Here is a 72,089-nt window from a genome sequence, read left to right as displayed (position 1 = left end):
GAAAGGAGAAATAGCCAAGGCAAAATTTAAATTCCCCGTTCTTTGATTGTTCTTTTTTTACCACTGAAAAGGATTCTTTGAATATTTTGTTTAGAGTTACTTATCCTGATTTGTTTACATCTAATTCTAATGTTTCTTTTATTACTTCTCGCGCTATTCTAACAACAAAGAATGACTTTGTTGATGAAATAAATGACACGGTGATTACTCAATTTTCGATTGACGCGAAAGTCTATGTTGCTACTGATGAAAGTCTTAACCCGAAAGATCAAAGCGAACATGAGGATTTTATGCACACTTTAAATCCTCCTGGATTACCTCCTTACAAGCTGACTTTAAAAAGAAATTGTCCAATTATATTTCTAAGAAATCTTAATCCTTCTGAGGGTTTATGCAATGGAACCCGATTAACATGTGACGACTTCAAAACACATGTTATTAGCACTATGATATCCAGTGGTGATTTTAAAAATACCCATGTATTCATACCACGGATACCATTATTGACATCGCAAGATGAAAAAATACCCCTTCAATTTAAAAGAACACAGTTTCCAGTACGGTTATGTTTTGCCATGACTATCAATAAAGCTCAAAGTCAAACGTTAGATTTTATTGGTATTTACTAGCGAGAACCCGTTTTCCCTCATGGTCAGTCGTACGTACAAAGCCAAAAGTTCTAATTGTGTCAAAGTATTAATAAGACCACCTATAGCTGTGATGACAATGATTGCTCCACAAATAACGTAGTCTACGACGAAATTATTACAAAAGCTTTTTTCTGAACTGATGTTATTGTTGCCGATGGTATTTAGTTGCAGAATATCAGCCCTAATTCTGAACTCAATTAGGAATTACTTCTGTTTTTGTTCAGATTATAGAAGCTTAACTAAACTCTTAACTCATTCATATATGTCTTTAGATTGTCCATCATTGAATATTATCTTATACAACTGGATTATTGTGTATATTATTTCTATTTAAATCATTGGTATACACTAACGTACTGTAATATGCAACAATTGCAGATCATCTATCTCAACATGACAGGAAGATTTAGCATCAACTCTATCACTCCAAAAACTGAAGAATGGTTGTAAACTCTAAGTGGTTGATAAGGGCCGCCCTAGAGACAACACACAGAAAACCAAAAAGTACCAGCTCTTGATTCTTCAGGATGAAGAGGTACTTTTTAATCAATTAGGCCTACAACAACCGAATTAATCCACTAATAAAAACTTAGTAAAAACCTTTTGATCATTATAACTTCTGATGATTTATAAATGTGACTACTTCTAATCTCAAGATCTAGATTAAGTGTGATTTAATTGCAAGAAAACGATGATACATATATTTGTGTAACCTAATTGTATCTTATTTCCACACAGGAAATACATGTCCATCGCATTATATTCGGCAGCGATATACCACATTTTGCAGATCTATTTAAGCCCTTCCGCACCTACTTGGTATCAGTCGCAAGTATTAAACCATCAAATTCTATGTATGCAAATCTGATTAGTGACTACACTTGGACGATTGATAGTGGTATGATTGTCATGCCAATAGAAGAGGTCAATCCTCCTGAAAATCCACTGCCGCCGCCAACAAAGCTTACTCTTACGGCATTCGACAGCTTTAAAAGTCAACTTGAAGGATATGTGTTTACCCCGAATTTGGATAATCAATTAAATTTGTTGGTGAGGTATAGGGTATGTGGTTATATCTTGAGTTTATTCGATGGAGAAAAGAAATATATGAATATAGTATAAAGAAGCGGCCACCAATCGATGGTTTACTATATACTTGTATGTTTTCTAATATATGAGTGTTACTTAATTGAAGCAATGTAAGAGATGAACACCACAAATGTTGACCGAAAATCAGATATTGAGAGGGAGATTTTGCATATATACTGCTATTACAAAGTGTTCTTGATATGAAAAAGGCAACCCTCTAAAAGGGGGACAATGCCCCTTATTTATAGTGTTACCCCATGGGCTTCATTCAATATAAAAAATAATAGAATAAAGTAAAAGTTCTGAGTTGGGTTAGGTTGGATTAGGTAGACCGTACGGTCTGCACCCGTACGATTGGCAGTTGAACACAGCAGGACGTCAACGACGCGTGGCAACCGCGCAATGGATCTCCCGGACCACCGGCCACGATCAAACGGACATACGGCCTCGAACAACCGGTCATGGAAGAACCAGACCAAATGCCGCCCTTCCTTTGCTCCGGTCCAAGCGTTTCCCCGGTTCAGAATGGGAGCCTTCTTGTACGTTCTTGCTCCTTTCTTCCCTCGGCCTTCGGTCTCACCGGTTCAACATATACCCGGTTTTTACCGTATACAGATAGTCTCCACACATCCTGGATCGTAGATTTGTCGGAGTGACGGGGAGTGGATGAATCACTAAACCGGTGACTCCCTTTGTCCGTCGTTATCTTTTCGTTTTTGGCGGGAACAGTTGCGCTACGTTCTTCTGCCATCGACCACGTGTCTCATCCCGGATGGTCTGCTTTGACAACCGCCGCGCGCACGTCGTTTCAAGTCATTCCTCATTAATTATGGGGCATGTGGCGCTCCCCGGTTGGCTGGGGAATCGTAAGCGTCACAGCCCTTCCCTATATAAGGCCCTTTTACCTCTTCATTCTAACACTTTCACGACCCATTCCTTCTTCATTTTCACTCTTTGTTGCATTTCTTCATCTTCATCACAGCTGTTCATCCTCTATTCCAAATTCGTTGTTGATTCATCGTCTACTCTACGCGAAAGGAAGCAACTTTGCCCCTCTCTTACACTGGTCTGTTATTGTTTATTGCTGCTTCTCATCTTCTGATACTTCCTATATCGTCTGTTCCCCTATTCCTTTTTTAACTTCCTTTCTGAATCCACTCAACCTCTTCTTTCCATACTTTCAAAATGTCTGAGACCACTTCCCATAACATTCCCTCGGTTTCATCCCAAGGAACCGAGCCTGCATCTCCGGCTAAAGCAAAGAGCTCCTCGAGCCTACAGCCTCGGACATTATACCTGCCAAAACCAATTTCAACAATGACTTAAAGGTCGAAAAACCTTCCTCCGTATCCGACAGAGGGTATGATGTGAGACGATACCCCTCCTCTATTACCGAGGATAGACTTGACCTTTTCCGGTCTGACTACGGATGGGACAATCGCCCGGTCTGAGTTTTCGCCCTATGGCCCGATGAGTCAGTCACCGACCATCGGGAGGGCTTTTTGTATGTCTACACTTACCCCTTCACCCTCAAGCTCGACCCTCCAATCGACCCGGTCATCTTAGACATGTGCCGGACATATGACGTAACCTTGGCACAGATTGGTCCGATCGTTTGGAGGGTCGTGGTATGCCTCCGGCTTTTGGCCAATAACGTCGGGAAGGAGCTCACGCTGGCTCACTTGATACGCCTATATTCCCCGAGGTTGTTCCGGGGTGGCGTAATAAAACTAGCAAAACATAGCCGGAATCCCTTTTTCTCGAAAATGGACGAAGATAGAGATCGGGGCTGGTTGGAGCGATTCGTCCGGGTGCGGACTTTGGATATCATTCCGGACGATCACATGCCCTTTTCGGAAAAGTGGAATGACAAGCGTAAGCCTGAACTTTAATTGCCTTCGTATGTTTTGTCGCTCGTCGGTTCTACTTTCTCACTGCTTTTCTTATTTTTATTAGACAATGGATACATTCCTCCGGTCGTCCGTAATCTGAACGAATGGGTTACTGCACTCCTTAGCCAGCACCCCCACGATAATCAGACGTGGGCCCACCTGTCACGTGGCCGATGGGTCGCCCAGAACCATGGTAACACTTTGCTTTTAACCGTGTTTATTGTATCTTCTACTACCCGTACACATTGTGTCTTCGATTTTCAGGTTTTCCCAAGGGCTCGGTGGATCCCAGGCCGGATTCGACAGCCGAACCCACAACGTCGGCACCCGAGTTTGATTCAGCGGGTGCATCTCGTACCCTTACTGCTGCTATTGCTGGCAAAAGAAAGAGGCCCTTGGATACAGGGCAAAAGTCGAAGAAGAGGGTGAGGAGCGTTACTCGGACCCTACGGGATGAAACAGAGCCCGACATTATTGTTCGGAGAGTCGATGCCGATGCTCCCGTGGCTCCGATCCCGGAGGAGGCTGTCGCCGTTCCACCCATTCCTTCTGCTGGCGAAGGACTTTTGGTGCCGGTTTCAAACACAGGTGCGGAAGAAATTCTTTCCCCGGCTCCTCTAAGGTCGATTGATTTCATCGACATTTCAGGTGAAACTTCTTCCGAGGAAACTCTCCTGCAAAGGACAAGAAGGCCCGGGGAGGTAGCCGCTGCTGAAGTCGGTCAAAGGACTGAGCCGGTCCCGGAGATCGAAGTCCCCATTGACGTTCATCTGACGCCCGAGCATGAGCCTGCTGCAACTACGGAGCCCCCGAGCTTTGCTGAAGATACTGAGGCTGCTCCAAGTTCCTCTACTCCGGCTCCGAGGCCTGACGAGTTTGAGGACATGTTCTCGGGCACTCCTCCCGCTACCGGTGAAGCTGCGGGATTCGGGCATTTCCCTATCCCTCGGGCCACGAGATCGGCCAGCCGGACCTCCGAATCTGGGGCCAGGGACAGCTTGGTGTGTATTTTTCCGGCCCCAAGCGTGGAGCCGAGGAGATCAAAATCGGTTATAGTCACCGTCCCCGAGGACTGCAGCTTTCTTTCTCGCCCGGTGGGTGTGGCGAGCTATCTGAGGCCTCTTGTCTCAGATTCGGACAAGCGGAAGATGATCGGGGTCTCTAGGCAATGCCTCATTAACGAGGGTATGCATGCGGGCAACTGGGTAAGATTTTTAGCCGTCCTTGCAAAACTTTGCTGAGAATTTTAGCCTTGTTTTGTTCAAGTTCTCAACTTGCTTCATTTGCAGAGTGTGGTGCTCGTCAACGAAGCCTTCATCCGTGCCTAGCAAGAGATGGACGATCTTAAGGGCCAACTGGATGCCCAGGGCCGGGAAACGGAGAAATATCTGCACTTTCTTCAGGAGAAGGAGAAGGAGTTGCACCGAGCAGTCCCTCTTTCTAATCTCCGACCCGAGCTTGACGCAGCGAAGGCCGAAAACTGTCAGCTGAGGAGTGAGCTGGCCGCGATGGCCGAATAAAATCGGAGCCTCGAAGCTGACAAGATCGGCCTTAGCCGAGACAACGCTCAAATTTCCTCGAGGCTTGGCGAGCTTGAAACCACCTTCTCCCAACTCCGGGAGGAGCTGGATTTGGTGAAGTCGGATGCTGCGAGCTTTGCTGAGAGGAATCGGCTGCTCGAATCTAAGAGTGCCCGATATCAAGAGCGTGCAAGGGTGTTCGAAGAGAAAGCAGAGATGAGGGCCCAGATGTGTGAAGATCTGAAAAACGAGCTTAAGGAGACGGCTGATGCAAATGACACTCTCCAGGCCGAGCTTCAATCGGCCATCCAAGTGCAGAATGTTCTTGGAGAGGCTCGGGATGCTCTAGCGGCGAAGTTAGCCCAGGCCGAGGCTAATTTGGATGAAGCTTTGAAGAGTGTCGAGGTCGCCGAGGCTCATGCTACCATTGTCGCTGAATACGAAAAATGGAAGTCTCGGAGGATCACCCTTGAGCAAGCCGAGCATGGTTTTATGAATCTGCCGGCCCTTATTCTCGAGGCTAAAAGGATCGAGGAAGAGGCAAAGGGTGCCCTCGGGACCGACTCTTATGACTCCGAGCGGACAGTGTCCGAGCACTCTGGTTCCAGCCATTCCGGATAGATTAGGGCCTGTACTTAGCCTTTTGTTATTTTTTGCCTTTGTAGAAGTTTTCAATGTAAAAATCCTTCGTTATAAATGGAACATGTATTTTCCTTGACTCTTCACTTCGCTTGAATATTTTGTTATGGTTTCCGCCCGAATTGTCGGTTTCGTTTTTAAGGAGTCATTATTTCTGACTGTGCCTATATATCGGCATTTTGCCTCATCCGGTACATTTTGTCCGAGAAATTTTTTGAGTTTTTGCCCGTGGGACTTATCTTATGTTTTGTGAATAAGGACGTGTCTGAATCACAACGGGCCTTTTTAGGGCCAGAATGTTTTGGCTATTTTGCCTTTTAGGGCCGGTATTTTTCGGACGCCTGAATCTCAGCCTTAGCTGGATTTGACGTAGAATTCCCCGTCTGTGGGGCTACCAATTTTGGCTCGGTTCGCTATGGCCTTCTTGCCTTTGCCGAATTTCGACCGTAGCGCCCGGTATCGGGTATATACGAATGAAGTAGTGCCGAGATGCGGCAGTAACCCTCGGGGTAAAATGTTTTACCAGAAAGACATTTCGAGAATATTATCCAACCTTTCGATAATTTTTGCATTGCAAGTATCTATGTACATGAGAACAAACTTTTTCCTCCTGCCTTTGCCGTATCAAGTATTAAATGGACACGATTCATTCTAATCGTTTGGTCCTTACATCGGAACCTAATGCAGGAGGTCCGGTTCTTTGTTTTGCCATAGCAAATATTGCGTGGACACGATTCATTTTGATCGTTTGGTCCTTACATTGGAGCCTACGGCATAAGGTCGGTCCGGCCTTGTTTTGATTTTGCCGTAGCAAGTATTGAGTTTCTCCGTCTTCCTTGACCGGTGTAAACTTCGATGTGGGCATAGTATTCCCCTAGCACTTATCCGAGCTGTGAGGTCGGGTGAGTGCTATTAAGTCCCCACTCTGAGGGTGCGACCTCGAGTCTCCGGGCACTGGTCCCTTATCTCTGCCAAGTAACACGTTGTACTTGTTGTCTCATTAAAAACCTTGTCGGAAAACTCATTTTAGGACAAAACCGTACTAAGGAAAATAGTGCAACACGTGTTTTCAGGCCTAAATTCTAACTTTATCCAGTTCTCGATTTCCTGCAGAAGAGAAAGGTTAATAGGAGAACATGGGGAGTCCGTACCTTAGCAGTAGTATCTTTTCAGATGAGCCACATTCCAGTTATTGCGCAACCGTTGCCCGTCCATGGACTCTAACTGGTACGATCCTTTGCCCGTTATCCCGATTATCTTATTCGGTCCTTCCCAGTTCGGACCCAGTTTTCCTTCGTTGGGATTTTTGGTGTGCAAGGTAACTTTTCGAAACACCAAATCCCCAACTTGGAAATGACGAAAATTGGTTCTCCGATTGTAGTACCTTTCCACCCTCTGTTTTTGGGCCGCAATACGGACCAACGCGTTTTCGCGAAGTTCATCCGTGAGGTCCAGTCTTACGGCCATGGCCTCCTCGTTTGACTCCTCGGTTGTATATCGGAATCGGAGGGTCGGTTCACCAACTTCCACGAGAATAAGGGCTTCAGCCCCGTAGACCAACGAGAAGGAAGTTTCTCACGTGCTTGATTTTGATGTGGTCCTGTATGCCTATAATACCTCCGGTAATATTTCCCTCCAGTGATGCTTTGACGCTTCAAGTCTTTTTCTCAGATTTTGGATTATCGTCTTGTTCGTGGATTTCGCTTGTCCGTCGCATTTACGGACAAAATTCTTTGAGTCTTCCTCCATTCGGTTCCAATAATAACCAGCCCTGATAATCTTTCGGACCAGAGCATCAGCACCGGAGTGATTGCCGTAGGTTCCTTCGTGCACCTCTCTCATCACATACTCCGTCTCTCCGGGACCCAAACACTTGGCCAGGGGTCCGAAGAAAGACCGCCGATATAATTGGTCGTCTACCAAGCAAAAACGCGCAGCTTTGGTCCTTAATGACCGTGATTCTTTTGGGTCATTCGGGAGCTTCCCGTCACACAAGTACTCGATGTACTTGTTGCGCCAATCCCAAGTTAAACCCATTGTGTTTATTTCGGCGTGCCCGTTTTCTATCACCGTGTTTAACAAGTGCACCGTTGTCCCGGGGTTGATTTCCTCCCCTTTGACTGAGGATCCCAAATTTGCTAATGTGTCGGCTTCGCTATTCTGCTCCTTCGGTATATGCTGCATGATTCATTCTTTAAACCGATGTAATATCACTTGGATTTTTTCAAGATACCTCTGCATCCGTTCGTCTTTGACCTCGAAGACGCCGTTCACCTGGTTCACGATCAAGAGCGAATCGCACTTTGCCTCGATTATTTCGGCCCTCATACTTCGGGCCAACTCCAAACCTGCAATCATAGCCTCATACTCGGCTTCATTGTTAGTCAATTTAACGGTTCTAATAGACTGTCGAACGGCATCCCCGGACGGAGTCCGAAGGACGATTCCTAGCCCGAAACCTTTGAGGTTCGAGGCTCCGTCCGTATGTAGCGACCAAATACCCGGGTCTTTTCCCGAGGTCGGCAGAAGTTCTTTCTCGACCTCGGGGATCATAGCCGGGGTAAAATTTGGGACTTGATGGTCGTTCGAGGTTTATACACAATATCATACCCGCTAATTTTGACGGCACACTTAGTTAGCCTACCCAATAATTCTGGTTTATGCATGATGTTTTTCAGGGGGTTAGTAGTTACTACGCATATTGGATGACATTGAAAATAGGCCTTGAGCTTTCTAGAAACACTTACTAGTGCCAATGCCAATTTTTCCAAGTGGGGATAACGGGTCTCCGCATCCCCCAAAGTTCTACTTACATAATAGATAGGGAATTGCGTACCTGATTCTTCTCGGACCAAAACGCCACTTTCCGCTACCTCGGAAACAGCAAGGTAGAGAAAAAGCGGCTCGTCTGCCTTCGGTGTGTGCAACAGCGGGGGGCTAGACAAGTATCTCTTCAATTCCTGTAAAGCTCTTTGGCACTCCGGTGTCCAAACAAAGTCGTTCTTCTTCCTTAATAAGGAGAAGAAGCGATGACTCTTGTCCGAAGACCTCGATATGAAGCGACTCAATGCCGCTATCCTTCCGGTGAGCCTCTGTACTCCTTTGATGTTATTCACCACCTCGATATCCTCGATGGCCTTGATCTTGTCCGGGTTGATTTCAATCCCCCGGTTTGACACCATGAAGCCCAAAAATTTGCTGGACCTTACTCCGAAGGCATATTTTTCCGGGTTGAGCTTCATGTTATACTTGCGGAGCACATCGAAGGTTTCCTGCAAATGCTTTAAATGGTCCTCTATTTCCAGGGAATTAACAACCATGTCATCAATATAAACTTCTATTTTTTTTCCTATTTGTTCCTCGAACATCCCATTAACTAGGCGTTGGTACGTTGCACCGGCATTTTTTAGTCCAAAAGGCATGACATTATAACAGTAAGTCCCATATCGGGTAATGAAGGATATTTTTTCTTGATCCTCCGGGTGCATCCGAATTTGGTTATACCTGGAGTAGGCATCGAGAAAACTTAACATCTCATGCCCGGCCGTCGCATCGATCATTTTATCGATGTGAGGCAACGGAAATGAATCCTTCGGGCATGCTTTATTTAAATCCTTGTAATCAACACACGTTCGAAATTTATTACCTTTTTTGGGAACCACTACCACATTAGCTAGCCAGTCCGGGTATTTTACCTCTCGGATAGAACCTATTTTTAAAAGTTTTGTTACCTCGTCTTTTACGAATGCGTGTTTTGCTTCTGCCATGGGCCTTACTTCTGCTTCACCGGGGGAAACTTCCCGTCTAAACTGAGCTTGTGAGTTGCTATCTCCGGTGATATACCTGTCATATCTATATGGGACCATGCGAAGCAATCTGCGTTAGCTCGAAGAAATTCAATTAATTTGTTCCTGAGCTCCGAGGTTAACCCCGTGCCCAGGTATACCTTTCTGTCCGGTAGGTACTCGAACAAGTTGATCTGCTCCAGCTCCTCTACAGTCGACTTGGTTGCATCCGAGTCATCCGGCATGACAAATGACCTGGGTACGTCGAAATCATCCTCTTCATACCCCAGATCCGACCAGGTGCGCTTTGATTGCTATTTGGTGTCCTCCCCTCCGGTTAGATCTTCTTCCTTCTGAACCGATTCTTTGGGCCGAGGTGTTGCTTCCTCGACTGCGAACATCTCCTTTGCAGCGGATTGTTCACCTCGGATGGTTTTTATTCCTTCCGGGGTTGGGAATTTTAGCAGCTGATGCAATGTTGAGGGCACGACCCTCATGCTATGTATCCAAGGTCTGCCCAGCAATGCATTATACTTCATGTCCCCTTCAATTGCATAGAACACCGTTTGCTGGATAGTGCCATCGATGTTTACAGGCAATGAGATCTCCCCCTTTGTGGTTTCGCTCGCCATGTTGAACCCACTGAGTACCCGGGCTACCGGTACGATCTGATCGAGCAGCCCTAGTTGTTCGACCACTCTCCACCGGATGATATTGGCCGAGCTACCTGGGTCAATCAAAACGCGTTTAACCTTAGTTTTAAAGATAAGTACAAAAATTACCAATGCATCATTGTGCGGTTGAATGATGCCCTACGCGACCTTGTTGCTGAAAGAGATAGAGCCCTCGGGTAAATAGTCCCGGCTGCGCTTCTCGCGAACAACAGAGACCTTGACCCATTTCATTACCGGCCCTCGAGGGGCATCTGTGCCCCCAACTATCATGTTGATTGTATGCTGGGGTTCTTCTGGCTCGGTCCTTCGATGAGCCTCCCTTTCCTTGTAGTGACTTTTGGTTCGTTCACTCAGCAGCTCTCGAAGATGACCATTCTTCAGTAACCGGGCTACCTCCTCTCTCAGCTGGCGACAATCCTCGGTTCTGTGACCATGGGTTCCATGGTATTCACACACCATGCTCGGGTCCCGTTGGCCCGGATCCGACCTTAGGGGTCTTGGCCATCTTACATCCGGAACACGACCGACAGCCGAAATTAGGCCCGAGGTACTGACGTTGAAGTTGTACTCCGATATCTTTGGTAAGTCCTAGTTGCCGGCAGAGCTTCCGGCATCGCTCCTGAATGAGAGACCCCGACTGTTCGATGGGCGCTCAACCCGTTTACTACCCCGACCAGGGAAGCGGCTTGGGCCCACCCTTGATTTTTCCGACCTAAAGATTTGCTTCTCCGAGTGGGGGAATGGTCGGTACCTTTCCCTTGACGATTCGGCCTTCGTTTCGTAACCCTTCCTTGGTCTCTCAAAACTTTTATTCACATTTATCGGCCCCGGGGGAAGCTCGAATAAATTAATTTGGGCCAAAGTGGCCGGCCATGTGGGGTGGCCCAAGGCCCACATGGAGGCCTAATATATATTCCCAAAAAGATGACTATTTAGTCACATTTTTCATTCTTAATACTTGGAAAATAGAAGAAGCTTGGAGAAGACCCCAAACAAGGGCCATATTCGGCCAAGGAAAAAAAAAATTTGAAGCTTCCAATTTTGATCCAAAAAAATATTTTCTTCTAGTATTCCCACTAATTCAAAGGTCCTCTTTAACGTGGTACAATTGTTGGATCAAGAAATCCTCTCTTTGTTGCAAATTCATAATTATAGTCAAGTGAGAAGTTAAGGGAAAAAGGTAAGAATTAATCTTCTTTTATATGTTATGAATGGTTTATGCATGTTGTTGAGTGTAGAAATGAATGAAATTTATGAAAATATGGAAGTTATGTTGTGGCCGTGTGAAGGTAGTGTGTGGCCATGTGGTTATTGTGTAGTATGGGGGAGAATGAATCAATTTCTCTTAGTATTTTGGTTGTTGTTGTGATGGACTCTATGAAAAAAATGAATGTTTAATAATTCTAGTGGAAGTTGTAAGTGTCGGAAAGTTGTTTTAGAAGCTAATGTGATCTTAAAATCATTTCTTGTGTTTATGGAAAATAATGTTGCTAGCATGTGAATTGTTAGTGTAATTTATGAAGTTGGGAGAGAAGAAATGTGTTGTTATTGTTCTTGTTGGATTTGGAAGGTTTCGGGTGAGGTAGTATGTTGAATGGGTTGTTTTGAATATTATGTGAATTATTTGAAATATTCTTGAATCATGTTAGAAAGATTTCGGATTAATACTTGAATGTGGAATCATTGGCGTTAGCTTGAATATAAGTGATTAAATTGAATATAAATGAAATGCCGTGAATTGTGTGACAAGAGTGTTGTTGATGTTAGAATATGTTTTGGGATTGATTGTTGAAGTTGTTAGTATGATTGTTGGTAATGTTGTTAATAATTTGGCCGAGTTGAATTCTCGGATTGTTGATTGTTGATTTGGCCGAGTTAGATTCTCGGGGATGGTGTATTTACAGGGGAAATGCTGCCGAAATTTCGGCAGATTATAAGTGAGTTTACTTGAAAGATTAAGGCAAGTGTGTGACAATATGTCTGATGATTATGTAAATCTCCTTGAATGTAGACTAACGAGCTTGGACGAATAAACGTAGCTAATAGGACGTGGAGCAGGTATGTAAGGCTTACCCTTTCTTTCTTTTGGCATGATCTTTGTGAAACGAGCAATTGACGTATATGTATGATTTCAAAGAAATTTCCTATTCTTAGAGCCACTAGGATGGCTAATATTCTTGACTTCCATAAGTTGTTTCATATGGTTTTGTTGCATATCTATGATGTCCGAAGTTTGTTGATATGTTCCAAAGGGCATTCGAAAGATAATTGATATGACTAAAGTTTTGATTTTCAAATGCTAGCACGTACGATTATTCCATCGAGTCTTTGATACATTTTGATATGGGTATATGGTCCCAAAAGCTCTATCTGATTTGATTCATAACGATATCCGAAAGGTACTTGACATGATTATGGCTTTGATTTTTCAAAAATGGCTTCTGAAACGCTTGTAGAACGTTCTGTACTTCAAACGCTCATAACTTTCTTATACTAATTCGGATTGACCCGAAACTTGTTTCTGAGCCCTCAGGGGTTGGTAAGTAGGGCTGTTCACAGTTTTGGTTAAAACCAAAACCAAACCGAAAATTTAACCAAACCGAATAAAAAAACCGACATTTGGTTTGATTTGGTTTTAAATTTTAAAAATCGATAATATTTGGTTTGGTTATAGTTATATTAAAAAATAACCGAATAAATAACCAAACCAAACCGATAAATTATATACATAAATTTTATAATTATTTATATGTATAATATTAGTTTTTCATAAATAATTATAAATATTTTATACCTTTTAATCATTAATTTTATTTTTGATCTACTTATTTCACATGATTGTTTAAGGCCCGTGTTTTTAAGAATATGTCCAAGCCCATGTCTTTTCTTTTAACTCTTTAAGTGTTAAGTGTAAACCTACTAACAGAAGCTCACGTTAGAGTCTAATGTCTTTAACTTAAATTTTTAGCCTTTCTTTGTCAGCCATTTTGATTTTAGGTTGTTTCTTTTTTTTTTTTTCGAATTTATACCTTTTTTTTTTTTTGTCTGAATGGGTCCTAAACTTCTAATATTTTTCATATGAAAAGGACAGAGGTTGTAGATTTGGAGGTTCCTATAAAAGATATTTCAGTAACATCAGCATTTGCTGCAACTCAAGCACATGGTAATGCCTTAATACTTCTTCTGTGGGTAATCCTCCTAAAAAGCTGAAAGAATAACTCCGTGTAGTTGAGACCCTAGCCTTTGGGATAATGATAGAAAAACATCTGAAGTTTTGGATCATTATACAAAGTTTTTTTAATAAAACGGGAGAATCGAGGGCAAAATGCAAGTACTTCCTCAAAGTTTGAGATCATTACACAAAGTTTTTTTATTTCATATATTTTCATTTTAATTTTAGGTAGTGTTTATGTTTAATTAATATGTATGTTTATAACAACAACTAAAAGCTCATATACTCTACTTTATTTCCAGGTATGTGTATTAAGATGACAAAAATGGTGCAGTCACTACTTAGTTAGTTTTTAGCTTTATATGTAATAGTTTAGCAACTTTGGGTAACTTGAATACGACACTATCACTAATAGTGAAAATGTTTCTATGATGTATGTTCCACCTTAAACGATAAATAAAAGTTATCGTTTGAACAAAAAAAAAAAAGACATGTCTTTTTCAACTTTTTAATTTTTTACTGATAAGTCTCATGGTTGTTAGTCATAAACCGAAAAATCCAACCAAACCGAACCAAACCGACAATAACCAAACCGGTGGTTATTATTTTATTTGGTTTGGTTATGGTTTTAGACATTTAAAAACCGACTAAATTGGTTTGGTTATGGTTTTAATCAATAACCGATCCAAACCGAACCATGAACACCCCTATTGGTAAGTATACTTATTCATCGAGTCTTGATTTATGTGCATATGGTTTCTCACTACTCTGTTCGTGCATACTACTATTATATCGTTTGCCGAGTCCCGGGCCGGTATACATCGTGTGCATGGTTCGCCGGGTCCCTTGCTTGAGGGTCGGGTGCCATATATGTATTCCGGAGTATGATGTGTTACGGTGTTATGATGTGTTCATGGTTCGCCGAACCATATATGTGTATATGTATATTCTGATCCTATGATGTGATATTATGATGTGTGACGGAGATTACGGAGCAAAACTTCTGGAGTATGATGTGTGTGGCGCCAAAGGCAGGGTGGCGCCACGTTCCCCGGGTCCCGTAAGGGGCCGGATACCGTTCCTGACATGCATGATTCGTGTTTCCAGTAAGTTGTTTTCATTATTCTGCATATCGTGCTTATTGAATGTACTAACCTTCTGTACATGCCACAACAATATAATATGTGTATATGGATCGGGCTGCACGTTCCGTAGCAAATACATTTGTGGATCGGGCCGAACGTTCCTCGGCACTAATATGTTATATATATATATATATATATATATATATATATATATATATATATATATATATATATATATATGTGTGTGTGTGTGTGTGTGTGTGTGTGTGTGTGTGGATCGGTCCGTACGTTCCTCAGCACTATTATGTTACACATGAATCAGTTATGTGTGTATGTATATGATGATATACGATGTTGGCACGTACGGTCTGTGCTTGGAAAATACGCATTTTGGCACTCTGGATGATCTACTTATTTTCTGTACTTCTGCTGACACATGACATCGGTATACGCGATTTGCATTCTGAAAACTAAGTATTTTGGTATTCTGAAAATGTACTTACTTTTGTACTGTTTGTTTCGATTATGGTTCTGTTTTCTGTATTCCATGCCTTACATACTCAGTACATATTCCATACTGACCCCCTTTTCTTCGGGGGCTGCGTTTCATGCCACGCAGATACACCCAGATGAGTAAAGGACATTGTTAGAAGATGCTTCAGCTGGATTGGCAACTCCATTTGCTCCCGGAGTGTTGCCGAGTCAGAGTATATGTGCTATGATATTTTGTTCGAAGTTAGAGACTTTGCAGACAAAGTCGTGGGTATAGGATGTCAGTTTTGTAAGCGGCTCCATCAGCCGATGTGTCATTTTATGTTATGTTACAAATTCTGTGTGATTACAGATTTGACTTGTTTCTGAAAGTTTCCAAAAGCATTTATTATGTTTGTCATTTTCACTGATTAACAGAATCAAACGATGAAAGAAAGATTTTTGAAAGCTTACTATGTATTTCACTTTTATTCGATTTCAGAGTCCGAAGAGATTATGTATGTAATAAGAGTCTGTGGGTTCGCTCGGCTCCGGATATGGGGTTGGGTGCCCATCACACCCTAGGGAGATTAGGGTGTGACAGGTAAAGTGGCATTCTCCTGGTCTACGGTGTTTTGACGGTTGAGGCCCTCCCTCGAATTAACGAGGTTAGGATCAGCGGGGTTTGGTGGTCCTCATGGACCGCTTCCTTCGTTTTCGGCCACGATTTCGTTGTTGTTGCCGCGACCAGATTGCCCACTGTCAGCCATTTAGTCTGTTTCTTCAGACAGGAACAGAAGGTGTTTTTGATTTAGATGGGTAAGGTAAAGATCAAGATAAAAGACCACTATTATCCTAGCCGCACGGTGGGCGCCAAACTGTTTACCCCGAATTTGGATAATCAATTAAATTTGTTGGTGAGGTATAGGGTATGTGGTTATATCTTGAGTTTATTCGATGGAGAAAAGAAATATATGAATATAGTATAAAGAAGTGGCCAACAATCGATGGTTTACTATATACTTGTATGTTTTCTAATATATGAGTGTTACTTAATTGAAGCAATGTAAGAGATGAACACCACAAATGTTGACCGAAAATCAGATATTGAGAGGGAGATTTTTCATATATATATATTGCTATTACAAAGTGTTCTTGATATGAAAAAGCCAATCCTCTAAAAGGGGAACAATGCCCCTTATTTATAGTGTTACCCCATGGGCTTCATTCAACATAAAGAATAATAGAATAAAGAAAAGGTTCTGAGTTGGGTTAGGTTGGATTAGGTAGACCGTACGGTCTGACACCCGTACGATTGGCAGTTGAACACAGCAGGACGTCAACGACGCGTGGCAACCGCGCAACGGATCTCCCGGACCACCGGCCACGATCAAACAGACATACAGCCTCGAACAACTGGTCATGGAAGAACCGGACCAAATGACGCCCTTCCTTTGCTCCGGTCCAAGCGTTTCCCCGGTTCAGAATGGGAGCCTTCTTGCACGTTCTTGCTCCTTTCTTCCCTCGCCCTTCGGTCTCACCGGTTCAACATATACCCGGTTTTTACCGTATACAATATGAATTTGGTATTACAAAATTTAATGCTCTATACTTTTTTTAAGCTCTTACAGTACAGTAAAGTAACTTTACTTATCTATCAACTTCTTTATGACCGTCCTTTTATTGCAAGATATCCTTGTCGTTGTGGTTAGTGTGGGCTTACCGACAGTTGCTAACAATGGAGGCAGAATTCAAGAGTTTATCATTATTGATAACAAGTAAGTACACACTTCTTGCTATTTCCATTGTTCTCCTTATCCTTCTTCAAACCTCACCTATTTTTCTATCATATGCAAGTATGCACATTCATTGTAGATTCCTTTTTATTAGCTATTGTTAGCAATTTGAAATATTTCCCTAGATATAGAACAGATTTTCTTATTATCGTTAGATTCCTTTGTTAATTAATTGACTCGTATATGAGCTTTTCCTGTTTACTTTTATAGTAGATATCAAATCCATATAATTGCTTACATATACTTTCTTACAAGTACTTATGCTATTTATTTTTACGATAGATGTTAATTTGAAGTCACAGTGGTGGACAACACTGATTCTACAATGGCATTATCGCGGATGAACCCACTGAAACTATGTTGCATCTCACCGCAGAAGAAATCTACAATATTCGTTGTGTCAAGGTACATATTAAAACTAATTCAACTAAAATAAAAACTATTTGCTTCCAACTGTTCTGCCTTTTGGTTTTTATACATGAAAAAACAAACTTTTCTTCCAGAAGGAAATGCTACCTCTTGCAAATGTGACAAGGCAACTAACTGGCAAGACGTTTAACGTTCAAATGAAGAGATCTTTGACAAAAAAAATGGATGCAGCACCCGCAAAATTAATTCTTCTGTCCTTTATGCAAAAAGAGAACGCGATTGACACACAATTGCCCCCTATCCTAATGGACATTCCAGAAAGCAGCAAGAGGAATATTGATGATAACCAAAAGAAAATGAAAATTGCTACTCCGAGAAACTATCGAAAGGTATTCCAATTAATCCATTAAAAAGATACTACATTTAATCAGCTCCTGCTAATTTAGTATTCTAAATTCGTTTAATTCTTTTAATTGTGATTTGAGTATTTCTAAATCTAAGAGTTAAAATTTAATATTCTAGATGCAAAACTAATACCAAAATATGTAGTTGGAAAATCAGATGCCTGCTACTCATTGACAAATATATATAGAAGTCCAACTTTTTCACTTAACTTTCGCTGATTCTTATTCTTTGATTTCACCACCAGTGAAAATCTTTCGCTTCTTACTTTTGGGATACAATTGGAGCCACTTTTTGCTATCTCCTTGAAGACATGGTTGAAACTACTTTTTCTGTTGTCTTCCTAGATGCGATACTGAAGTTTTTGAAAAAGACAGAAACTACTTTTGTTGCTGCCTTATCCTGTGGTAGTTCTCATATCAGGTTAGCCCTTTTCTTCTTTTACTTCATGTAACTCTCCTCAATCACAATTTTCCTTTGAACACTACAATTGTTTTCTTATGGAGCAATAACTTGGGTGAGGACAATTTGCTTTAAGGAAGGATTATATACATTGTGGTGCATGCAATTTGTCAAATGGATCATATAAGCTGTTTAGATATGAGATGACATGTGAACCTCTTTTAGGTATACAATATTTTAGTCACCACAACAATTACACTGTTGCAGTTTACTATGGTCATAGTTGTCTTGTGTTGGTTTTTTTTTTTTTTTTTTGGGACGTACATATTGAACCCAGTTTTCTTCACTATTTTCCGCTCCTCCAAAATCAGTCAGGTTCATTCCTCTTCATTTTCATCTCTAGCTTTAATTTCACCCTTCTTCATCTCTGTAATGGATCCTTAGGGGAGGCGAACTATATGAGGTACGATTAATACTGTACTTCGCTGGTTGTGCCCTCTGTTTCTACCATGCTCTTTATCTGGACTGCACAAGTAAAAAGATTCCCTACATTCAATTACTTTCTTAGATATAGCATAATCATAATGCAATGGCATGCCAGGGATTTTTTAACTTGTGCAGTTGTTGCCAGCAAAGAAACTTTTTGGTGCTTTTCAGAAATCTCCATGGTAAGCATCAGCTATCTCAACATTATCATGTTCAAAATCCCTTTTTCAATCTTTTATTTTTCACACACTAATTATTCACCTTGTCTATGCTATGCAATAGACACCAATATTCTCACCAAAGATTACAAGAGAAGTGTCAGCACCGCTGCTAACCTTCAAGTCAATGTATCGCTTTGTTAATATGTAAATAGAATGTACACCCCTGTTCAATTTGTTTTAACCTATTTTCTTTTTAGTCTGTGTCAAAATAAATGACCTCTTTTCTAATTTGGAAACAAATTCACTTTATGAATTATTTACAGCCACACAAATTTTCAAGGCTTATTTTGAACCACAAGTTTCAAAAGTATTCCCTCTTTTTTAAATGTCGTGTCCAGTCAAATGGGTTCATATAAATTGAAACGGAAGGAGTATATAGCTATTGTGTAAATCTCTGTTCAACTTGTAAAACTAGGCTCCGTATGGTCTATGTTCAACTTATAAAACTTGGCTCCTTATCAAATGTATGTAAAAACTATATGTTCTTGACAGTGGCGGACCTAGAATTTTAGGATCGCGGGTGCTCGCCTTTTAACGACAAACTATGATCGTCTAAAAATGAAAGGCGACGGAAAAACAGAAACTATTGTGTCCAGGTAATTAGGACACTGAAGAAAAGGTTGCAAACATTTATGCAAGTGATACTTTTTTTTTTCTTTTTTACCACAATTAAGCAAACTAATTAAAAACGGAAAATTAGAAGTCCGAAAAAGCAAATAAGCAGTAAGAAAGGAAAAGAAAAACCAGCTGGTAAAACTAAAAGGAAGGAAGAATCTGGCCAAAAATTTGAGAAGCTAAACGCTCTATGCAAGGATTGATCTCGAATCTCACGCGAGCAACAACTTTGATTTCCCCTTTTAAACCAAAGCACCCAGCAGCATCTTTCTGCAATGGGTGCTTAAGCATTTTATATATCCGTTTTGTTGATTTTTATAAATAAATATGTAAAGCTTGGGATGCGGTCAATGGGTGCTGGAGCACCACTTTGCACTATGTGGGTCCGTCCCTTTCTTGGTCTGAGTTACTATTTTGAAAGATTTTGCTCTTGATTTATTTAGTAACAGCTACATAAAGCTAACTATATATCTGTTAGGCCTTCTCCACGTTGGCCTCGTGCTGTCATGGGGCATACTCCCCTAGTATACACAGAAAGAAAGATCAAAAGAAAGAAAAAAGAGGGAAAAAAAAAGAGGAAGGGGGTGGGGGGGAGGGATGCAGGGGGAGAACACATGTAACCGAATGACTACTTCCCTTAGAAGGAATATTATTGCAAAACGTAGAGATTTAAGAAATTCAAAAACAAAAGATAACTAATTAACATGGAAAGTAAATTTTTTAAAAAAAAAAACACACAAGTGAACCTTAGTGACGGTTAACATTCTGCTGAGCAAAAATCTGGAGAGAACATAGTAATGATCGTCTTTATCACCTTGCCATACCTTCACCTGAAAAAAGCTTTAATTAGCAAAAGTTCTACTAGTAAAGATATAAAAAAAAACTTCAAAAAAAAAAAGTCGAGAGAGGTGGCAGATATCTAGTGGAATTAATCAGGTGCGCGCAAATTGGTCAGACACCACAGTTATATTCAAAAAAAAAAAAAAAGATATATACAAAAGCTTCAAATTTAACTTGGTAGAATTAGTAGAGCAAGTGATCAAAGACCTTAACAAAGTCGTATTTGGAAGAATCATTTAGTTTGGAGATGAAAGGGCTTGTCATTGCAACTCTCTTTTCCTTCTTCTTCATATCCATTAATTTTCTCTGTTAATATCTCTTATGTATGTATGCTTTAGAGTGACACAGGGTGGACGTTACAGTCCCATGTAATCTGATGCCGTTAATAACGAGGGATAGTATAATGCATCCACTTTATAAACTGAATTTTGATTTTCCCACTAAGGTTTAAATAGGTTTAAATTTAAATATATTATAAGTATTCCGGGGGTGGGACCCTGCTTATTTATTGAAAGACAAAAGGTTCGAATAGAAAAGGTGACGAAAATAATTAACAAAATAAGGTACATTAACAGCATTATATGTTCCTTGCACACTTAATTTAGTTAATTTAGTATCTATTACTATCAAATTAAGCATTGTGCCTAACTCACACCCCAAAAATTAACGAAGGGAGGAGGGTTACCAGGCTTTATAAGGAGCCAAGGGTTCTCGCCTACTGTCTGGTCTGAAGCGTGCACGTTCATGGACTGGGGGCATTTTTCACCCCCTATCGGTTTGGGACCAGTCAATTGGTTCGAAGGCATTCTGCCCTCCCTCTTTTTCTGGGGCCCACGTCGGATTGGGCCTAAATCTAGCCCTGATACCATGTCAAATTAGGCATTTGGCCTAACTCATAACCCAAAAGCTAACTCAAAGGAACAAGGATTGTCCAAGCCTTATAAGGAGCCAAGGGTTCTCATCAGTCATTGGTGTGCTATGCTCTCTTCAACTACTCTCCCGATCTCAAATTATTTATCGTGGTTACTAAAAATAGTTGTCTCAATTTATTTGTAGTTTTAGAAGTTCAAGGCTTAATTAATTATTTGTCCTTATTTTGTCATTAATGGAGATGACACATAAATAGAGCAAACATTTAATGAAGAGAGATTATTATAACTTAAACATAAATGAGGAGAGATTATTATAACTTAAACATAAATAAGGGTAAATTAGGTTAAATATCCCTCCTAATTAATATTTCTTAAAAGATGTGTAAATCAAAAAGCGACGGATAATTTGTGACGGAAAGGGGTAGGTTGATATCCAATAGCGATACAGAAAGATGGTAGTAAAAGGTGACGAATTAGATATCCAGAGTTTACACTTATAATAAGGTGCGCCAGTGACGCTTCCAAATAATTAGCATGTAGTAATTGTCTTTGCTCGAAGTACACAATGTATTTCTAGCACTGAAGGCCTATGGTCTGTTGCATCACACTATTATGATTGTCAATATCAGTTCATTAGAAAAACCTGTCTGTTGAAACTATTACTACTTCTACCAATAAATTAAAGTTAATTATCACTTGTAAAGGTTGGACTATATTAGTATTAGTTCTCTCTTCTGAGCCATATCTAATCTAGCTACTAGAACATCAAAAATTCAAAACTGTCATGTTGGCATGGGAATTGGGATGATAAAGTATCGCGTGAATTTTTCGTCAAGTATTGTACTCCTCGTTAGGATTAGTAAGGTAAGGTCTAACCCCCCTTGATTGTATTTTTCTCTTTAAGGTCCGTATTTATTTATTAACTAGTTCTGGACACGTGCTTCGCACGTGTATATTATGGGTTTGAGTTATTAGGAAAGTTTTATGATTAAAATTTACTTGTATACATATTCTAAATTTATATAAAGTACTTATAAACAAACATTTGAAGTATTTAAATTTTTTTGTTAGTTTATTAAGGTTAGAATATTTTTAAAATATCTATAAAATTTTAAATGATGTAATAGTACTTGACCCGAAATGATTGTCTAGGAAAACGCCCAAAGTGTAATGATAAGGCAACTTATTTAGTATAAATCTTCTACTTACTTAAGTTACTTTTATCATCATCAAAATTTTCGTTGTAAATATTGATAATGTCATGGTGTTAATATTACATTTTTAGAATATATTTTGATAGCACATGAGCCATCATATCCTCAGACAGTGCCAACTCACTTTAATTACTTTGCAATAGAGTAATCGAATTCAACAAACTCCGATTCGAGTCATGGACCAAAACTTCAAAAGGTTTTAACTGACTTAATGTCTCCTATAAATTATAGAATGAATATTCTAAAATAATTAATTTACAAAGGAGTAGTATCTTTTATGCGTATGAATTTTATATGAAAATACATATGCAAACACATTTAATTGATGTACAAAGATAATTATGTATAACTTTCATACTACATGATTATTATCTATTAAGCAATGCAATAATATTTGAGGAAACCGAAATGATAAATTCTTCTTATAAGTTTTTTTTAGATCCTTGTAATAGTTGTTGAACATGAAAAACACTATTAAATTTATGCATCAAATTGTCAATCCAGATACAATATAAATTGTATATATTCATTTCCATAAGCTCTAGAACTTATATCAAAATGAGAATTCAGAATCAAAACATAAGTACAAAGATAAGTGAATGAATGTAGTCGCGATTTTAATAGGGTGTGTACCACGCCTTGCACATATTCTTGACATATTAAAAACTGCATCATATATATAAATTTCAAATGAGGTTTACCTTTTTCCTCATTGTACATGCGGCTTAGGATGTTCTCCATTAGAAAATTACACTCTATTAATTAAACATATGTAGTCATTGTTTTGCAAAAATCTAAAAAAACTATGGAGATGATGGTACCTAAACACACTCAAAATAGCTAATAACATGCTACTATAATTTGCATAAGGCAAAATGAGAATCATTTCTTCCCTAAATATAGGATGAGAGTTAAACTGATACTATTACCACATATCTTGTCTAAATGATGAAACTGGCATTCTCATCTTGTATACAATTGGACGAATAGCTGCCATTTTTTCCTTTGGGTTTGGTTACCACATGGAAGTCAGCTTCTCTACTTCCACTATCCTTTTAAAGTGAAAACATGGTATTTATACTATTTTAATTTAGAGTAGTTCAGTTGGAGAAATCTAAAGGTTTGGCAAATTTAAATGACCTATTAAGTAAAAGAACATGGTGTGCATGCATTGAATTTCATCTCTTAGTATTCTTCATACTTTGATAGAAACAAATAGTAGAAAAAATGGTAGAAGGAGGGGAGCAATTTCAGGAGAACAAATTAATGAGCATAAAGAGGGAGGAGAGAAACATGAGGAAGTGAGTATTGAATTATGGGATTTGAAGAACCTGTAAATAAGAGTATTAACTAAGGACTGAACGTGATTGGATTTTTATTGTAAAGAATTTAATAATTATCATCGATGTAATTATAATATTACTATTTAATATTTATTAAATTAGATGTTTTATATTTTATTACATTTTAATTAATAATTAATTTACAGTAGAGGCAAAAGCGTAATCCAACTTTAAAGTTGAGAGCTTCCCCCTTTTAGTATTATATGATGAAAAACTAGCCCTAAGCACCCCAGCCGAGCGGATTTAATTTGCATAAAAAAAGAAAATATTTTTTAGGATGTCGATTTATTGTAGCTCTTGTTTAGTATGTTTATTATTTAATTTTCTATCTAGAGAGATCTTCGGAAAGTACTTTCTGTATGGATAATAGTTTAGAATTGTAACTCTTATATGGTCAGTTGACTATTTTATTAATAAGAAAATATAGAAATATATGTTTCCACGAGGGAAAAAACCTGGAAATAAAGTTTGGTGGGACTAAAAAAAAAAAAAAAAAAGGACAGCGAATGAGAACAAATAAAGGAAGAAATAATCTTTATCTGTGGAAACAATAATCTTTGGACCTGTCAATTGACTACTTCACAGATTGTGGTAGCACTCGGTGCTTGTACTATTGTGGACATGACAATAGATGGGGACAATTTTGAACTTTGCAAAGGATGGTATTTGGGTACTGGTGTTGTAACAAATGAGGAGATGGCTGTGCAGATGGTTTCAGTGCATTACAATTGGTTCAACACTGTTACTTTTGGAAGAATATGCAGGGATACTGGTTTGGCACTTTTGTGTAGTCTGGTACTGCTATATGGAGTTGCCTACTGTGGGTGATGAAATATATAGTGCAGGCTTCAGGAGGATATTTATAGCAGCTGCTGGGAGTTTGAGAATTCTCAGACCTGATACAAAGGCATATTGGACCTGTCCATTGACTAATCCACAGTGTGTGGTATTAGCACCTAGTGCTCATTCCACTGTGGAGATGACAATGGATGAGGAAAATAGTGTTTCATGTAGAGGAAGGTGTGAAATATGGGTGATGAAGGCAATTAGAGAATTTCTAGAAATCTGCTTAAGATGGAATTTGTTGGTGTTAATAGCAGGCCAAAATAAGCAGTACATGACAATGTTGAGACCTGGTGGTGATTTGAAGTGGAGGAGCACTTGCCATCGTACTCAAATCCTTATGGAGGAGAGTATGGTGGTGTATTTTTCTACTAACCTAGTTTCCTTTTTTGCAGGTTGCATTTTCAAGTGGGTAAAACTGGGACCTGGCATCATTAAAGACAATAAGGACGTCATCAGATTACTCACAAGGGCAATCAGCTGTGTCAGTGATCTTATCACCTGTGGAAATGATTTGGCACACTTTTTGCTCCACTTGGAATGTTGTTGCTACATCAGAGTTGGTTCACTTGATCATGCATTGAGAGTACTAATTCTGGTGGCATTGTTTGAGGATGAAAATGATAGAAGGAGGCAGTGCACTGCTGCTGATGATGCTGTACATATAGGAAATGAGCTTGGCCTTGAATGAACTGGTTTGTTGACTTGCATGTCTTTACATGATAGCACACACATGATCCACTTGATGACTCATTGGGTGGTATTACCACCTAGTGCTCATTCCCTAGAGGGAGGGTCAACATATGGAAAATGTTGTGCTATATTACCATGTTGGATCTGCTGGATGTGCTATATACATGCTGCAAAGGCAATCATGACCTATGACAATCATGACCTATGTATTGACTAGGTTCCAGTATGCTCACTCTGCTGAAATTGTGACAATACATGGGAATTCGTTTGCCTATTGGAAAGTTGGAATTAACAATGAATTGGAATCACAGGACACATGACATGGGCTGCTGCACTTTTACTAACTACATTGCTGAGATACACTGCAGTTCTACTAATGCAGTGCAGGGTCTTTTTTTTTTTTCCTAGTTGTCATCATGCTCAAATCTCACAAGAGGAGAGTACGGTGGGGACTAATATTGGTAACATGGTATGCTTTTGTGCAGGTACTAGCATGATGAGCAACACTGCAAGAAAATACACAACTGCCAGATTAGTGTTGCTGGTGTTACTGCTGGTACTACTACAGTTTGCAGGTTGGGGATATGCCAGTATATCATCTGTATACTGTCGGCTAGGACCGGTAGCTTTCACACTGATGGTCTGTAAGGGTGTCATTATTACACACATGAATCATTGCAGGAGCTATGAGACTGATATACACAAATATATTAATGATATACATGATACATTTGGTGGTGTAATTGGTAAACTTTGCAAATTTGCAGAATTTTATAAGGTCATACATGATCTACTTATTGAATCTTCCTCAGTGGTGGTATTAGTACTTTATGGTACTCATTCCACTGAGGGGGAGACAGTACTTGGAAAATGTATTGGGCTTATGCAAGTTACATCTTCACAAGACATTGGAGCAGTTCACACAATCTTTGGAGCAGTTCTAGTTGCTTTATTATTTAGACTAGTATTAATACCCGTGCGATGCGCGGTCGATATAAAGAAAATTAAGCACAAAAAGTATGACTATCTTATTTGTTTGACATATTAAATTATTATTGTTAGTACACAAACTATTAGCTATGATCATCTACAATATTAGCTTTACTTAGAATATTGTCTATCAATATTTTAAATTCAATCATTTTTAAATTTATATTTTTTTTTCCTTTTCCTTTTCTCTAAATAATAAAGTGAATAATAAACAGATTATTTAGTCTTATTACGTTGCGTACTAATATTGACCAAAGATTATAGGTTGGGAAAACATTACGTAATTACTATCTTCCATAATATTTTGTATATCTTAAATTACTAATTCTTCTCCCTTTGGGTGTTTACAAATAATTAAAGCAATAATTTAATCTTCATACTAATTTTAACCTAGCATGTTTATGGAGACAACCCTGGTGCACTAAGCTCCCGCTATGCGCGGGGTCCGGGGAAGGGCCGGACCACAAGGGTCTATTGTACGCAGTCTTACCTTGCATTTCTGCAAGAGGCTGTTTCTACGGCTCGAACCCGTGACCTCGTGGTCACATGGCAGCAACTTTACCAGTTACGTCAAGGCTCCCCTTCAAACCTAGCATGTTTATATATGAGAGAATTCATATTTTATATTCTACCAAACAAATTAACAGCTTAAATCACTTAATACTGATTATTTCTAATTGGAGTATGCTGTATTGAGTCCACTACCACAATTATGATCAATTCATTTTTTTTTCTTCAAGTTTAGCCAACTTCTGCTCTTACTACTCCAAACTGCTTCTTTTTTCTCCAATAACACGGAGTAAAAGGTGATTGTTATACATAATTGAACACATAATAAAATGAAATGGTAAAGCAAAACGAAGATTGGATCCATAATTATCGTACCATAAAAAATTCATGCAATATTGAAATTAAAAAAGATTATGAAAACTCACAATTTGAAGAAATCTGTTTGAGGGCAAGGCATACCACAAGTTCTAACTACAACAACAAAAGCCATCCAAATACAAATTACTCCTGCCGTAAATGATCTGCAAAAAGATCAGAAATTAATATTAATTTCATAGAAGATTTATGTAATCAAACTAAAAAAGAAGCAAATAATTATATCTTTCAATTCAAACTCAATTTAATCTATATGTGTACATGATTTGGAAGAGAAATCTTGAAAAGGTTGAAAGTGGTGGAAAACTAAACCATGAATAATAATTTTTTTTGTGCTAGGAGATGCATTCGAATTTGTTATTTTATATAAAGAGAATATTCTCAATGCTGCAAGAATGAAGATAGGAGAAGCTTGAAAAAACTAATTATGAGGAGGGGAATGAAGGAAGTGGGAGTAGTTTAAAAAATTAATTGTGGATTGTCAGTTTTAATTTTTAACCATTGTAGGAGATAAAAACTGATCTTGTAGTGACTATAAAGGAGGAGTAGTTTCTACAAAAAAGGAGTAAAAAAAAAGCTTGATTCTTTTTTCGTTATCCGGAGTTTGCATTCTTTTACCATTCAAAGTTCTCAGATTATTTTTTAGTATTATTTTTGAATTGGTGGATGGACCAAAAAGAAATGAATGTGAGGAAGTACGAATAAAACTTGCAAAGTTGGATTTTGGTCGGATATCTAAAGATCGTTCACTTGGGACATTACCGTACTCTGCATAAACAAAATGTTTTATTAAGAAGAAAGGATTCAACTTAAATTCATTGAGAATAATTTTACCTTCCATAGCAAGTAATTTGTTTTATTCTTTAAGTTACAAATTCCGCTTATTATGGATAATTATGTGCAACTACCTTTAAAATTTAAATTGACATGACACTGCAGTTTTTGGGGCACGCTTCTGTGTAGTGATTCAGTTGTCATAACTTAGGAAGCTAGCAAGGTTTCTAGGTATATTACCATTTCAGAGCACAGTCCATTTGAAACATGGAGAGAGTCCCGAATACAAAACAACATTTGCTAGTATGAGATTGGAGAGAACCCCATTTTATTTATTATTAAATAGAAACAATAGATCCAGAAAACAGAGACCATCACTTCGAAGGCAGCACTATCGTTTTTGTTGCTTTCATTCAGTTAACTTTTGAAGACGACATTAATAAACAATTTCAAGCTTCAAGTGGATCGTGCAAACTTAAATCTCAAAGTAACCGTAATTCTTCTTGTTAATATACAATAAACAAGGCATGCTGACAAATCATCATGCATGCTCCACATATCCAGAATAACGTCTATTAACAGTATGTACAATTGTTGGTAACATGCTCGTGACACCAACAGATGCATCGTCATCAGATCATTTGGCTGCTTCTCATGTTATGTGCAGCATCTATCTGAAAAATGTAGGAGTAACATCCATAATCATCATCTTCGCAAGTTAGTTCAAAATAAATAAATGAACACCATATCTGCGTCCCCTCCCCCAGAGGGGAGAGAAAAGAAACACCAGAGAATATGAGATAAAACCTCCCTCCAAAATTCAACCAAAGACTCCGCTGTAAATAGACTCTTCACTCTATGGAATCTAAATAAGGACAAAGACTATGATTTCCATCAGATCACTTGAGTTGGGGTCCTTCCAACTAACCCCGGGCATTGAAATTATGCACACAAGTGTAAGCTGAGAAAGTGCTCAGTTTGGCCCTTGCGACATGGAGATATTTATTTTTTTTAAAACCAAGGATATAACTTGTTCTTAAATTCATTAAAACCTTAAAAGGTTGTCCATAGATATTTAACTAGCGGAGAGGACAAGTCTAAAGGGCAGCCCGGTGCACTAAGCTCCTGCTATGCACGGGGTCCGGGGAAGGGCCGGAGAGGACAAGTCTATTTCTGTGAATGGCGAGAGCATACGTTAAGCTTAAGAAATTCACATAACATACCAACCGAAGGTAGTTGACTGCAAATCAGGTGCTGCTGCTACCAAGATCAAAGTCCATGGTGTAATCATATTCAATTGTTGGAATAACCGAAGCCACAAACTTCAAGAATAGGAAAAGGTACCTGCAAATGGTGCTTGAGATCAACATTCAAGAGGAGATCAAAACCTGATGAAACAGAGAAACTAAAAGGAGATCCAAATTTAGGAAGATCATGCATTTCAGCTGTTGGGCAACATATGTCTCAAATCTTCTGTCTAAAACAAGCACATTTTACTCCCAGGAAAACTACTTGACTCACCCTTAAGGCCTAACAAATCCATCAGATGACTATTGTAGGAATGCGAATATTAAATTGGATGTATGATCATATAAAATATGACAAGATTTGAAATATTACATCTGACAGATGTTGCAAGCAGCAAACATAGAGGATAAAATGAGAGATCAGCTTATAGATAGTTTGATTGAAGCTCATAAAAAGGTATGGGAAAGATTAAAAATTTCATGGAAATAAGTTATCTAAAAGGACCTAAAATCTCTTTGAATCAATAAAGATTTAACAAAGCATGACACAATTAAAACAAAGGACCCACGTAGGAAATACAAACTAGTTGAGAATAATCAATTAACCATATAGGGATAACTGTTAGAATTAGAGAAATCCTGATTTATCTAAAAATTAGTATTGGGATGAAATTGAGTTGAATAGAACGGAAAAGATATAGAGAATTCATATAGCTGACACCAATTGTTTCAACTTGAGGCGAAGTTGGAAGATTCATTGAGATTCTCTTATATGCAATGAATAAATGTAGATAACTAATAGTCTCAAGTAAACAAGAACTATATCGTTCTCTTACACTATAAAAGTATCAATAAGAATTTTTGTTTCCAACTATTCTAATGATGTCAGTAGCATACTCCTGCATTTTTTTTTATCAAAAACTTGAGTTCATTGCTAAAAGCTAGATGGAGGAGGGTTGGGTTGAAATAATGTTTCAGTCATGTCAAAAATGAAACTGGAAATCATCACCATAGTGCTAATTTTTTCCCAACAAAAAGGCTATTGATTTCTTTAAAAGGTGAGCACTCTGTTTTTTATCGCATGACATCCCATATATATGATTTCTGCTACCATGTCAACCAGTGCTAAAATATGCTCCTGCAGCTGCAGGAAACCTTCCATGGTGCACAGATATGAAATAGAATTTCTAGAACAATATGCAATGGTAACTAACCAACTATCAGGGGAGACACCAGTGAATGCCTAAAATTTTAATGTCAAAGCATCAACTTTCTTGAAAAAATAGATGCCAAAATGAACAGAACCTCCATCTGATTCGTCGCTACATAGTATAGCTCCTTTGAATGCAACATAGTAACAGACTTAAATGCTAACATGCATGCTTTATTCACACATGCATACGTCGACGAGTTGTAAGTATCCCCACATAACCAAATCATATGGGTATTATATGTGTGTAATTATGCATACTGCTTAATGAAAAACGATACTAGAAGAGAAATTAGAGTATACTTGTCAACTTCAGGTTCAACTCCTCTCGACATCAGAACATCAATAATTTTCTTCATCACAGCCCCATGTCGGCAAGGATGTACGGAAGCATGTTTCCCTGGCAGATGTGGATGGTCTTCAATGGTCACCTAAGTTAAGAATGTTGAGAACGAAAGATTAAAAAGAATTCATCATCAGAAAACTTGTTTTAGTTAAATAAGAAATAGGGTTATAAAAGAAAGGAACTTGATAATCAGTGTGACAGCTCATACAGTTGTTCAGTTGCCATGTATAATTTGGTTCAACAACAAAAAATTTCAACCAGATAAATGGATACTGCTGGTCAAACGAAATAGTCCCTGGTGGGTTCAGTTTTGCACCGAATAGATACGGCTATTACTGTTTCGCAAATCAGTTTGGCATTTTTCGGATACCAAGAAAAAGATTGAGTTGAGATTTGAAAACCCCAAGCAGAGGTCTGGATGTTGTTCACACATAGGTTGCATCATCTCAAAGCAAGCATTCCAGCTCCATTATGTCTAAGGGAAAAAATAGAGCCTCTTCCAGAGTTATTGACGTCAGATGTGCAAAACAAACCATTACCTCATTCAGTTGAATTTCTTAGAAAATGGCTCAATTGGTGAGCTCGAAGGAGAGAAGAGAGTGGGGAGGGAGGGAGAAATAAAGTGTGTATAGAAGTGTTTGATTGCCGATCAATTAGACAGCAATGATCTGAGTGCAGAGGAGACGGCAAGTGGTCGTAGGAGGGAAATGAAGGCATATGCAATATTGACAAACTATGCCACATTTAGTTTTTTAATTTAAATAAAAGAACAAATATGATAAAGAAAACAATATCTGGAAAAAGTTGAATGCATGCGCTTAGACTTGATCTCCAGATGCAAATTAGCAAGAAAGAATCCAACCATCTATGACCAAACTACTAGACCGTGATATAGGCTTGCAGGAATGGCTGTTCTAAATAACTAAACGAGTTAACTGAACTGATTCACTGAGTTAACTGAACTGATTCACTTGATCAGTTTCTTCCTTATGACGAATAATGCACAGCCCTGAGATTGCTGAGCAAACAACAATACCATCTTCGTTAAAACTTCTCAAAGAGTTAGACAAGGAGCAATTTTATAAATTCCAACTCTGAATGTCTTGTATTACTTGGACCCTAACTACTGCATTTTCATCTACAAACAATCTACAGCATGGAAAAACTTATTTAAGCTCGACCCTAAATAGCATCTAGACCTAAAAGATGTATCTCACCGTCTTGCGTGCATGGTCTTGACTGACATCTTCAAGTACGCGCTCAGACTGCAAAAGCATCCTTGACTGCCACATAAAATCAGGAAGTGCTTACTACACATGATGAATATTATTAAACACAGTTGCAAAAATTCAGAGTTCACTGTATTGCAATCAGATCATGAAGCTTCCCAGAAGACCGTGATGCATGCCTTAAAAAGAAGAGAATCTTCTTTTTCCAAAAGCAACATTAAATTTATATACTCACGTACAAGGATATTTCAAAGCATCTTAAGAATAGACATTTCCATGAATTTCAACAAGGGGAACCGCGTGGGTTCAAAATTTCATCTTTGTGCAGATCTTGTATAATTTAAATAGAATTAGGACTAAGGAGAGTAAAACAGACTTGGGATCATTCTGCAGAAATGAGCATAAATTATATTTCAAGTGATATAAAGTAGAACAACAACCTCACGCGAAGTATCACATTGACTTAAGCTTCCCAAATATTACCTTCTCATATTTGGATAAGAGGTAACAGAAGAAAAGCCAAATTTCTCATAAATACCCCAGTAAGTTTCCCCACTAATCACCCCCACCCCCGCAAAAAAAAAAAAAAAAAAGAGACGCCCATAAAATCCAGGTGAGCGCTCGTTGTATCATCCATTTCTCAAATGTATGGTTACTAAGTTGTTTATTTCACAAATATGTCGTACTCTTTCCATCATAAACACAAGTGAAAAATGTAGTCATCAACATAATTATATATTTAAGGCAATTAAACGTTTTATTTTGACTGACCTCATCATATCCAGTGAGCCAAACACGAGGTGTTTGATAATATTTGTCATACCTACAAAAAGTACAGATAGACATTTGACATAATAGTTAATAAGCACTTCTCTTTAATGGGAATTGCAAGAAATAGACAAGATTACAAAATCTAATGAATGAAGTTAACTTACGTGATGCTGACATCATAGGTTCGTGTTCTTAGAATGTTGTCATCATCAGGCTCATTGGCCACAAGATATGTGGTCTGAAGGGTAGCCTGCAAGAAATCATGAGAAGTTAACCATTTTGGTATTGTAGATGGAACAATCTCAAAGCTGATAATTTACAGAGATTCAACAAACTGAACTTTGTGCACAAACAAATATCAGAGCAGCATTCTTTATCTTTTGTTTTGGAAAAGAATGGGAAGGGAGTCAGCAGTCATTGAACTGAAAGATAAAGCAGCTTTGGGAAGTTTGAAAAAAGAAGTTTCTTACATCTAACAGTATAAAAAAGAATTTTGTCATATATATTTATACCAGGAGAAAGTCAAATTGAAGGCAACTATTGGATACAAAAAAACAAAAGAAAATGAGAGATTTTTTTCTTGTTTATCAAGCAAGATTTGAAAGAGGGGGGGGGGGGGGGGGGGGGGGGAGTTATCAAGCCTTCCCTGTAAGCCATAAACTTACTTTCAAGGAGATCCTAACAGTTTTTCACTAATGAGGAATCATGTGAATAGTCATAGCACTTCTAAGCTATTCAGTATCTAGCTTTAGCTGTTTCAAAAACTACCAATACCACCCGGTTGGCTTTAAACAATTCTATTTCTAAACTTGGGGGCCGTGGAAGCAGCCACTAATGCTTGCATTAGGGTAGGCTGTCTACATCACACCCCTAGGGGTGCGGCCCTTCCCTAGACCCTGCTAACGCGGGATGCTTTGTGCACCGAGCTGCCCTTTTTTCTATAATTCTAAACTACATTATTTGTAGAATAGATGTATTTCTAACTCTAAACATCATGGATGTTATAACTTATAAGGAGAGCAATTCATCAAACGAAATGAAAAGAACTTTTTATATGACCTCTCAATTAGAGCACCAGGAAAATCATCATCAAAGACCATGGAAATATAGCATCAGGTATTTTAGTTTATGAGCATGAACAGCTATAGCCAAGTAGCCAACAGATTGGATCACGATTCTGTACGAAACCATTGTAGTAGGACTTTTTAAGATCAAATAGACAAATACAAGGTGAAACAGTAGGCTGTTGAGATTAATCATAAATCACACAGATCTTAAAACTATAATAAACGCATATAGAGGCAGCTTCTTACAGGGTCTGTTTCTATAAGATTGTCAGCTTCCTCATACTCTCCCATGTCGGGTATGTCTTCCTCTTCCTCACCTCCAAAGTATGATGGGATTGACTGGATAGTGTTCTTTTTGCTGATTTCTAATGCTTCCATAGATGGCAAGTTATCATCCTCAGCACCATTGTTTTCTAAGAAATAAAAGGGTCAAAATGTCACAAGGCAAAATGGATAAAATTCAATTCGTTATGGGAAAGTATAGATATACCAGATACCTTTTGGTTTGCCATGAGTTGCCAGCCAACCATCATTGTCCTCGTTATCAAGAAGAACTTCACCTCCAGCAGCCTCATATTCTTCCTCTACTGATGCAGCTCTTCTCAGACAAGGAACTGTGCACAAAGTTAAAGTGGCACGTGACTAGGGCTGGCAAAATGGTTTTAAAAAAAAAAAAACAAGTAACCATCTAATCCGACCCATCAAATATGGGTTAGATAAATGACCTTTTAAAAATGGATCAACTAGGATATTATTCATATTAGTATCTACTAAAAGATGGATATCCAGATGGATAATATGTATATCCATATTATCAATACCAATCGGTCTGCTTATTATTTTTCACGAGTTCTTGCTTTACGGGAGTCTAAGCTTGTTTTGGCTTTTAGCTTGTGGTCTAACCTGATTATTCCTGAAACGATGGATAATATGGATATCCATATTATCCGTCGGTTGACCCATTATTTATCCGTGTTAAATATGGGTGGGTCGGATATTTTATCCATTTTTGTTTAACCCGTTTTTGACCCGCCCATATCCGACCCAACCCGCCCCTTTTCCACTCCTACACATGATCTATACTGGTGCATAATAAAAGTTTTACATTCTTTTTCTTTTTGGTACCTATGAGACAAGTAGAGAATGCCTATGAATGAAGAAATATCTAAAAGAATGGCGAAGAGAACTACAAAGATACAGAGTTCCACCTTCTTTAAGTCGGGATGGGGTGCTAAAATTCTTAAGAAGTCGTTGAAGATTAGAAAGCTCAAAATAAATAAAAAATTACCAATTCCAAAGAGAGGATTAGTGAGCAACAGAGGAAGATATAGCATTAGGCCACAAAAGTATCCTTAGCAAGATGGTTAACTTGATATACTAGGGGCCGATTGAAACACTTAGATTCAGTGCATAACATGTCTTAGGCAATACAGTTCTTAGTCCTACTTCCTAACCACATAGTCACTTCCCAAGATCATCAGGATATCACTTGAAACAAAAAGATGCTGAGCATAACATGTGTTGGGCAACAAAGTTATGAGTCCAGTTTCCTTTTTGAGTCAAAGGTAACCAAATGAGTTCAGTTTCCTTACCTCATGGCTACTTCCATGAGCATCAATATTGTTCGTCCTATTAGATTATGAAACCTCTCTTTCTCAGTACGCTCTTGAAATTGCATAAAAAGGTTTAACAAGTTAGTATTAGAGATTCATCAGTTCTGGATTCTGATGATGATCAATTACTGACATCGGGATAAAAAGGGCAGCCTGGTGCACAAAGCATCCCGCGTTTGCAGCACCCCACGGGGTGTGATGTAGACAACCTACCCTAATGCAAGGATTAGTGGTTGTTTCCACGGCTTGAACCCATGATCAATAGGTCACACGGAGACAACTTTACCGTTGCTCCAAGGCTCCCCTTCAATTTCTGACATCGGAATAACATACCCAAAAGTTACATGGATACATCAATTGTGTTAAAACTATTAATGTTCAACTACTGAACAGAACTTACTCCTTAGCTTTTTGGTTTATTTTCAAGATTAGTTTAGCTTAATTAAGTCTCGCAAGATTAGTTTGCTTAAATTAAGTCTAGCAAGATTAGTTTGCTTAAGTTAAATCGAGTTATTCTAATAAAAAGGTGTAAATTTATCACTAATTAAGTGAAAGAATGAAGTCATCATGCACACATCAATTAGCTAGCTCGTAGTTGCCCCAAACACATTGAATTTTATGAAAACTACTAGCAGGATGATGGTTGTAGATAGGTACCATTTCTAGTTATCAAGAATTGCTTGTCGGCTGGTAAATATGACTTCCTCTTACTAGGCTCACCTGATTCCCTGTTAATGACCAATGAACCATGACATAAGAATTAGATGCAACAGAAGCAAATGTAATCAGAACTATAAGAGCAGCAGAAAAAAGTTAACATTAGGTTGACCACTGCATAAATAAAATACTCAAGAAGACACTTTTTTCTTTTCGTTTTCTAAAGGGGAAGCTAAAAAAAAAATCATCTTCAAAGCAAAACAAATAGCTGCACAAGATGACAGAATAACGAGGGGAAAACAAAAATCGATCAGCATCTCAAATACTGAAAATGCATAAAACCTCTATATGAGAAATCAATAGTCCCATCAATCAATTTTCTCTTTAGCATCAAACAAATTCTTTATCTATTACTCCCTCCATTTCAAAATAAGTGGTGTTTTTACCTTTTCATTTTGTTTTAAAATAAGTGGTGTTTCACAAAATCAAGAAGGCATTAATTATTTTCTTCCAATTTTACCCTTACTTAAATAGATGTAGTTTCACATGCATGACCAAGAAACAATTAAAGATCTATTTCTTTTTCAAGGCATTTGATTAAAGGTAAGTAAAAACACTTCTTACTTTCTAAGAGAGAGTAGTTTTCTTAAGAGGTGTGCCCCAAGCTAAAAACACCACTTATTATAAAACGGAGGGAGTATATGATAAAACGCATCATTGATTAACAACCCAGTGTAATCCCACAAGTGTCTGAGGAGGGTAGGATGTACGCAGACCTTTATATATACGCATAGAAATTGTCTCTGTGAGACCTAAAGGTCACGGATTCGAGCGATAGAATCAGCCACTAATGCTTGCATTAGGGTAGGTTGTCCACATCACACCCCTTGGGGTGCGGCCCTTCCCTGGACCCTATTAATGCGGATGCTCCGTGCACCGGGTTGCCTTTTTTTTTTTTTTAATAAACTCCAGTTTTGCTATTACTAGTTGTACCATCAACATACAAGTTCAGATATAGCAGAAAAGATTTCATGTTGACAACCCAACTAGTTTGGTATTGAGTTCTAGCTGTTTTCTCTTCTTCTTTGTTTTTTTTTTTTTTTTTCAATGACGAAGGAATTCACTTGGGGATAATTAATTTGACTTGGTTCAAGAGCCGTGTTTTCTATGAGCTATGTTTACCTTATGACATTGAACCAAAGACCTAGAAGAATCAATATTCACAATTCTAATCCGCAACAAGACATAAGATGTAACCTTAGAATTAGCAGCCTACATAGAAAGGGTAAAAAGGGGGGAAATTGTTGAAGGAATTACCAAGACCAGGTAGGGCATTTGGAGACGAGATTATCGCCAGCTAAGACGAATTCGCTGACGCTGAGAACGCCTTTCTCTTTGAAAGCAGAGACGGTACGAGGACTAGTTATTCTCTCTACCGTACCCTTGAATGCCCCGTGAAGCTGTGACAACACCATTATTATTGTAGAAGCAGTTGATGATCAAAGCTCTGATGAAAAGTAAGAACAAACAACTTTCGTCTTTTCTACTCTTTCGGAAGTTTTTTGATTGAGAGAAAAGACAAGGCACAAGTTCCTTTCTCCAGACTTTTTTATTAGAGATTTGGGACGATTAGGATTATTTTAATTTTTCCTCAGACCCGTTTGCCTTGAGAAGTGAGAACTTTTCACTTTCGGAAATTTGGAGAAAATATTTATTAGAAATGGCCCTTTTATACTTTATCATATACTTTTGTACGAGGTTTATATATTGTCTACAGTAAGTAAGTATATAATGTTGTATATCGTGTGTATAAATACTGTTACAAAAAAAAAAAAGTGTACATAACTGAACCACAACTTGCCCACACAACTGAGACGTAATATTTGTACATAACTGAAAGTGACAACAGACGTCTATAAAGCCTCTAAGATTACTAGAATTGAACAACTGACGTATCGTCAGGACAAGGCCCCGACCTACCTGTAATCTCTATACATTAATAAGAGTACTAGACTCGACGCGGCTCCAGATAGAAATGGAGCACACCGCACAACAGCTGAATGCCCCCAACTACCTGACGAAGAAATCTGTCAACCTGTACAACTGAACCTGCAACATGAATATAGTGACTCCGGTGATACGCTCAAATTACACATATTAATGGCGTAAAGCGGACGTTGTCAAATATAGTAACCCAAACAAGGTTGGGGTCGAATCCCACAGGGAATATGGAGAGAAAAGGGTATTAATTGTATGTGACACTAGTCTTTAAAGGCTTTAATCCTATTCCGAATGTTTTGAAAAGAGATTTGGTTTGTATTTGCTATTTTGAAGCGTTTAGAATTTGTTTGGATTTGGAGAACCAAAATTGTGTCCCCGCGATGATTAGATGTTATGATATGGGTATCAATATGATATATTTCTAATGGATCGAGGTTATGTATGCACTTAATCTCTAATACACTTTCTAATATTTTCCAATAGTTAGAAAGTATTTCTTTTCATGATTTTCCCAAATGCAGAAAAGTTATAAATAAGGTTGATTAACTATGTCAAGTAGAACTCATCTTATCCCTAAGTGAGTTCATTAAACGAGGGTTAGCGTCCCGAGTCCTTGTTATATTATTTCAAATCACACCCTAGTTCATCTTTCCAAATAAACTAGGGTTTGTGCATGAACAAGTGTTTGCAACCACTAGTGAACAATGAATATGAGAAATAATAAAATACATCACAACCCATTATCTATATATATATATATATATATATATATATATATATATACAATGTTAGACACTCATTACATAGCACCCATCATTTTGGGTCCACAACTTTGATTAAAGAAACTACTCACACATTATGGTCTCAAAAGTGGTAAGCAATAAATGAGACATAAAGCTTACAAAGTGTAATAACGATGATGGAAAATGGAATCTTGTTGTCTTCACTTAGCTCCAAAAGGGGAGTATTCAATGCTCACCCACCAATGGAACTTTTTAAGTGGTTACAATAAAATCTGGATGCCAAAACAAACCTAAAATGTTCTTTAAATAGGCTCCAAAAACGCACAGCAGAAACTGACAAAATTGCTCCCGATAGCAAGATCGACGGACCGTCTATCGTTCGACGATCCGTCGATTTCTCCGTCCTTTGTACCTTCAGCCATGTGTTCCATTCGACGGTGTCGTCGACCAGTTCGACGGTCCGTCGAGTATTCCGTCTTTCTCTCTTCTGGTTAAGAGATCTTGCTTGACGACACAAATGCCTCCGTCCTTTGTCGTCTTCAACTTTGTCATCACTGGAAAATCGAGCTTATCGACGGTCCGAAGGACGGTTCATCGGTTGATCGACAGAACGTCGATTCTTCATTTCTGGCCAATTTTTTCCTTTGCTCTTTGCTTTTTTGCTTTTGGGCCATTATTTTCCTAAAACATAACAAAACATATTAACGAGAACCAGACTTACTTGAAAACAACCAAAATTCATAGTAAAAAGGCGTCGAATGTGCCACAAATCTGCGGCACATCACCCGGCAAAAGGGACATGAATACAAAAAGAATTGTAATTGTATGTAAGGTAGACAAGATAGTTGATACGCTCAAATTACACCTATTAATGGTATAACGCGGACGTTATCAAATATAATAACCCAACAAGGTTGGGGTCGAATCCCACAGAGAACAATATGTAGGCAATTTAAGCAGATTAGGAATTATCACTAACAATAGCTAGACCGAACGCATCAATGGTGGTTTTTGATAAGGTTTTGATAAAATACGGAAATATAAATTCTAATCTAGAAAGCAAGTAAATTGATCAATGGCCACAAGAATGGAATAAAGGAAACTACTTCTCAAGTAACGATCCAATATATGTCACGAATTATAAATAATAGCAAGTTTATGTTATTTAGCCTCAGATAATGACTCTAAATTAACTTCTCCCGAAGATTAACTAGACTACCCAATTGAAGATCCCTCAAGCAATTAGGAACATTAAGAACACCCGAATATGGCTACAAGTGGTATCGCCTATTCCTAGGTCAATTTCCATTAGATGAGGGTTAACGCCCCAAATTCATGTTAATTATTCTATCCCAACCCCGTTCTTCCTCTTCCAAGTTTCAAACAAAGTAAATGGGCAAGTATTAGGGTTAGCTACTCCCTTGAGAAACGTTGAAGAACAAGAATAATTAAAATAACAATAACTTACTTGATTAAAATAATGTCGATCAATAAATAAGCACAACAAGAGTATCAATCTTAATTGTCACCAAGAAATTCCCATAAACAAGGATTAAATAAAAGAAAGAATATTTACGTAGGAACCCTAGCCTCCAAACTTGTGTTTTATGCCAAAGATATGTAAAAATCTATTTTATGGACTATTTATAGGTGTAGGAAAAAGCTCAAATAAAATAACTGAGTCCAAAACAAATTGGGAATGGTTGAATTTCGGACCACCCTTTGGCGTATTGCGTCTGGCAAAGCATATCAGGAAATAAACTTCAGAGGCCTCTTTTCCATGCCATAGCTATGCGACGCGTGCGGTCAGCACACACTGAAAGTCTGAAACCTCCAATTTTGTTGAACTTCGCTGCCACCAATTTCACTCCAATTTTAGTCTCTTTAACTTTATTTTGATTGCACTTCAATCATTACCATCATCATCAACTAATCATTATCCATTCAATTATGTTATTAATTTCAACGTGAGTTCCATCCATTTCGCAACTTTCCACTTTTAATTTAATTTTGCTCCAAATCTCTTCATCTTCACACCGCTTTATTCCTTTTAGCTCTTCAACTCTTTTTTTCTCGTTTTTCACTAGTTTTCCACAAATAGGCTCTCGGGACCTCGGAATACCTGAAACACAATAAAAACCACGTAAAATCACATAGACTTGCTTAAAAACAAGTAAAACTTATAGCCGAAAAGCATCGATTGTGGCGAAAAATCACGCCACATCAATAGTTTATGCCAATACTCAAACTCATATAAAAACAAATGAAACATAATCAACTAAGTACATTAGGAAGCTAAGAGACAACCTAGGAGATTACATGTGAGTCTTACTGTACTTTATGTCATTCTGAACATTCTTTATAACATTCTGATGATAGTTTTGCATTGCTATCTGTAGCAATGTTCTGAGATCATTCACTATAACACTTGAGATAGTATTCTTTTGATTCATTCCTTACCTTTTGGAAGAAGTGAGTCGTATAGGTCATGTGTGAAATACAACATATAATAAGGATGTAATAGTATGCACAATTGAAAAACAACATGGGTGACACATATGCGTCTCATCAGACCGTCCATAGAGCTAACCTTTACCTGGGTTGAACTATATGTTTCATCAATTTGTCCATAATCAACTTTTACTTTATGTATTTTATCAGACCGTCCATAGGACTTGTTACATACGAGTAAGCAAATGACCAATGCACCTCACTACTATAAAAAAGGGAAAAACCGATGACGAAAATCGACGGCCAGCGTCAGTTTTTTTAATGAAATCGACGGGAAACCGACCCTTTAAAGTCCGTCGGTTTTCAGAGCCTCGCTTTTTGAAAAACGACGGACCACGTCGGTTTTTTCCGACGGACTGCGTCGGTTACGTAGTCCGTCGAGTTTTATTCAATAATTTTAAAAAAAAAAAAACAACAGACAGAGTCAGTTTTATTAATTTTTGATTTTTTATCTTATATAAAAATAATATATATTTTAAAAAAAATGACGCACTGCGTCGGTTTTTTATATAATTTTTTTTATTTTAATTAAAAAATCGACATAGTGCATCGATTTTTTCATAAAATTTAAGAATTAATTTCCAGAAAACCGACGGACAGAATCGGTTTTCCGTCGGTTTTCTGGAAAATTTGCAAAATTAATTTCCAGAAAACCGACGGACTGCGTCGGTTTTCTGGAAAATTTCCTGCATGCAAATCATGCATTTTCTGCAACCATACCTGCACAGAAAACAATACCAAAAGCTGCTCAGAAACCAGTACCAAAAGCTGTTCAAAACTAGCATTAAAATGCTCCAAATCAATTCTAAAAGAGCTACAATACATAAAATCACCCTAAGTAATAATAAAACACATCAAACACTATCTAAACACATCAAATACGATCTAAATAGACCTTCAAAGTTCAGAAATATTTAAATGTCCAACCAAAAGTAACATTAACTAGTTTTAACATAAGTCCATTATTAAATCCAAACTACTACAAGTGATCATCCGGTGTCCGGGCTACGTAATCACCGTCATCATCATCTTCTGGGTCGGAGGGGGGGGGGGGGGGGGGAGAAGGGATCACAGCAAATTGTCCACATGCAATGTGGCTTTTAACTTATGCCATTAGCGATTCAAGGCTCGCTTTCATGGTGTTACTTTCCTCAACTCTTTTTGCCTCAGTCTCAGCTAATTTCCTATTAAGTTCAGCAATTTGCTGCGCCATAGCTGCGACCTGAACACCATCAACTCCCTCGGCTTGTCGAGAAGACCCTTCACCTCGCAATCCTGACCGAAGGCGACTTAAGTTGTTCCTTGGACCTAGACCGTACACTCTACCCTTTTGTACTCCCCCAACTGCTTTACACCAAAAATCTATCTCTAATTCCGGTGGAGGACGGCTCGGATGCTCAGGCTGAGTTTGGCTGTACTGGTCCACATCATTCATAAATTGCGTCTGTATATTAAAAAATGAAACTTAGTATATAACGAATATATCATAATTAAACTTATATATAATAACTTAAATAATAAAATTATCACTTACATAGGACTTACGAGCCCTGTCCTCAACCCATACGGTCGGATCCGACTCCTGCTTCTTCTTTTTTGTGTGGGTCTTTAGGAATAGTTGATCCTGAGTTGACATCTGTCTCGTAGCTTATTTCTGCAAAAAAAAAAAAGTTAAACATAAAATTAATAGCTCAATAATGATATATTGATCGTAGGTAACTTTAAAAGTATAAAATTACTTACCATTGTCCTAGCCACGTGCCCCTGACTTCTTGCACCCGCAGTGTGCAAAGACCCACCTTTCTGGGATGCACGGGCAGCCTTTGCCTGCTCAGACTTGGCGATAAACTCAGGAGTTCGCCAATATGCCTTAAGTTTCTCCCACTGTTCAGCGTTTAGCAATTGGGGCATCCTCATATACCTTCTAGGCCTCGAAAACCAATCAGACAACCTTGCACTCCCCTTCCTCTCAAAGTTTGCAGCAACCTTATCATTGTCCATTGGATCCCATGTACAATACATCTGCAAGTCAAATAGCTAATGTTAGATGATTTATATAAAAGTAAATTCAAGTTATGAAATGTATAATAAGATGCATACGTTAAACTCTCTAAACATAGCCTGTCGAGTATCATATGGGATTTCACCCCATGAAGTATAAAAATGATCGCCATAAAGCCTCCGAACAACATCCAGCAAGACTTTTGTAGTGTCGTGATCTGGATAGAACCCGCAGTTAAAAAATTTAATGCATATTAGATTAAGACGAAAAAAAACTTTAGGAAAACTTAATAAAAGACAATCTTACCCAACTCCCTCAGGCACGATGAAAATCCGACCCATTGCATCTCTATCTCCCGGATGTAAACCATGATATATCGGTGCCTGTATAGGAGTCGGTGCAAGTGCAGGTGCAGGAGGACGACGATGGGTCTGAGACTGGTTGGATGGCAGTGACTCAGGCTCAGAGCTGCTATCTCTAAGGCGCAAATTAGATACACTTGGAGGTGTACCATTTGGAGAAGGAGAAGGAGACAAAATGGCCGATGTGCTAGGATATCTGCCACGTGGTGGGCAATACATAGGTATAGGTATAAAAATAGGATAGGTAAATGATGTCGGCTGAGGTGGTGCTAGCTGAAAGACCCACTGACCAGACTGGGCCTGCATAGAAGAGCCAGGCATAAAAAAAGAAGGCGGAGTAGACTGCATATGTGGAGTGGACGGAATGGACTGACTACTAGTAGTTGTAAGATCTATAGGTCTCTTATATTTTCTCTTACTAGTACCTCCAGCTCTACCTCTACCTCTACCTTGATCACTACCACCTGATGACATCTGCATACATAAAATTAATAACTCAATAATGATATATTGATCGTAGGTAAAAATTTAACAAGTATAGAATTGTGTTATTATCAAGTATAGAATAAACTAACATGCAACTAGTTATCCTCCCACTCATCCTCGCTTGTTTCATTTTCATTAGATAATTCTTCCTCATCGCTTGTTTCAGGTCCATCGGTTGATTCTTCCTCAACATTTTCTATGATAGTTACATCATCTTCATCAACTTCTTCTAATATGTGTTGAGGATGTTCCAAACAATTTTCTAACTCTGTGTCAACCGTTTGATGAACAACTGGTACATCATTTTGATACGCCACATCTAATGCATTATCGACCTCAATCCTCCCCACAGGCTTAGTCTTTATAACCACCCACCAATCAGCCTTATCCCTGCGCAAAGGATATGGAGCATAATACACTTGCTTAGCATTTTGTGCAATTATAAAGGGATCATAGCGATTGTATTGTCTTGTGTGTTTGACTTCAATTACGTTATGTTGACGATTCACCCTTGTACCTCTTTGGCTTGGATCAAACCACTTGCACCGAAATAATGTTATCTTCTTCTTAAGGTAACCTGGATACTTAAGTTGTATGATCTCCTGCAGCACACCGTAATAATCAACAGTTACACCGCTACCATCAGCATCGCCTTTAATGCACACTCCACTATTATTCGTCTTCTTATATTGAGAAACTTCTTCGGTTTGAAACTTGTAGCCATTAACAATGTACTTTTTCATTGTCCTAACTTCATTGCCTGGTCCAAGAGCTATATCTTTCACAAATTGGGAATGTTCTCCTGTATGATAAACCTATATAATAAGGAGGAAAATTAAAATTCAATAACTTCTATGTAGCCTACATTTAATTGAAATTATGCAATGAATTTCCACAATTACAAAATCGTACAGCCAATGGGAAAACTTAGAATATATGGCTTCATCGCCCTCAAGTTCTACGAAGTAACTGCTTGACATATGCAAGATTTTCATTAGTTTCACCCTTATCAGTTACCCATTTAATTCAGTAACATAATTCGACACTCACTGAATATATACTTGAATTTCAGGGCAATTGAGCAAAACATGTGTCACAGCTGATTGCCTCTCCATACTACTCAGGGTTCATTTTGGAGGCTTTTTAGAACCTCGTCCTGGTTGATTAAAGATGGACATTGGTGGGTAGTTATGATCAAACCCACCCTCATCATTACGGTTGGGCCTATTTCACATACACGACACTTGCTCTCCGAAATAATATGAACAGAAATGCGTTGTTTCCTTTGCAAGATACGCTTCACAAATAGATCCTTCAATCTTAGATCTCTGCTTAGCCAATTTTTTGCATTTGCCAATGGTCCTGCACACATGTTTAATATCAATAGGAACAGTAATTAGTTAACAAAATACTGATAAAGAAAGAGCTAGTAAGTTTGGTTACTTACCTCTCGAAAGGATACATCCACCTAGTTTGAACCGGGCCTCCAAGGCGCGCCTCTTGTACAAGATGAATGGGAAGATATTCCATCACATCAAAATATCCACATGGAAAGATCTTCTCGAGCTTAGTTGTAATGACTGGTATATTCTGTTCCATTCTTTGAAGGTTTTCTACCGTCAAAGTGTTAGAACATAAATCCTTGAAGAACAAACTTATCTCTGTGATTGGTTTCCATATTCTTTCCGGTAGGCGGCTAAATGCAATAGGAATCAAAGTTTCCATGAAAACATGACAATCATGACTTTTCATACCAATCAATTTTCCTTCATTCATATCAGCATGCTTGTCAAAATTAGACGCATACCCATCTGGCATCCGCAAATTCTTAACCCATTGACAAATCTGTCGTTTCTCCTCCAAAGTGAATGAAAAACTAGCCTTGGGCTTGAACACTTTATTATTCGCTAACTCTTGCAAGTTCAATTCAGGGCGCCTACAATATTCCTTAGGTCCAATCTAGCTTTTGGGTTATCTTTTGTCTTGCCTTTAACATCCATAACAGTGTTGAACAAATTATCAAAGTAATTTTTTTCAATATGCATCACATCAAGATTATGCCGTAGAAGATTATCCTTCCAATACGGTAACTCCTAGAATATGCTCTGTTTAGTCCAATTATGTTCAACACCATAACCAGGTAGTCTATAAGGGGCAATTTTTGTGACCTTAGGCAAGTGACAAACCCTCCCCCAAATTTCTTCTCCTGACAATATTCGAGGTGGAGGATCATTTTCAGTTTTATTCTTTCAAAATGCTTGTTTCATTTTCTTGAATTGGTGATCCATAGGTAAGAATTGACGATGACAATCAAACCATGAATTTTTGTGGCCATGTTTTAAAGTGAAAGCTTTACTAGTTTCCATGCAATGAAGACAAGCAAGCTTTCCAGCAGTCATCCAACCAGACAACATCCCATACGCAGGAAAATCGTTAATAGTCGACATCAAAGAAGCACGCATATTGAAATTGCTCTTAGTTGATATATCATGTGTCACTACACCTTCACACCACAATTGTTTTAACTCATCAATCAAAGGTTGTAGATAGACATCAATCAAAACTTTTGGATTACGAGGACCAGGGATAACACAATTTAGGAATATATAGGGACTTGTCATACACATCTCAGGCGGTAGATTATATGGAGTAAGAAATACAGGCCAACAAGAATAGGGTGCAGCCGAAACAGAGTATGGTGTGAAACCATCCGCACACAAACCCAAACGAATGTTTCTTGGTTCACTAGCAAAATCAGGATAAGTTCTATCAAAATGTTTCCACGCTTCTCCATCCGATGGATGACACATAACACCAGGTGGCCTTCTATTTTCGCTGTGATATCTCATGTGAGGAGCACAACTCGGCGATGCAAACAACCTCTTTAACCTAGGTATAATAGGTAAATAATGCATCGCCTTAATTGGAACCGTCTTCCTACTAGGTGTCCGCTTATAACGCGCATGTCCACATATTTTACATTCATTTAAATCAGCATCTTGCTTATAGAACAACATACAACCGTTTGGACAACAATGAATTCTATCATACGACAATCCTAATTTGGAAACCAATCTCTTTGCTTCATAGTAACTCTTAGGTATGTCGAATTCCGGACTAACTAGTTCCCCTACAAGCTTAATCATTGAGTCCATAGCAACTTCAGCAACAGTCCAACCTGATTTGATGTTAATCATTCTAACTGCAACAGACAACTTAGAATGCTAACTCCCTACCCAAAGTGGATGACTAGCCTCTTCTAATTTTTGATAGAAGCGCATTGCTTCTTCATTAGGAGGTTCCTCAAAATTTTGCTCAGGTTCAAACCCAGACTGTACGCCAAAAGCATCATTAACCATATCATTAACTCTATCATATTGGACATGACTATATTCCTGCGACACACTACTTTCACCGACAACCATATTGTAAAATATACCATTGACCCCATCAGTCTCTTCATGATCAGTCCAAACATAATATTTCTGCTTAAACCCACGACTATATAAATGAACCCTAACCGCTTCCGGTTTCAAACACTTCATACACCGGCAACGAGAACAAGGACACCTAATTACCCCTTCATTTTGAAAAGGGTGAAGTGTCATTGCATGTATGATAAATCCATCAACACCTTCAACAAATTCAGCATGTACACCCACACGATTACTATTATTCATATTATACATCTACATACGATCCATCTACAAAAATATACCCACAAATTATTGAGGTTATAGAAATATATTATAACTTAAGAATTCTAACTTAAAATATAACTTAAGAAAACACAATCCCAACCACTTCTAACTTTGAATTCTCAATAACAATTCTAACTTTAATAATTTATAAATTCTAACTTTAATATAATTTTGAAAAGCACAATCCCAACTAATTCTAACTTTGAATTCTCAATAGCAATTCTAACTTTAATAACTTATGGATTTTAACTTTAATTCTAAAAATTGAAAAGTAAATCTAGTCAAATAAAGTCTACATTTTAGTTTTGAGGTTATAGAAATATTATAACTTAATAATTCTAACATAACTTAATAATTCTAACTTTGAAAAAGCACAATTCCAACCAATTCTAAAAATTGAAAAGTAAATCTAGAGAAATAAAATCTACATTTTAGTATTGAGGTTATAGAAATACTATAACTTAACAATTCTAACTTTGAAAAGCACAATCCCAATCAATTCTAATTTGGAATGATCAATAACAATTCTAATAACTTATGGAATTCTAACAAAAAGCACAATCCAACAAAAAAAAAAAACTAGTCAAATAATTAAAGTATATATTTTTGCACATATTCAACATCAATAATATTACAAAGAATGATAACTAAGCTAACACAAATACATTGACAAAGAACATGAAATATAGCACAATCTCAAGCCAAAAAAAAAAAACAATGACAAGTAAACTAGTCAAATAAAGTTTACATTTTTTTTTTCACAAATTCAACATTAATAACATTGCAAATGATGTTTAACAAAGCTAAATAGACTAGAATTAGGCCTAAAATCTACACATAAAACTAAAATTAAAAGAATTTTAAATGCCCTAATTTAAGAGAAATTAACCTCAATTTATTAACTTCAAAATGGGTTTGGGGTAGGTGGGGACGGGTTGCGCAGGCGGCGGCGCTGGGCGGGGGAAAAATGGGCGGCGGGGCTGGGCGGAGGGGAGGGGGGCGGCGGGTAGGGTTCGGGGGAATGGGGGTTTTAATTTGGTAGAGGAGCAGAAATGGGTATAAAACCCGTCTGCTATCATTTTAAAGAAAAACCGACAGACAAAACCGACCCTGTCCCTCGGTTTTTTCCGCACGTTTGACCAGATTTTGACCCAATTGTTTTTTTTTTAAAAAGAAACCGACCCTGTCCGTCGGTTTCTTAAAAAAAATATTGTTTATTATTTTTTTAAAAAACAAAATGAATTGCATATTATTTAAAATATTTTTAAAAATAAAACCGACGTTGTCCGTCGATTTTATATTAATTATTATTATTTTCTTTTAAGAAAACCGATGTGGGATGTCAGTTTTTTTTGCGCGGGTATATATTTTCAAAATTCTGCCAAAAAAACCGACGTCGTCCGTCGGTTTTCGAATTAAAATAATTTAAAAAAATTAGAAATGTAAAAAACCGACTCAGGGAGTCGGTTGTCCGTCGATTTTTGGCAGTTTTTTAATAGTGCCTGTGCATTTCATTAGACTGTCCAAAGTGCATGCAGCATATGAATATGCAAAGGATCATTGCCGTGTAATATATATATATATACAAGAGCATACTGTAGCATTCTTGGGATCTCTGTTCATTAGCTTATGGGAACATTACACATGATTAGATGAAGTCGTTAACTTGTGGAGATGATTCACTCAATAAACGCATGACATATGGATTACTTATGTAGCTGAACCTGACATTCTTGCTAGACGAAGAGTTCTACAAGATCATATAAGAGCTAGACATGATAAGAACACTATCACATGAATGGACAACTAAACGTCAAATGTATGGATAGAAGATTCACGACGTTTCAATCTTAAGGATTCATATAGGTAAAGAAACATATGGAAGGACTTCATGTCGATGAATACGATATGGACATATGTACTTACTACTCTAGAATCCTTCCTCGATACTTTCAGAGCTTATACATTAGTTTCCTACAAGATCTTATTCTTATAAACGACTTAGAACGAGTATATCAACTCAATTCATCTTAGGTAAGGTACTACAACCCGTTCATGATAAACCTAGAAGTTATCGATACGATTTACATTAAGTAAGAACCTATGACCCGTTAACAATCACCTGAAGCTATCATTATGATTCATCTTGAGTAGGTCTTATAACTCATCAACGATCATTTGAAAGTTATTAATACGATTCATCTTACGTAACCATCTATAATCCTTTAATGAACTCCTGAAAGTTATTAAAATTATTCATTTTAAACAGGAACTACAACCATCGATGAACACCTAAAACTATTACACCCCGTATCTTAGAGCTAAGGTTAGGCTCTTATCATTAGAGTTTTAGTGGAAAAACTGAAGGTTTGAATGTTTTGCGAAAATGGTTGATAGGCCTACTTCCGGCAGCCATAACTACTTTATTAGTTGGGAATTTGGGAAAGTACCCTTAATGAAAGTTGTAGTACGTAGAAATACCTTTCCAAGCATATAAGGATCAGGCCAATCGGGGTCCGGATCAAGGAGATATAATCATCTCAAAATGGCTAATAGAGGGGTGCTCGGATTCAATAGAATCGGCTAAGTTTTTGATACGTCTTCCTTCCATCCAAATTTCGTGAAAATCCGTTGGGAATTTGAGAAAGCTTAAACATAAAGGTTGTAGCCCTTTGAAATATCTTTCCAACGGTATATTATGGACCCAAAACGGAGTTTTGTGCTAGGAGTTATGTGCATGTTACCGAACGCTGTCAGAATGGCCTAGGGCGCCGCCCCAAGCCAAAATTTGCAGAAAGCGTAATTTTCATCAGGGCCTATAATATAGGCCTAGTACCCCACCTTGGGAGATGCCCAAGGCGACGCACCAGGCCAAATTATGCCTGAAACGTCCTTTTTCGAATTTTATATGTATCAAACTCTGAAAAACTTTTCCCACTTGTTTCTAAACCGTCTTTTTGGAGAGGAAACACTCTAGGGCTTCCACAAAGCATACAAGGTGAGTTCTTACTCAAACCCCATTGATTATTACATCAATCTAACAAAGATTAACGTCAGAATCCTAATCTATTCCATAGGTTATCGATTGAATCTTCGTCTTGGAAAAAGGAACCCTAGAATCCAAATTCAAGAGGATTGAACTTCAAAAAGGTAATACTTCTACTCTCTAATCACTTATAGTTGTGAATTTGATGAGTTCTTGGGAGAATCGTAAATGGGTTTGATAGAGAGTATCATATGAACTATGCTAGGGTTTTGGATTATTAACTTAGGATTGTTGTAGTCATACGCGTGATGAAGAATGATGTTAGTTTCATCAAATTGAGATTGTAGAATCACCTAGAAGTAATAGAAGGGGAATTGGGGTGAAGAAGCACTATTAATGGAGATTGTGGAGATTTATGCCCTCCAAGTGTTTGATAAAATGCTTAGATGACCAAAACATGTATATTATTGCTAATATAGAATTCCTTTGACTTGTATTGATATAGATCAAAGTTGAAAGGATTGACGAACGTTGTATTATGCTCAAAGGCTGGAATTAAGGTATGTGAGGCTAACTATCTACGTTAGGGAATGTTCATGATTCTCCCTACGCCTCATTCTTCATACTTGTCAGTAATTTGACTCAAAATACAGTTTAGCTCTAGTTTCATGATATGTTGTAGAACTGTTATCTTCTAGGTTGCAGTTACGGAATTCGTTCATGGTTGTCAATTTGAATATCATGAACTCAACATGTAATCTTTATTGACTTATGTATTGTTACCACATGAGTCTCAGTCTAGAAATTTAGTATGCTCAGAAATAATCAGTGTTTTCAATTCAGTCTAGCATGTCTATTTCAGTTCAGCATTGTTCATTGTTATTATGGTCTCAGTCCTTATTAATTAACCATAATTAAACATATGTGATTTTGCCCAAGGGCACAGTACAGTCTTGTGTATACGTATACATGGCCGAGGCCATTGACTGGCGCACTACTAGACTGAGGCCATAACGTGCAATTATTATTGGGCCGAGGCCCCACATATACAAACACAGATAATACAGATGATTCAGATATAGAGCAGGGAGTATTCATATATCTACTTCCTTGCTATTACAGTTACAGTTATCAGTTTCAGTTTCAGTACTTTATTGCTTCAGTTGCTTTACATACCAATACAATTCAAATGTGTTGATGTCCTTTTTATTGCTTGGGGGCCTGCATCATACAGGTTGACGATCCAGCTACTTAGGAGTGTTCGTATCAGCTACTTTGGTGAGCCCCAGTTTCCTTCGGGGTGATATCAGTCATGCAGTTTTTACAGCTTTCTAGACAGTTACCTTTTTGTATTCATTAGAGGCTTCATAGGCACAGTCCAGACAGTCAGATATTTGTTATGTTAGCCTTGTAGACAGTTATACTCAGTTGCTTTGGTTTAGCCATGTGGCTACTTTCAGATATGTTCAGATTGTCTAAGTATTTCCGCATTATGATATTTCAGCCAGACTTTTAGTTAATCAACATGTGTTAGTTTTATTTTATAAGTCAATTATGTTTTGGTATCACATGTTGATTCAGCCAGCTAGTTGGTTCGCTCGGTCACATGCAGTCAGGCACCGGGTGCCGTATTACGTCCAGGACCAGGTTCGGGGCGTGACAGAAACCTTCAATATCATTCACTTTAAGTACAATCTATAACTCTTCAACAATACCTCGGGGGCTATCGATATCATTTATCTTAAATGACTATCTATAACCCTTTTACAATACTTTGAAAACTCGATTCTATCACTCGAATGATTGTATTATCATAGAAATTTTGGAATGGTTATTTCAGTATGATTCATCTTAGTGAGGTATTATAACCGCAACGACGGTAATTCTTGAAAGCTTAATTCTAAGAATAGAAAAAAACATGAAGTACCAACTTATAAGCCAGGGGCGGATCCACACCATTGGGTGTGGGTTCGAGGGAACCCACAACTTTTATCCGAACCTTGTATTTATAATGTGAAACCTTTCAAATATATAAGAAATTTGAGCTGAGAACTCAGTAACAACAGACACTGCTAGCTGGGAACCCACAAGCTTCAAATTCTAGATCCGCCTCTGTTATAAGCACATGATGTATCTCTTACTTAACGTATGGAACCTATTACACGTAATTAATATGTTTTCATAAACTTTAGACTTCATGGCTCATATAGAGAAACAACAAAAGGAAGTCGTCCCATAGTGCCGAAAGAATAAATAACCTTACATATTTTAGCTCAATCTTCGAATGACTTATGACGAGTCCCTCCCTCCAATAGACACCTAACATGTTTAAGACAGGCTAATATCAACATATATAACAATAGCTCAACCAAACACTATAGCTATACCAACACTAACGTCAAGGAATCAAAGAGCGACGAGCTTCCGAGGCTATAATAACGACCTCCTTGTAACCATAAACAAATCCCTATACGAGCGACCAAACCCCCCATCAATCTCTCTACCATAAGAAAACATCCTTTAATCAACTTATACAATGACTACAACTTGAAATCACGACTTCCGATCACCGTCCCGTGAGTTCTTAACAACTGCATACCATGCTCATCGAGCTCACAGAAGCTGGTAGACGACAGATAGAACTTGAGTCGCCTTCTTGAAAGCTTCCCCACACCTTATTTCACTACGAATAAATCTCCGATTTACTTCGATCCGGAGGAACTCGAGATTAGAACAATGATTCATGGAAGAAGTCATCAAGTTGAAGTTGGAAGAACTTATCTTTGAAGAAATTGATGTTAGAGATGAAGTTAAGAGCATTTGGAGAGGATTTTCTACCCAAAAATCAATCCCTAAACTTGTGAAATGATTTCCCAAAACTTTTCACCGCCTTACCATAGCTCGCGGTGTGTGGTCCAACGCAACCAGCATAGTTGTTATGGAGCTCGCGTGGTCCCTTTCTGCCCTAACAGTTCGTCGTAGAATGCTCACTTTAACGTACGACTATTATATGATCCAAATACCTTACGACACAATCGTCATAGCATGTCGAGCACTTTTGGTCTTACCTGTCACGCCTCGAACCATGGCCCGAGCATAACACGACACTCGATGCCTGGGCTGCATGTGACTGAGCGAACCACGTGTCTTGCTGACTCAACATGGACATGAATTGATGCGGAATAACCTATGAACATGCATAATTTAAGTAAAGCGTGGCACCATAAATCATTAGTCTGAATAAACATAATAATAACGAGCCAAAATGGCTAAACGACTCCGAATAACTGACATAACATAATTGGCTAGTCTATGAAACCTCTATCATGAATCTGAACTGTAGAACATACTTGCTGGGACAAGGCCCCCAGCATACCTTAACTGCATAACTGACATAAATGTAAATAATGACTAAACCCCGAAGAAGATGGGGCTCACCAAAAGCTGATACGTGGATGATCCAACTGAGCAGATGTGTCATCCTGTAAATCCGTACATGCATTGTGAAATGCAAGCCTCCGGGCAATAGAAAGGGGATGTCAGCACATTGAATGTACTGGTATGTAAAACAACTGAATGAAATAAACATGGCACATGAAATAACATGATGAAAGCTGAAGCTGAAACTGAAACTGAAACCTGGTCATGAACATGAATACATATATATATAATCATGAGTAAAAACATTTTAAGTGGGGTCGCGCATAAGTATAACCGACAACATGAATCACCACGTGGGTACGTAGATTCTGGTACCTGACCCGACCAGTAGAGCTCTTATACCTTGCTAGGGGTATAAGATATAAATATAGCATGAAATGATCCAATCAATAAAGCATGAAGGAATCGTCCTAAACATGGGCAGAGCGATCCTTATCATACGGTGGCTAGCATAGTTTCAGGCTATTAAAGCCTTCTCGGTAATCTGTGCAACTTCCAAAAGCATAAACATAATATAGGTGGCATCTGAGCCCATGGTTTCTCATAAAACATGACTTGCATTATCCATGGATGTAGTTACATAATATACTTGCATAAAAACGTGTAAACATGTAGAGTGTTTCATGAAAATAAACATAGTAATTAATAACTTGCATGTAAGAACCCATGGAATGCAAAGGATGGGTTTTTCATGGATTACAGACAGATTCTCAATAAGCAAAATGGAATATCAAGAACACAATAACGAACTACGTATAGAAACATGGTACATCATGGTATATATACTTAGGGTTATCATGAACATGTCTAAAACCCTAGTTTTGGTGAACTCTTGTATAATCATGGAGAAACTTGGCATAGGGAAAAACAAAGATGTTCTCACACGTGGATAGAAGCCCTGCATACCTGATAATGCTCAAAACTTGTAATAAAAATCTGAACTTTGAAGAAGAATTCCAAAATCTTGAATCATGAACCCTTTAGATGGGTTTTCTTGAAAACCCTAGGTTGTTAACATAGGATTTCTCTTAGAATTCATGTATAATCATTAAAATTCACTTGGTAATACATGGGAGGGACTTATCTTGATGTATGAGGATGAGAAGAAGATAGAATGGTCATTCTAGGGTTTGGGGGGTGTGAAGAATGAAGTGAAAAATCCTTAAAACGAAGTTTTAAAGTTGTTGTCAGACCTGTTTTACGCTCACTTTAGGCCCATTTTACAGTCCTTAAATCCTACCGTAAATCTGTAACAGTTTGCTAGATTTTTTTGGACAATTTTACGGCCCGTAAATTCTGTCGTAAATCGGCAGAACACTGTTTTAGTAAAACGGGCCTTACTTTTTGTACAGATGTCCATTTGACCTCTATAATATACTGTTGGAAAGGTATTTCAAAGATCTATAACTTTCAAGAAGGAATTTTCCCCAAATTCTATACATATTTTTCCATATACTCACTTTAAGTGAGACGTGGTGCAAACTCACTTGAAACAACACTCCGTAGGGTAGCTTCCGACTTTTCTTTGCCCAAGGACTCTTCTTATGTCTTGATTGGGTTTCAAACACCGTTTCTAAACTACTCATATTGGGTTCAGTATACCCTTATCTTACAAGTTAATTTTTAGCCCGAACGCACGAGGTGTTACATTACCCCGAAAGTACGAGTTATTACAATTTTTTCTTAAATTGATTAGCCAAAAATAAAAATTTGATACTCTCCAAAAATACTACAAAAACACTTCCAATAAAAAGCATTTTTCTAAATAAGCAATTTTTGAACTTTGGTCAAACTTGCTACTATAAGTTTAAGGGTGAAAATCATTTTCAAACCCTCCTCCCCCCTCCTAACTTTGCTTTAAAAATCAAATTTCCCCCCTAACTATGAAAAAGAAACATTCTCCCCAATTTATCCTAGGCAATGTCTATTTTATCCTTGACATTTTTAATCCTCCATCTATGTAATACCTTTTTATATTATATAAAATTTATTTATTTTAACCTAGGTATTTATACATTTTTATTTAAATTCATATTATAAGTAGAATAATTCATTTATGAATTTATCACAAAATCCAATATTACTTTTTATGATTGATATATATATATATATATATAGGCTCCCCTCCATTACACCTTCCCTCCATTTCCTCAAGTGCATAGTTAGATGATTGACACTAGTCTTATTTCTAATTTAAAAGGCTTAGATTGAATTAACTAACAAATGTTATTAATTAATTAGACAAGTTTTAGGAAAATAATCACAAATATTGGTAAGGTAAATCTCAACTCCCATAAATTTGGGGAACCATTAATATCGTTTCTTACTATTGTCATCACTTCCATTTTTATATGTTTTACATTCAATTTTTTTTTTTAATGAAATGAAACTAAGTAAAATTTCAACGTAGTCCTCTTTTATTTTTCGTTTTTGATTAATCAACCTTTTTTATTTTCAACAATATAACGATCATTCATAAAAAAAAAATTGAAAAAATATACACCGTACTTTGGGGCAGTCAATTTTTATCCTATCTTAAACTTCTTATGAACCGTTTTCTATTTGTATTTGAATTGGTAAGTGGTCCTTAACTAGCTATTTTTTAATTTAAAATTACAGAGATATGTTGAATAATATCAAATGTGGAATAATATTAGTTTTATAGTTAAAAAACAATAATTTGTAATTACTCTTTAGTTACATAGTCCATTTTATTAAGATAAATTTTATAGCTAGGTGTGAAAGATATTATCGATAATAATTGGTATCAATGGGTTTCTAAATTTATGGAAGTTGAGATTTTCTTGGAGGTTGATTTCCCAAATTAAACTTTTAACCATAATTAAGATGTTTGTTGTTAAGTTAATTCAATCTAAGCCTTTAAACTTAAAAATAAGATAAGTGTCATCTAACTATGTGACGAGTTTTGGTTGTCATTAATGGAATATTTTAAATTATGAATTAAAATTAAATTTTGATATAAATAGATAATATTTTAGGAATTTGTTATAGAATATACCTCTATTTTTATTAATTATTTTGTATTACCTTCATTGAAATATATTTATAAAATTATTATTACATGTTATTTTTACTTGTATAAATAGATATCAGAGCTTTGATTATTAGTAAAAGAAAATTCTTATTTTTCTCATTTATTTCATTATAGAACGACATTAAGTTATATACTCAACTAGTGTTTCTCACTTTTCTTTTTCCGTCTCGATTTTTTTTTTTAATTGAAAACTTGTTACATAGATTAAAGAGATAAAAAAAAAATCACAATTTTAAAGAACTAAAAGGAAAAAAGAAAGAAAAGTTAATAATGTAAGGATAAAATAGGAATTTAAAAAAGCAATTAGGATAAATGGGAGAGAATGACTATGGTTTAAAATTGAGGGGGAATTTGATTTTTAAAGTAAAGTTAGGGGGCGAAAATTATTTTCACTCATAAATTTAGCCCCCGTTTGGCCATAAGAATGATTCACTTTATTCCGATAAGTTTTTTCACTTTTTTTCGAAATCAGCATTTGGCCATGAGAATTTCAAATACAACTTGAAGTTGTATTCCGGAATACCAAAAACTGAAAAAACTTATTTTTTTTTCATTTTTTTATAACTATATTTCACCAAAAACTATGACCAAACATAACTCTAGCTCCAAAATTCCAAAAATATTTTTTGATATGTATGGAGAAAGGGGGCCTTAATGTTATTATTGGGCAATTGCGTTTAGTGAACAAAACGACAAGAATGTTCAGATGCCCGAAAAAAGCAGGTTAACAAGAAAACTAAAATCAACTTTCATTTCCGTGTGTATTTCACCTTTTGAGTTCTCTCAACTGAAAAGCTCACCCACATCGTTCTTCACGCCCAACATTGAAGGAAAATGGGGTCTTGGAATGAATGGGTTGAGCTGGCGGTTGAGAAATTGGAGTCCCTAAAACTCCTCCGTTCACTCAGACCAATTCATCTATCCAATGATAATTCAAACACCCATGAGTTTGAGTTTGAATATTTTGATGGTTTGAGAGAATGGGATAGAGCTTCAGTTGAAGTAGAGATTTCAGAAACTACATTCCTGAAATGGCTTCAAGATATTCCCTCACCTGGTAATGTATACTCCCTTCATAATTAATAAGTGGTTTGAAAAATCAAAATCAAGATGAATTGGAAAGGTAGTCCTACTTCCTCTATCCCATTTGGTGCGGGATATAAGATGTTAATTTGATGAAAGAAGATATAAATGTTATGGTTGGAAAGTTAGTTTTGATAGGATCGAAATCTTTACAATTTGAATAGTTTAATAAATTCAAATAATTGATAGTTTGTGATTATGGGTGTCAAATGCGCCGGTTGGACTGAATTTGGGCATGTCAAAATAATAAATGACCCACCCAAAAGTTACGTGCGCTGAAAAACGGGTCATAACTCATCTGCCCAATTCTTACTAAGTTTTTAAATTCTTTGTTTGTGTTCTATAATTTGTTGCAGTACCTATAAAACGCTTTCTTTATATTATGACTATATATAACATATCAATTTAAAAAAAAAAAAATATTTAGACAAAGTCTCTCATCGGTCAATTTGGGCTACATATCAGCTCAGTTTTTAAATGGGCTGAGTTAATAAAATAAGCAGGGCATTAACCCGCCCAAACCTAAACGGGTTGGGCGGGTCATGATTTTATAGGCTAATTTTGCCACCCCTAGATGTGAAGTCATGTAGAAATGGAACTGTGTGAAACTGGTATGGAGAGAGTGGTAGCTTCATTTACCGCTAGTTGCATCTCTCTTGCATGCCAGTTTCTAATAACAACCTGTAGAATGCTATCTTAAGAAAAGTTACAAGTTTTACAAAAAAAGAAATTGCATCACTGTAGTGTCTTGTATGAATTATCATAACAGGCTGAAACGTTGTGCTCACACATTTTCCTTAATCAAGTATAGGAGACGACCTTGGTGGTAGTGGCATAGCTTATACTGAAGCAGGGGCAAGTGCTAGAAGATTCAGAAAGTTAATTCTATTTTCTGGAAATGATTATCTGGGCTTGAGTTCTCATCCCACAGTTATCAAGGCTGCAATACAGGCATTCTATTAACGCCTCTTCAGCATTTCGTTTCTTAATGAATTCTTGTAATGCTATCATGTCCCATTATCTAATTTGTTCTGATTGTTGTGTTCAGGCAGTCCAAAAGCATGGAATGGGGCCTAGAGGTTCTGCACTAATATGTGGTTATACGAATTATCATCGGTTGTTAGAGTCATCACTGGCAGAATTGAAAAGCAAGGAGGTATTATCTTTTTCATGAGTAGATGTATCTTTCAAATTCATGGAATATTTTAACTGCCGATGGTTCTAAATTGGGACTATTATTCAAAAATTGACACACTTACAGTGAATGACTGATTCAAACTGATGCTTACTCTCTGATTTTACATATTAGGATTGCCTTCTTTGTCCCACAGGCTTTTCAGCCAATATGGCCTTTATGACAGCTGTAGGCAATGTTAGTCTGCTTCAAGCCAAAGGCAGTCAACCTTCACTAGATGAAAGAGTTGCCGTTTTTTCCGATGCCCTGAATCATGCGTCAATCATTGATGGTATACGCTTAGCTGAGAAACAAAAAAGCATAGCTGCTTTCGTCTATAGGCACTGTGACATGCACCATCTTAATGAGTTATTGTATGTTATTCTTCACTTGGTTTTCTACTTTCGGTGGATGTTATTCTGTTTTTCATTTGTATATATTTGTGTGTTAACAGAACAAATTGCCCAATGAAGAAAAAAGTTGTCATTACTGACAGGTTAGTCATTATTGAAAGTTTCACTTGTTATCAACTTCATCTGCAATGGCATCAACAACAACAACATACCCAGTGTAATCCCAGGGTCTGGGGAGGGTAGAGTGTACGCAGACCTTACCCCGGGAGGTAGGGAGGCTAGACCATCAGCTCAAGAAAAAGCATGACAAAAAGGGGTCAGATAAAAATTGACGAAAGTAAAGCAGCAATGGCAAAATACTATAGCTAAACATTATGAAGAAAAGTAATAGTAACTGCAAACTAATACAATAAACGAAGTACAAGAGACAGCAGATAGTCGAAATACAAAAACAACAAAGAGCAAAGATTAATGGACACGAAACTACTAGAATAATACTACAACTACTAGTATGAAAGGGTAAGTAGGACAACACTCAACTATCTACTAACCTTCTACCCTAATTTGTGTCCTCCATAACCGCCTATCTAACGTCATATCCTCGGTAAGATGCCCTTGCGCCATATCCCGTCTAATCACCTCCCCCCAATACTTCTTTGGCCTACCTCTACCTCACCTGAAACCGTCCATAGCCAATCTCTCACACCTCCGCACAGGGGCATCTATGCATCTCCTTTGCACATACCCGAACCATCTTAGCCTCACTTCCCACATCTTATCCTCCACCAAGGCCACTCCCACCTTGTCCCGGATATCATCATTCCTAATCCTATCTCTCCTAGTATGCCCAAACATCCATCGCAACATCCTCATTTCCGCAACTTTCATCTGCAGTGGCATGATCCAAGAAATCCGGAAGTGGAAGCAAGAAAAAGAAAGGAAAGTAGTACGAATAGAACAAAAGAGTGGCCATCAATCAAGTTCATAACGAACATACAGAACTGCATCTTTTTAATATAGTTACTTGTATGATCTTTTAGCAGAGCAAATATGGATGAGTGGCGGTAAATAGAAATCGCGGGAGCATTTACTATAATTGTTTAATTCTTTTGCAAGCACTTGATTTTGTCCTTGTTACCAGCTTGTTTAGTATGGATGGAGACTTTGCACCGCTGGTTGAGCTTGTGAAACTCCGTAAGAAGCATGGATTTTTGTTGGCAATTGATGATGTAAGTCTTTAAACTTCTAGTTAAAAAAGTCATATTTATCTTAGTTTATTCTTCAAATCTTGCTTTGGCTCTAACACTATCTTTTCTCCTTCGATGAGTATCCATTGTGTGTCTTCATTGGGCAGATAGCAATAATGAAAAGGTTCCAAAGAATTATAGTAACCATGTTCATTTATTTTCCCTGAGTTCTTCTGTCTCTTGGCATTTTGTGGTTTAAATAATAGTTTATGGCTTGCTAATTTTATTTTTACTTATCGTTGAACTGATTAGAATATGTTATGCGTAATTATTATGAGAACTTCTGTTTTTTTCCGCTCAACTTTCTAGGCTCATGCAACATTTGTTTGTGGCAAAACCGGTGGTGGTGCAGCAGAGTTGTTCAACTGTGTTAGTGATGTGGACATTTGCATTGGTACTCTGAGTAAGGCAGCAGGTTGTCATGGTGGATACATAGCATGCAGGTACTATAAAAAGAGTAGTAAAATTGTATATCTGTGTGTGCGCGCACGTGTATATATGTGTATACACAGACAGATTCTTTTTTATTTTACTTCATGGGCTCTTAAGTCTAGTCCTCTTTTGATTAATTTTTTTAGGACACAAGTCTTCAGTTTAGGAGCACTACTTTTTTATCTACTTCTGTGAGTTTTAATAGCCTGTTTGGCCATGCTTCTAAAATCAGCTTATTTTGAAAAGTGCTTTTCAAAAGAGTACTTTTTTTAACAACAATTAGTGTTTGGCTAATCAACTTTAGAACACTTTTTAACAACAATTAGTGTTTGGCCTAAGCTTCTAGAAACTACTTGTAAGTGTATTTTCTCAAAAGTGCTTTTCAAAAAAATACTTTTAGGGAGAAGCTAATTTTTTCAGCTTCTCAGAAACTGTTTCTACTCAAAAGCACTTTTTCTTCTCCTTAAAGCTTGGCCAAACACCTCAACTTTGAAAAAAGAAGCACTTCTTTTGGGAAAAAACACTTTTGGCCTTGGAGAAGCTTGGCCAAACAGGCTATAAGATTGAAACCAGTTGGTAATTGAACAGCATTTGGAGCCAGTCTCCTTTCATTAGTCAGAAACTTGAAGTAGACTTGTAAACAAGACCGATTTTGCTTGCCTTTCTTAATGTGGCTAGTACATGAAGTAGTATTGAACATGTCAATGATAGATCAACCCCCTCTCTTTTATGAAAATCAAATTCCTTAATAATACTGAAAGATTTGACCTTGATGCACAACTTAGCAAGTGAATTTACCGTTATTTTTGTTTACTCCACTAACATTTTTGGGGTCGAAATGCTAAATGAACAGCAAGAAATGGAAGCAATTGATCCAGTCCAGGGGCCGCTCTTTCATATTTTCAACGTCTACCCCCGTGCCCATAACTGCTGCTGCACACGGTAAAACTACCAAGTGGAATGGTGATTTTCATTATTGCTCTTATGTGAGGCACTTTAAACAAGATTTTAGTGTTTCTAGTTCCCTGAGTTATACAAGTTCCTTTTTTTCTTATTCTACTTGAAAAAGTAAAGCAAAAGAGAGAATAATATATTGTACTAAGAAATATGAGGAGCAGAAAACCTGAACCAGGTAGAAGCTGAGGCTGGCACCCAGTTCTCCTACCTTTGCATTTTAGGTGGCTTACTTGTACATTGTTAATGATATGACTTATGCAGCTGCTGTCATTGTGGCAAAAAAAGAGATGTGGCGTAGAAGAGCCATATGGAACAGGGTTCGGGATTTCCGTGATCTGACTGGAATTCCCATTACAAGTCCCATCATTTCCCTTATAGTGGGAAGCGAAGCGACAGCCTTGCAAGCTAGCAGGTTTTCCTCCATCTTTTGAGCGTCTGTCCATCGGTTTGTCTCTCTATTTTAATCTGTTTCTAAATATCTCATCATTACTACTGAGCAGGCATCTTTTGGAATTTGGTTTCCACATAACTGCAATAAGACCTCCAACAGTGGCCCCTAACTCATGCAGGTTTGTTGCTTTAGTATCGCTTTCCGGAGTTTGTAGTGATGGCTGTTGTTTTTTGTAATAGCATCCTCTGGCATAGCGTTGCATCATTTCTGTTTAATTCACTATCCGGATTGCTTCTGTGGAATATTGGGCGCTTTTCTTGCATTAGTTAGTTCTGCTTGAGGAACTTCTGATGTAGTTATCCTAACTTATACATATCATATAAGGTTTTCGGGTGGCTCACTATACCTTGCGTTTTGCCCCCTAGCCAAGGAGAAAAACTTTACAAAATGGAGCTGTCACCTTGATTATGAACTATCCATGAGCCAGCCATAACAGTTACTTTTTTGGGTGGGCTGAAGTACTTATAGAATGGATGGTTAATATGTGAAGGCATCTAAGGCACTACCATGTTCCTTTATTCAAAATATGATCTAATAATGTATAGCAATGACCTCCATTTGTTGGACTACAACTTAATACATCGATACTGTGGGTAATTTGGAGGTAGTTTAAAGCAGCTATGAAGGTTTGCTCATGTTTAACTCAAACATGGTTGGAATTCGAAAGCTTGTGTTTTTGTGTTAAACTTGAATATTTTATCCTTCAAATCTTTTTGGTTGATTCAGCTGGCCAGTTCCAGGATATTATCCAACTTTGATCCTTACTGCCCCTTGGAACACGTATATGTACACACAGATATATAACTTTCAATATTTTTTTCACCTTGCTTATGAACATTAATTTACTTCCATCCTCCTTTCAGGTTAAGGATAACTTTGAGTGCAGCTCACACGTTAGATGATGTAAGAAATCTCACAGCTGCCCTGTCACAATGTGTCAACTTCAGCGAAATAGGATTCTACTGCACGAGCTGGAACGCTCGCCTTTAGCCTACATTTCCTTGTCTTGGATAATTTTTTAAGGTCGCATCATGCAGTGTTATAAATAGCCAGGTGTAGTGCTTGTAGAACCCAATTGATCAAAGATAGTGTATTCTATCATGGTATTAACATGGTTTCTACCCACAGCCAATGCAATTTAGCAGCTGATGGAATTCAATAGTTAATTTTCACCTAATGCGGGTTACAAAATCTACGAATTCAAGTGTAAATTAAGCTTAGATTTCAAAAAAACCATGCAGCTTTTTGAACCTTAACTACCAGTTCAAGAAAGAGTTTTGAATTGAACTTGTTGAGTTACGAAGCATTGTTTAGTTAAAAATTAAACAAACTCCTTTTCACCCAAGCAAACTTTGGATGGGTCGACACTTGACCTATACATTTGATTCAATTCAGGTTAAATGGTCTTAAGTTCAAACCAATTCACACATCTCCCAGTCTTACCATCAACTAATCCTTCATTGCAAATTAAAGTAGAATGGATAAATCATCTGTGTGTCAACAGTTTATTTTATCAACACGTCTCCCCTTTACAATACAGCGTTAGTTGATAGCAGTTTTTTATTTTTAAAAAGGGTGCAGTTAAAAGGTTCAATACCAATTTGCTTATCATTTGCACATTTTCAGAGTTCAAAAATGAGAAATCCAACTTTGAGGTAAAATCAAATCAACTTATAGAAAAGACTGATAAGTGATTGCAAATGCTTCCTAAATATGCTACAGGTGAATTGAGAATGGACAAATTTCATTGCAAATGCTTCCTCAATATGCTAAAGGTGAATTGAGAAAGGACAAATTTCATTTTCCCTCATTTACAAGGAAGACACTTAGGAATTCCTTCTCTATGGAGTGATGCATGTCTAGAATTTATAATTTTGATGTACCTTGATTTGATTTTTTGAGAGCTGATTAGAAAGCCTATTATCACATGGAATGGAGGTTGTTCCTTTCTAAGTAGGTACATGGAGATAGTTTCTCCTCAGTTTTGTAAAGTACTAACTATATATATATATATATATATATATATATTCCACCCTCTAGTGATAGAGATGGAGGAGATTGATTAAAAAAAAAAAAAGGGTGGTAAATTAGTTCCAAGAATGCACTCTTTGAGTGCCACTCCGCCACTATATTCAGAAAGGTAAGCAGTTACTCAACTAAAAAAAGAGGAAGCAACCACATTGATATGCCCCAAAATACTAAATACGTAGCAATTATGATTACAAATTCTCGCAACACATTGGATTATGTTATGAACTGGCTTTATCAAATTAATTAAGTGTGTCTAGCGAGGTTCAAACTTGAATAGAACGGTCCAGATTAATTGTTCATTAAATGAGATCAATGACACAGATTATGCCAGCTGGAGAAGAGTTTGTTATTTAACTAACAAACTCAGTGGAGAAAGGCAACGAATACATGGTATTTTCCTTCTCTCCCTTCAATCCAACTTCTGTTCTACCTAATTCTCTTTCTTCTTGTTCTCTTCTAACCAATGCCTTCTTCTTCTTCCATTGCAGATCTCGAGCTCATTAATGGAGTATTACTATTTTTAGCTTTCATCTTCCTTTGTTTCAGCTATTGTAGTTCAGTTCAGTTTTTTTTATTTCAATATAAACCAAAAAATGTGCAATTTCTTTTCGAATTTCATTTTAATCTCAAATTAAATAGCCAGACCGTGAAAATTGGTATCAGAGCGCTGATTCTATAACTTGTGAGTGTGATAATGGCCGAAGGAGCACGTATGAACTTATGGATGAAAAACTTGCAAAACACGATGAAGTAATGGATGAGCTTTCATCTACTTGTAGAGAGCTTAATGAGACACAATTGGCCATACGAGGAGCTTTAGAGCATATTATCGATCGATTGACTGCATTATAGAGAGCACCTGCTAGGACAACTGAAGCTGCAAACCCTCAAGAGAGAGTAGCTGATCCTGCAAATCCAAACCCTTAAGGCGATGGTTTATTGCCAAGACATACTAGAGCAGCTAAGGAGGCTAACATCAATTGGGATGGTCTATGACCTAGACCTGCTAGGGCAGAAAATGTCAATCCACTTGGTGAAGGTATGTTACCAGTACCTGGATGTGATGCTATAACTAATAGAATTCCGGGATGGCCAGTCCCTCCGCCTAAATGGGAACTTCCATGTTTTGAAGGTAATGAACCCAAAGTTTGGCTCAGAAAATGTGAGAGGTGTTTTAAACTATATAGGACTGCTGAAAATATTAAAGTAGATGCTGCTGCTTTATATTTGAATGGTGTAGCTGAAACTTGGTATAATTCTCTTGTTTTGAGTAGAGAAAGGATCAGTTAGGTAGAATTCAAAGAGGAACTGTGTATGAGATTTAGGGAAACATTGATGGAGGATATTATAGAAGAATTTAATAAGTTGCTGCAAACTAGATCTGTAGGGGAATTCCTAGGACAATTTGAGGATCTTAAAGCTCAAGTATAACTAGGAACCCTACATTGAATGAGGCTCACTTCATATCTAGTTTTATGGGAGCTCTCAAGGATGAAATTAAATATTCAGTGAAACTGTCTAAGCCTACTACCTTGAGTGAAGCTATTGAGAGAGCTAGAATGCAAGAGAAGGCTATTGAAGCAGTGATTAAGAGGAATCAGGCTGCTAGAAAGGATGTTGTACATACAAGGGTTGTAACCACAAATAGAACCTCAAGTCCAGCAAACAACATAAATGGAGCTTATTCAATACCCAACAAAACTGGATCTTATAGACTAACTCTTGAGGTATATAAGTACAGGAAATCCAATCGTTTGTGTTTTAGGTGTGGTGAGAAGTATGCTCTAGGTCACCAATGCAAAACTAGACAGCTGAATTGCTAGTAGGGGAAAATGAAGACAGTCCTACAGCAGTGCTAACAGATCCACAAGCTCAAGAAGAGGATCCTTCACTGGCTAACATTATTATTGAAGGAGAGATTCAACAAGAAGTTCTAGAAATTGAATGCCTTAGTGCACTGGCTGGTTGTAATTCTGGAGTGAACTCTATACTAGTCAAGGGCATTATTAAGAACAAAACTCTTGCAATTTTGGTGGATTCTAGGAGTACTAACAGATTTATTGATGAACATGCTGTGAAAGAGACTGGATATGTATCAGTTTACAGTCCACCTATGAGAGTGATTGCTGCAGATGGTAACTATGTGATGTGTAATGCTAGTTATATAGGATTTAGCTGGAAAATGGGAGGAAAATCATTTAAAGAAGACTTGAGGATTATAAAATTAGGTGGTTGTGACTTGGTGTTGGCAATGATTGGATGAAAAAATACAATCCAACCAAATTTGATAATGAGAAGAATACAGTGACCATTGGAAGAAAATGAAATAAGACTGTTCTGCATTCCATTATTGAAGAAGGAAGTTTAAATATGATTAGTAGCAGCTCAATGAGAAAATTGATAAGGAAAGGACATACATTTATGGCCCATCTATTCATGGTCAGTGTGAGTCCATCACAAGAAGCAATAGCTGATCCTGTATAGAAGGTATTGGATGACTATCAAGATATTTTTGCAGAACCTAAAACTTTACCTCCTAATAGAGCATTGGATTATCATATTCCATTGAAACCTGGCAATTTCAGTATAGTTACTATCAAAAAGAGGAACTAGAAAAGCAAGTGACAGAAATGTCACTTAGTGGTATTATTCAGCCTTGCCAATCACCATTTTCATCTCCAGTATTGCTAGTGAAGAAAAAGGATGGCACCTGGAGGTTTTGTGTAGACTATAGAAGGTTAAATGACATTATCATTAAGGAAAATATCCTATACCAATTGTGGATAATTTTCTTGATGAATTACATGGGTCAGAAATTTTTTCTGAGATGGATTTAAAGGCTGGTTACGACCAAATTAGAATGAAGGCAGACGATGTTTTCAAGATTACACTTAGGACACATATAGGGAGTTATAAGTTCAGAGTAATGCCCTTTGGGCTTTTACCAATTCTCCTGCAAGTTTTCATGCTCTAATGAATCAGGTTTTTCAATCTTTCCTCAGAAAATTTATCTTAGTGTTCTTTGATGACATATTAATTTATAACAAGTCCTTTTTTGATCATGTTAATCATCTCAAATTGGTTTTTGACATCTCGAGGGAAAACACTCTCTATGGTAAGAGGTCTAAGTCTTCTTTTGGTCAACCTCAAGTTGAGTATCTTGGTCATGTCATAAATGTTCATGGAGTGGCAACTGACCCTAGCAAGGTGAATGCTATGGTTAACTGGCCCAGACCAACAACTCTCAAGGCTCTCAGAGGGTTCCTAGGTATTACTGGCTATTATAGGAAATATATAGCTCATTATGGTACAATTTGCAGACCACTAACAGATCTGTTAAAAAATAAAGCATTCAGGTGGGGTGAAGAGGCTGAACAAGCTTTTATAACACTGAATGAATCCATGTCAACCACTCCAGTATTAGCCTTACCAGATTATTTCTTGGATTTTGTAGTTGAAACAGATGCTAGTCACTCAGGTATCAGTGTTGTCCTTATGCAAAGAGGCAGACCAATTGTTTTCTTCAGCAAAGTGTTAGCACCAAGACACAGAGACAAATCCATTTATGAAAAAGAGTATATGGAATTGCTCAGTGCCATAGATAAATGGAGGCACTCTCTTTAGTATAGGCATTTCATAATAAGGACTGATCACCATAGTTTGAAGTACTTACTTGAACAAAAAGTTACTTCAACTATCCAACAAAAAGGATTGAGTAAGTTGTTGGGATTGGACTATGAGGTCCAATACAAGAGAGAAGATGAGAATAGAGTTACTGATGCACTCTGTAGATAATATGAAGGGTTATAAATGCCAGTAGACAAACACTCTCAAGTTTCATTGCAAGCTATTATCATGACAGTTCCCAGTTGGATGCAAGAAATCAGTGCTAGTTATGTGGAGGATACTCAAGCTACTAAATTGATTGCACAACTATCTGTTGATCTACAAGGGCCACAAGTTTGGCAATTCACTTCTGGAGTGTTGAGAAGAAAAGGCAGAATTTATATTGGGACAACTGGCAACTTGAGGCAACAACTGATTCAGTTTTTTCATGATTCTTCTATTGGTGGACATTCAGGATAGTTGGGGACATTAAAAAGACTTGCTCAACTATTTTACTGGCCCCTAATGAAGCAAATGGTTATAACTTATGTATCTGAATGTGATATATGTCAAAAGAGAAAGGACGAATTTGTAGCTTACTCTAGGTTGTTGCAGCCACTTCCTATACTTGATCAAGTTTTGAGACATATCTTTATGGATTTCATTGAAGGTTTGCCCAAGTCCAAGGGTAAAGATATGATTTTTGTGGTAGTGGATAGAATGACTAAATCAGCTCATTTCATGTCATCATCTCACCTTTTTACTGCTGTTGACGTGGCTAGCAAATTCTGGAAAAGAGTTCATACATTGCATGGCACACTTGAGTCTATAGTCTCTGATAGAGATAGAATTTTCCTCAGTAATTTCTGACAGGCTTTGGTCAAGTTGAAGGGCACTCAATTGCTATATGGTTCAGCTTATCACCCTCAAACTAATGGTCAAACAGAGAGGGTGAATAGATGCATTGAGAATTATTTGAGGTGCATGACTAGTCGCAGGCCAACACAATGGAAAAGTCGGTTATATCTTGCAGAGTGGTGGTACAATACAAATTTCCATAAAAGTCTCCAATGCAGTCCTTTTGAAGCTTTATATGGGTTTTCTCCTCCTCAGATTTCATTGGGGCCACTCTTAGATACTACTATTCCAACTGCTGAAGGTGTAGTTATGCAGAGGCAACCGATGCAACAACTGCTGCAAGATAACCTCTTGAAGGCCCAAGAGAGGATGAAGTTGTTTGCTAATCAAAGAAGGACTGAGAGAACATTTCAAACTGGTGATATGGTGTATTTAAAGCTCCAGCCTTATAGGCAATCCTTATTAGCTCTAAGAAAGAATCTGAAATTGAGCTCCAAGTACTATGGGCCATATCCAGTGCTTGATAAGATTGGACAGGTTGCTTATAAATTATTATTACCCCTACTTCTAAGATTTATCCAGTGTTCCATGTTTCATTACTAAAGAAAAAGTTTGACACTAAGGTTGTGGTGCAATCTACCTTGCCTATGACTAGTGAGGAAGGGCAGTTTTTAATTAAACCAGTTGCCATTTTGCAGAGGCAAATGACTAAGAAAGGAAATGTTGCTACTGTGAAAGTACTTATTCAATGGTCAAATCTTACCAGAGGATGCAACTTGGGAGGATTATGATTTCATCAAGGCTAAGTTCCCTGATTTTGTTTCTAATCCTTGAGGACAAGGATTGTTTGAAGCAGTCGGGTATGTTATGATCTAGCTTTTATCAAATTAATTAAGTGTGTCTAGCGGGTTTGAACTTGAATAGAGGAAGACAGAGCTTGTTTATCCAACGGTCCAGATTAATTGTTCATTAAATGTCATCAACGACACAGATTATGCCAGTTGGAGAAGAGTTTGTTATTTAACTAACAAACTCAGTGGAGAAAGGCAACGAATACATGGTATTTCTTCTTCTCTTTCTCTTCTAACCAATTCCTTCTTCTTTTTCCATTGCAAATCACAAGCTCATTAATGGAGTATTACTATTTTTATCTTTCATTTTCCCTTGTTTTAGCTATTGTAGGTCAGTTCAGTTTTTTATTTCAATATAAATCGAAAATTGTCCCGAAAATTGTGCAATTTCTTTTCAAATTTCATTTTAATCTCAAATTAAATAGCCAGACCGTGACATATTACCAATCTATTACTACTGGAGATTACCAATCTATTACTACTAGAGATTACCAATGATTCCATTTAAATGTATTATTATTTTGGAAAAAGGGTCATGTTTGTCCTATTGACACCCAATCTTGACCCTCCTTTCTTCCAATTCACTTTCTTGAGCTTCTGAAATAATAATAGATCAAAGTAACATATTTCACTACTATTTTACTATTATTATCCTTTTTATTAACTTAAAAAAAATTATTACATTCTTTTTAATTATCAAGGTTACTACTATTAATTTACACCTCTTTTAGTGAGTCATTGTCATTAGTTCATTTTCGTACTTATTTAGCTACGAGTTGATGTTACGGTTCGCTTTTACACTGATTAAAGCATAAAAGTTACTATGAGGTTGTTGGTGCTCTAATTGGATTTTAGCATTTTTAGAGTCGCAACCTAATTTATTAAAGGAAAACTAGGAAAATCGGGTAAAAGATTTTTCAAGTAAGAGAGAAATCTTTTTGGTACTAAAGTTTGAGGTAAGGGATCTGGTGATCTCCTAGGGAAGGTTTTACGCATCCTAGTATTAAAAATCCGTAGAATACGGTTGACCTACGAGCTTCAATGTGTGATTAATGTATTTATTTGCTTAAAATGTGTTAAGTTTTCCCTAAAAATGTCATTCATTTGTATCATAAACTCGAGATTTTTTTTGGCAAAAAGTCCCCTTAGAAAAGGGGTTTTGGTTTTGAAAATCCACATAAGTGTTCAACTCACTTTATTGTTGGACTAGGATACGCTCGGGATTTCTCCCGAGTAGAGTCACTACTATTCTAGTCCTGATAAAATGACTTTAGTACTTATGGGTTTTATTATATATAATACAGGAAAATATAGAATATATCACCATTTTTATGCATATATATATAAAGGAGAAAGATAGTTTTATTAAGATTAATTTAGATCACCTTTGAAGCCCATAGAATCAATACCATATCCCAAGTCCAAAAATTCTTTATCCTCAAAGTTGGTCCAAACGAATTTCCCTCTGCCTTAGTCCATAATGTTTTGGGCCTTCGGCCCAAATCATCTTATAGGTTTCAATCTAAGTCTCAAAGGTCCATCTTCATTTTTTTAACTAAGCCTAGATTTTAAACCTCAAATTTCAGATTTCTTATAGCCTCGTTTCGACTGGAAAAAAAAAAAACAGCCTCGTTTCGACTGGAAAAAAAAAACAATCTCAAATTCATCGTTTTTCTTTCAAAATTTTCCATGTTTGATGTCTTTATTCAAGTGATAGGCCGAAGTTTGAAAATAGTGGAGTTATTGCATGACTTCAAAATCATTTCGTCTATCAATCTTCAATTCAATTATGCATCAAAGTTTGTTAGGCAGTCGATAGTTTACTAAGGGGTTAAGGCCCAAATCAGGTACCAGTTATGATTTTCTAAGGACGAAAGGTCCAAAACCGTTTTCTAA

The 72,089-nt window shown here is 37.4% G+C and overlaps 3 protein-coding genes across 7 annotated transcripts; 2 read left to right on the top strand and 1 right to left on the bottom strand.

Annotated features, from left to right (window-relative positions):
* Positions 1 to 16,889: 16,889 nt before the first annotated feature.
* On the top strand, positions 16,890 to 19,792 carry LOC132605443 (uncharacterized). Of its 3 annotated transcripts, XR_009569240.1 has the most exons (4): positions 16,890 to 17,178; positions 17,277 to 17,531; positions 17,792 to 18,614; positions 18,715 to 19,792. XR_009569240.1 is itself a non-coding variant. In XM_060318619.1 (3 exons), exons 1-3 carry the CDS (start codon positions 17,131 to 17,133, stop codon positions 17,901 to 17,903), a joined length of 315 nt encoding a protein of 104 aa, XP_060174602.1. In that variant the 5' UTR covers positions 16,890 to 17,130; the 3' UTR covers positions 17,904 to 19,792. The 3 variants fall into 3 exon arrangements, 2 of the variants coding, with proteins under 2 accessions (XP_060174602.1, XP_060174660.1); XM_060318619.1 differs by having other exon boundaries at positions 17,892 to 19,792; XM_060318677.1 differs by having other exon boundaries at positions 17,792 to 19,792.
* Positions 19,793 to 28,100: 8,308 nt separating this feature from the next.
* Positions 28,101 to 37,545, bottom strand: LOC132638691 (autophagy-related protein 3). Of its 2 annotated transcripts, none has more exons than XM_060355488.1 (10): positions 37,180 to 37,545; positions 35,863 to 35,933; positions 34,090 to 34,206; positions 33,839 to 34,005; positions 32,690 to 32,775; positions 32,526 to 32,577; positions 31,743 to 31,808; positions 30,483 to 30,610; positions 28,946 to 29,078; positions 28,101 to 28,396 (listed from the first exon to the last, which is right to left on the bottom strand). In XM_060355488.1, the coding sequence occupies exons 1-9, from the start codon at positions 37,335 to 37,337 to the stop codon at positions 28,970 to 28,972; spliced, it is 954 nt and encodes a 317-aa protein (XP_060211471.1). In that variant the 5' UTR covers positions 37,338 to 37,545; the 3' UTR covers positions 28,101 to 28,396; positions 28,946 to 28,969. The 2 variants fall into 2 exon arrangements, with proteins under 2 accessions (XP_060211471.1, XP_060211478.1); XM_060355495.1 differs by having other exon boundaries at positions 28,946 to 29,066; positions 37,180 to 37,542.
* A 20,321-nt stretch (positions 37,546 to 57,866) lies between these two features.
* Positions 57,867 to 64,024, top strand: LOC132638672 (8-amino-7-oxononanoate synthase). 2 transcript variants are annotated; one of them, XM_060355479.1, is made up of 11 exons: positions 57,867 to 58,207; positions 59,045 to 59,184; positions 59,282 to 59,389; positions 59,543 to 59,781; positions 59,862 to 59,903; positions 60,902 to 60,989; positions 61,317 to 61,450; positions 62,293 to 62,381; positions 62,658 to 62,808; positions 62,897 to 62,965; positions 63,711 to 64,024. In XM_060355479.1, exons 1-11 carry the CDS (start codon positions 57,985 to 57,987, stop codon positions 63,835 to 63,837), a joined length of 1,410 nt encoding a protein of 469 aa, XP_060211462.1. In that variant the 5' UTR covers positions 57,867 to 57,984; the 3' UTR covers positions 63,838 to 64,024. The 2 variants fall into 2 exon arrangements, with proteins under 2 accessions (XP_060211462.1, XP_060211466.1); XM_060355483.1 differs by having other exon boundaries at positions 58,033 to 58,207; positions 59,040 to 59,184.
* The last annotated feature ends 8,065 nt before the right edge of the window (positions 64,025 to 72,089 follow it).

Source organism: Lycium barbarum, chromosome 1, assembly GCF_019175385.1.
Source record: "Lycium barbarum isolate Lr01 chromosome 1, ASM1917538v2, whole genome shotgun sequence".
Taxonomy (NCBI): Eukaryota; Viridiplantae; Streptophyta; class Magnoliopsida; order Solanales; family Solanaceae; genus Lycium; species Lycium barbarum.
This window is presented reverse-complemented; position numbering and strand designations above follow the sequence as displayed.

Coding starts and splice junctions, on each gene's coding strand:
- LOC132605443 (XM_060318619.1), top strand. CDS start 17,131: ATGTTGCATCTCACCGCAGAAGAAATCTACAATATTCGTTGTGTCAAG. Junction 17,179..17,276: donor ACAATATTCGTTGTGTCAAG/GTACATATTAAA, acceptor CTTTTCTTCCAG/AAGGAAATGCTACCTCTTGC.
- LOC132638672 (XM_060355479.1), top strand. CDS start 57,985: ATGGGGTCTTGGAATGAATGGGTTGAGCTGGCGGTTGAGAAATTGGAG. Junction 59,185..59,281: donor TTATCAAGGCTGCAATACAG/GCATTCTATTAA, acceptor TGTTGTGTTCAG/GCAGTCCAAAAGCATGGAAT. Junction 62,382..62,657: donor CATAACTGCTGCTGCACACG/GTAAAACTACCA, acceptor TGACTTATGCAG/CTGCTGTCATTGTGGCAAAA.
- LOC132638691 (XM_060355488.1), bottom strand. CDS start 37,337: ATGGTGTTGTCACAGCTTCACGGGGCATTCAAGGGTACGGTAGAGAGA. Junction 35,934..37,179: donor AAATGCCCTACCTGGTCTTG/GTAATTCCTTCA, acceptor GGTCATTAACAG/GGAATCAGGTGAGCCTAGTA. Junction 34,207..35,862: donor ATTCTTGATAACTAGAAATG/GTACCTATCTAC, acceptor CTTTGTGCACAG/TTCCTTGTCTGAGAAGAGCT.